General features: G+C 33.4%; 3 protein-coding genes, 1 long non-coding RNA gene and 1 pseudogene across 4 annotated transcripts; 3 read left to right on the forward strand and 2 right to left on the reverse strand.

Annotated features, from left to right (window-relative positions):
* Nucleotides 1-11324: 11324 nt before the first annotated feature.
* On the reverse strand, nt 11325-12198 carry LOC148764978 (uncharacterized; annotated as a pseudogene).
* A 20761-nt stretch (nt 12199-32959) lies between these two features.
* Nucleotides 32960-35172, forward strand: LOC105960011 (transcription factor DIVARICATA). The gene is made up of 2 exons (XM_012984180.2): nt 32960-34292; nt 34409-35172. Exons 1-2 carry the CDS (start codon nt 33796-33798, stop codon nt 34857-34859), a joined length of 948 nt encoding a protein of 315 aa, XP_012839634.2. The 5' UTR covers nt 32960-33795; the 3' UTR covers nt 34860-35172.
* Nucleotides 35173-39225: 4053 nt separating this feature from the next.
* Nucleotides 39226-46960, reverse strand: LOC105960041 (uncharacterized). Its single transcript, XM_088813586.1, has 10 exons — nt 46708-46960; nt 44311-44334; nt 43957-44161; nt 43775-43865; nt 43153-43298; nt 42038-42281; nt 41849-41953; nt 41546-41728; nt 40501-40702; nt 39226-39784 (listed from the first exon to the last, which is right to left on the reverse strand). The coding sequence occupies exons 1-10, from the start codon at nt 46835-46837 to the stop codon at nt 39288-39290; spliced, it is 1827 nt and encodes a 608-aa protein (XP_088669712.1). The 5' UTR covers nt 46838-46960; the 3' UTR covers nt 39226-39287.
* A 2644-nt stretch (nt 46961-49604) lies between these two features.
* Nucleotides 49605-49982, forward strand: LOC148764979 (uncharacterized). Its single transcript, XM_088814635.1, has one exon. It carries the CDS (start codon nt 49605-49607, stop codon nt 49980-49982), a length of 378 nt encoding a protein of 125 aa, XP_088670761.1.
* A 10848-nt stretch (nt 49983-60830) lies between these two features.
* On the forward strand, nt 60831-63580 carry LOC105958043 (uncharacterized). Its single transcript, XR_001172802.2, has 2 exons — nt 60831-61215; nt 62370-63580. It is a non-coding gene; the product is annotated as an uncharacterized LOC105958043 (long non-coding RNA).
* The last annotated feature ends 8509 nt before the right edge of the window (nt 63581-72089 follow it).

Here is a 72089-nt window from a genome sequence, read left to right on the forward strand (position 1 = left end):
GGAATTGACCGTCATCCGTCGACCTCCTCATATAAAGAATCCATTCCTTCACCGTTGTACCTACCCAATTATGCACCTTCATCGGGATATTACTTAACGCCCAAACTTGTCTCGAGAAGGAGCAAAAAGCCAAGCAATGGGATAAATCTTCACCAACTGTAGTACATGTTGCACACAAGTCATCCGACATAATTTTTCGTTTCCTTAAGTTATCTTTTGTAGGAAGCAGGTTATTGCATGCACGCCATGCAAAAATCTTGATTTTAGTAGGGAGCTGCATTTCCCAAAGCCACTTCCAGCTACAACCATCGTTTCCGGAAGAGCTACTAGATGCTGGATTTCGGTTCGTCTCCTCTTCTCGATATGCAATATGGTATGCACTACGAACCGAAAATCGTCCATTTTTGTTATAATGCCAAACTAATACATCTTCATTTTCGTCCCTCCCAAGTGGAATAGACAAAATTTTCTTCCAGTCCTCTTCAACAAAGTGCTCTTTAAGGAGCTGAGTATTCCATTGATTCTCTAAAACCAAATCACAAACCCGCATGTTCAATGGGAGAACACCTCTATGTGTAATTGGTTTGAACGTGAATTCTCTCGGCAACCACTTGTCCCTCCAAACGGAAATAGATTTTCCGTTACCCACTCGCCATCGTAGACCAGAATCAATGATATATTTCGAGGCTAGAATACTTCTCCATGTATAGGACGGATTAGACCCAAGTTTGGCCTCAAGTACATTCGAATTTGGATAATACCGAGCCTTCAATATTCTGCTTATTAGGCTCGATGGTGTCTCTAATAATCTCCACAATTGTTTAGACAAAAGAGCCATGTTAAAAGCTTCGAGGTCTCGAAATCCCAAACCCCCGGACTGCTTGCTTTTACATAATTCTCTCCATTTTACCCAATGAATGCCCCGCCCCTTTGTATCTTTCCACCAAAATTGGGCCATAAGTTGTTCGATCTCCTTATGAAAATACAAGGGGAGTTTAAAACACCCCATTGCATAAGAAGGAATCGTCAGAGCCACAGCTTTAAGCAGAATTTCTTTTCCCCCTTTGGACAACCACTTCTCTTTCCATCCTTTTAATCTTTGGCAAATATTGTCCCGAATATTTAAAAAAACTGACCTTTTGGATTTGCCGATAACTGACGGAAGACCCAAATAACGCTCATGACGATCCACAATAGTCATGGAGAGAACCGATTGAACCGCCTCAATGGATTCACTCTTCGTTTTTTTACTAAAGACGATACTTGATTTTTGATAGTTAATCATTTGGCCCGAAGCACTCTCATAATCAGAAAGAATATTTTTAATGCTCAAGGCAGAATGTGCGTTAGCATTACAAAAAATAATAGTATCATCTGCGAACATAAGATGCGATATTTTTGGTGCTCCATTGCACACCGATAACCCCACAATATTCTCCTTTGATTCCTCTCGATTAAGCAAAGAGCATAGAGCTTCAGCGCAAAAAAGAAATAAATACGGTGATAATGGGTCACCTTGACGAAGCCCTCTCTCCGGATTAACCAGTCCAAACGAGCCCCCATTAAGAATAAATGAATAAGAAACTGTAGTAACGCATCTCATGATCAACTCCACTACTTGATGAGCAAACCCCAGTTTTATCATCACTTTTCGCAAAAAATCCCATTCGACCCTATCATAGGCTTTACTCATATCTAGCTTCACCGCCATATGCTCAGCTGTACTTCGCTTCATATAATGTGTCACTTCATATGCGATAAGTATGTTATCAGATATTAATCGACCGGGAATAAAAGCCGATTGCGCCTCTGATATAATAGAGTTCATCAACGGTTTAAGCCGATTTACAATACATTTTGATACCAACTTGTACACCACATTGCTAAGGCTTATAGGCCGGAATTGAGCCATTCTTTCTGGTTTAGAGCATTTGGGGATTAAGACAATATGGGTGTGATTGCAGTCCGCCGGAGAAGCACCAAGATTAAGAACATTTAGCACCCATCTCGTGACATCAGCCCCCACTATATTCCAATATTTTTGGAAAAAAAAGGCCGGAAAACCATCTGGGCCCGGCGACTTCAATGGTTGCATGGAGTCCAAGGCTGCCTTCACCTCAACCTCTGTATAATCAGCCATTAAGGTTCCATTCATATTAATGTCCACTCTTTGACCAATAACATCAAGCACCTCGTTTAGTTGCTCCTCAGTAGGATGATTCGATTTGAACATTTCACGAAAATAGTTTAGGATGAGTTCTTCCATGTCATAATCCTTATCACGCCATTCCCCAGCCTCATCTCGAAGCCCTAAGATAGTATTCACACGACGTCGAGCGGAAGCTTTGGCATGGAAGAATTTGGTATTTTTATCCCCTTCGCGGATCCAATGAGTTTTAGCTCGCTGACGCCACATCATTTCCTCTTTGTCCAAAATTTTCTCCACTTCTGCAGATAGTTCTTTGATTTCCTTATTATTTTCCTCGGATCGGACTCCTTTCTTAAGCTCAAAAATCTTCTCCTTTAGAAAGGACGTTCTTCTTTTAATTTCTCCAAAAGACTCCGAACTCCATTGTCTCAGTCCTGCTTTGCATGATTGCATATTATCGTAAAATAATGGGCTCGATTTCCAGCTTTCCTCAACTATTTGGTCACACTTCGGATCTTCGATTGTTGAATAATATTACAATAACACATGTTTTAGAATTATATAAATAGTTCTAGCATAAAATAAAAAACCAAACCAGTAGGAGAGCAAATTTAAACTATCTATTTCTCAATTAGCAGGAATTGATCAGGAATTCAAAATGTATTCTATTCTGAGATTAGAGAAAATAAGAAATGAGAAATAATGGGAAAACTTGAAAAGAGAAAAATACTAAACAATTCAAACAAAATTAATTAATAAATAAGTTGATTGACCCGACCAACCAATTATGTAGCATATTACAAAACTAAGAGTCAATCCAGTTGTACGTGGGTTGGTTACACTAATGACCCAACTTTAACGGATCAAATTATCGATGGTTATCGATAAAAAATTACGGGTTGAAAATGAGTTGGTTGTTAGTAAATTAACATTTTTATATATATGGTGAATTACAAACACCCCTGAGGTATGGTTAATTTACGAAAAAAATCATCTTGTTTGGATAATTACATCTCCCTCAATTATGATTTTTTCTTACATCTCCACCCTTATGGTGTCAAATTCAACATAGTCATCTAGATTTCATGGAATATGCTCTAGTTTGTACTCGTTTTGTATAAAAATACAGTTTCTGATGCACCACAATCTAATATATACAAGCCGAAAAACACATATTATGATCATCTTGCTTCAAAATGTAAAGTTCGAATCGGATAAAATGGGTACAAAAGTGAAAATATGCCATATAATCTCGAAGATTCCACTAAATTTGAACCCGCAAGGGTAGACGTGTAAGAAGATTAATAATTGAGGGGGTAGTTGTAATTACCCAAACATGAGCGGGGGGGGGGGGGGGGGGGGGGGGGGGGGGTGTTTCATAATTTGACCGTACGTCAGGGAGGTGGTTGTAATTTAACTTTATATATATATATATATATATATATATATATATATATATATATATATATATATATATATATATATATATATATATATATATATATAATGAAAGAACTCGCAACCAAAATCATATAAGTGCACTTGGTAAATTTGCAATATCTTGTAAACCACACGAGAAATGTAAACCATATTAGGTTAGCCACGTATAACAAGTTCAACTTAATGGCCTCAACAAGGGAATTTGAACTCGAACCAATTGACAGAATTTCTGTTGTTCCAATTGCTAAGTCACCTCGTATGCTCTAAAAACCAACACTTGAACAATCCTACTAAAATTACTTCACATTTATTTACATTTTTAATACATGTGCAAATAAATACTTTGAACATCAATTATATGATAATGGTGAAAGATAAACTACTTATGTGATTTTATTAATTAGTCCATATTCTTTAATTATGTGCAGACATACTTTTGTGTATTTCCATGAAATTACTTTTAAATAAGTTGTTCCCTAAGTACAAAGCTAATTAAATCTCTTATTATTTGAAAAAAGTACTTAGCTTTCCCGAAGAATTGGAGCTCTTAAACCCACATTTATTTCATCTAATTGTGCTTAACATCTTACATGGAAGACAATTGCTGGCTCCTTAATCACTTTTTGTCCCCCTCGAACTTCAACCACACACTTAACTTAATAATAAGCTTATAGTAATTAGTAAATGCATTAACCCATTAAAGATTCTTTGCCATTTATGTTTATTTTTTTCCCCACTAAATATTTCTTATGACACGTGTACATGGATTTTTGGGGGGTAGTAAAACTATGATTTAAGTGTCTTTATGTCTGTTTGACGTGTCTACGTGGAAGTGACTAGGTGGGTGCATTCAACCCAAAGACTCCAAATTTTCTGTTTGAAATAAATAATGTTATATTGCTAGATCTAATATGAGATGAAATAATTTATCAAAAAAAAAAAATATGAGATGAAATAATTAAAAAGTGAAGATTTCAGAGGTATATATACAAACATCTCAATTTTTAGATTAGTTCATTTTACAATAAAATTTGAATCTTATTTTTGTCATTTTAAAGTAACTTTTAGGTTTTTCTTTTTCTTTTCAAAATGCAATCTAAGTTAATGCATCAAAAACTTGTCAGCTCAGGGGATGAGGACCATGAGGTGAGGAGTTTCGCATTTTTTTGTAAAAAAAAAAAGGTAAATAGCATTTAATCTCTCTATGGCTACAAACTTTTGCAGATAATCCTCTTGTGGTTGATGCAGTAATATTTATTAGTTTTTCTGTCAAACTTAATCACACGGTTAAACTTCAAAGAGGGTACCTGCAAAAAAAAACCGGGAAATAAACACAATGCGGTCATCTGCAAGAATGTAGTATTTGCCGTTTGACACAAATAGTTAACTTTGACGTAAAAACTAACAAACTACTCCTATCAACTACAAATGAGTTATCTGCAAAAACTTGCAATTACATTGGATTTACGGTTTACCTCCTATTTACCCAAAAAAAAAAAAAGACATTTAACTCATTGGACTACGTTCACTGGTCAATTTATAGTTGGCATATCAGTAAATGCACAGTGGAAAACGAGTTTTCCCTTTATTTATTGGTCTTATAATCTTCTCCCAAAGGACAAGTTCCATGGAATTCTTTAATGGGACTGGGTGCAGTACACCTGATTCATTCAATATTTTCGATGAAATAAAAACTGGTGGTATTAAAAAATAAAGGGTAAATTACAAACACCCCTGAGGTATGGTCAATTTACCAAAAAACTCATCTTGTTTGGATAATTACATCCACCCCCCTCAACTATGATTTTTTCTTACACCTTCACTCTTATGGTGTTAAATTCAACATAATCATCTAGATTTCGTAGAATGTGCTCTATTTTGAACTCATTTGTTGTAACAATACAGTTTTTGATGCAGCACAATCTGATATATACAAGCCAAAAAACACATATTATGATCATTTTGCTTCAAAATGTAGAGTTCGAATGGGATAAAACGGGTACAAAAGTGATAATATTCTATATAATCTCAAAGATTCCACTAAATTTGAGGAGTTGATGGGGTGGTTGTAATTATCCAAACAATATGGAGATTTTTGTAATTTGACCATACCTTAGGGGTGGTTGTAATTTACCCAAAAATAAAAGATACACTACAAATCTCTACCGTTAAAAATGTCTGACAAAGGGGTATGGCCATATATAAATGCCTATTTTTGCATTCATTTTATTTTTCTACTTTTTGTCTCAAATATATTAATAGACATGAGGTTATTTATTGACACGTTGTCCCATTGATTAGAGGTTTACAAGATCGAGGTAGAAGGTTTACCTAATAAAAAGGGGTAGGGGGGTTCGAATGATCATGGCACGGGGCAATTTTTTTTTTTTTTTTTGTGTTGTTTTAGGAAGTAGTTTGTAAAATGGGGTCGTTTTGGATTGTAACCGAATTGGGGTTGTGCGCCACCCTCAACGGCGGCACCGGCAAAAGACGTCAGCTCCAACGGCGGCACGGTAGGAGACGCCACTACCAGTGGCGTCTTCTCTCTATTTTTTAAATTTTAATATTTTAATATTTTAATATTATAATATTATAATATTTTAAATATTTATATTTTAATATTTTCTGATTTTTAATTTTTTTTTACAAAATAAAACAATTCTAACTAAATTCATTAGTTTGATGTTAGTATTAAATTTATTACATTTTATATATTTTATCCATTAGTGTTAAATTAATCATTGCATGTATTTATCTAATCAACACAATAGAATAGTGTACAATCTTAAAAACATGTAGACAAAAACAAAAGGAGTTCTAGAAAATAAAAGAGTTATATAAAATAATTAGGTCCAATAAAAGAGTTATATAAAATAAATAGGTCCAAAATGAGTACCAGGACAAAATGAGTACAAGAAAATAAAATTGACACTATGAAGTGAGTGCCTATGTGAACCAGTGCCACATGCAGGTGCCCGTCTAGTCCTACGCGGCCTACCATCTCGACGAATGTCAGGATCTGCCGGGTACATCATCAACAAACTGGGTGTCATCCGGTGGATATGGAACAGGGAAACATTATACTATGGTCGGATCCGCTCTTGGGGACTTGAGTATCCCAAATTGAGATCCAAATGTGGACCCTATGAAGAGAACCGAGTATCAATAGCAGGAGGATATGGGGTAGCTAGAGAATCGGACCATGGCATATCTGGAACGTAATCATTCGTAGATGGACCAACTAAATCTATAAATGTGGGTACCTGAGATGTAGACGGACCGAACATATCCATAAATCCCTGTGTAGTAGATAAATCGTCCATACCTCCATGCATAGAAACATCTGCATAAAATGGTGTATGAGAAGCAAATGGACCGGCAACATCTCCGGATGGAGGTACCCGAGATGTAGATGCATAATAGTTCCCCTCTCTCCTCTGTCTCACGTCATGCTCCAATTCAGTAGCTCTTTCGGCAGTGCTGGACCTTCTTCTGGTACGTTTATCTCGATGCGGAGAAGGTATATGAGGTACGGCAGGTATCGGAGGTAAGCTGGACGAAGCACCATCTCTACGTAGAAGTTGAGTCCCAGCTGTATACATTTGTGTAGCGTTGTCCTGATACTGATCATATATCCGATCGTCATCTCGAGAAACTGCCCTAGCAGCAAGACTCATGGATATAAGTTGATTACCCTGAAATAAAAGGCATTACAAGTTTAAGAACTTAAAAAACTGAAAAAACAAATTGAAAAACATCGAAAGTAATGGTTGTTTTGAGAAAAATACTAACCACAAGATCCAGTAAAATCGGGTCTCCGACCTGAAAACCGATATCATCAAGATTGTCAATCGGTGATATCAAATGACGTGTGTGCCTCTCATACCACTCGTAGTATCCTGGATCTGTCTGAGGCCCACTAAACTCAATAAATGGATAGTCAACGGGAGAATCAAGTCGGCCATGCCATCTATCAACATAGATACGGTGAAACGAGCCCAATCTCTACCCCCTGCACCTCGACGATCATAAGAATGCAACTTAGTCTCAATATCGTGATTAGTAGGATGTGGTGGTATATGTTGTACCCTCCCAAACTGACGTAGCACCTTATACGGACGATTCATCTCAACTCTCTCGTAAAATATAAGGGGACAACTCGACAACCAAAGCTGTGGATGCACTATCTCAGGATACTAAAGTAAAGCGCCAAACTCAGGATTTAGTTCACTATAAGGCATCCATGTAAATTAGAAAAAAATATATATTTTTTTTAATATATTGTTAAATAGACCATAAACATTAACGTAATTGCAGTTAACTTATAAATAACCTGATCCTAGAGCATCCGATCGAGCGTCGTACGATAAACACGTATATTGTTTCGCGAGGACCGAGTGTAACTAGTAGGTCTGATCCAACTGTAATATCATATGAAAATTTGCTAAGTCAATATATTAACCTTCATATAAATAAATTATTAGTACTAAGATGTTTACCGTGCACCGTAAAGAGGGTGAGGATATACAAGCCGACGGGGATCATCTTCTACTACTGGTAGTTGATAAGTGTTCGTTTTGCACAACTTTTACTTATCTAATCTTCGTGTTTTGGTCTTCATTCGTCCGAGTTTTCGGCTTTATTTGTATATATTATGTTGTTTTTGTTTTATTTATATTTTTAGGTAAAGATAAGCTATTTTTGCCGATTCGAGACGATTTTGGAAGCGAAGGCGAGAATCAAACCAAACACGTGCAAAAGTGCATTCTCGCGGATTGTGGCAGTGTTTGGTATTTCAAGCATAACTTTTGCATACGACCTCCGATTGGGCTGATTCAAGTGGATTTAGAAAGCTAACTTCAAGGGCTACAACTTTTGTGAAATGCACAATTGTCGAATTCGGGCTGAAAAAGGGTGAAAAAAGTGTTTGAAGTTAATGCAGAGGCCAGATCGCGATCCAGAATCACCGGATCGCGATCTGGTGGCAAATTCCAGTAGCAGAGAAAAATTGGGGCAGATCGCGATCCGGACTTCCTGGATCGCGATCTGGAAGGCGGTGCGCAGTTTTCGAGGTTGCCAGATCGCGATCCAAGAAGCCCAGATCGCGATTTGGGCATAGAAATCGAGACTAGATATTTTTCTTTGATTTTTCACTATAAATAGAAGGTCTCTTTTTTCATTTTTCAATCGCTCGACATATATCTCGACCTATTCTTCAGTTTTTCTTCGGTTCTCGCCAGTTCTTCCCGGGAAGCTTCGACGAGGGTTTCGACTCGGGTTTTTCATAAGCTTTTCTTTACGTTTAGTTTATAACTTCTCGTGTTCTTCATTTTAATGCTATGTTTGTAATGAACTGAGCATTTTCTTCTAGGGAAATGAAACCTTGTATATATTGATTTTGATTTCCAGATCTGTGATCTATTTGTCGTTCTTTGATTCTGTTTATGTTTTCCTGTATTAAATGCTTTCGATTGTTTGGCCAACAGTTGAATTGATTCTAAATGGGAATGAACTCGAGAGAGGATTTCTCGTTTGATTTTAGGAAAGCATAACTCGGGTTGTGGAAACGGAGACGTGATGCACCTCGGGTAGCCCTTAAGGACTTGACCTAAATGCTCTCTTAATATCAGGTTCTGAACGGAGACGTCGGACCTGTGGGTAGACTCTAACTACACTGGAGACGGGGGTTAGGGTACTTTAGTGTCTGGGTTAGCGAACATTGAATTGACAATAGATTTGGATTTGTAAATCTTTATCGATAGTACACTGGTGGATTTTACCCTAGAAGCCATCACACGTCGGAATTCTTCGTTTGTCTTGGCGGACCGGTGTTTTTACTTTGTTTCTTTTTAGTTTTATTTCTCCCATCCATTCTCGTTCGTCTAGATAAAGTTTAGGATAGTATAATTACGGTACTTGGTAGATTTAGGAACTTAATTCCCTGTGGATCGATATCTGGAATTCACTATTCTACAAAACGCGATACTGTACACTTGCGGTTTTTCATACGTAGGTTTTACGCGTATCAGTAGTATTGCTGGAGCGAGTAAAGGTATCCTCGACCATGCCCAACACTAATTATTAAACATAAAAAACATCAAAAACCGCAAGTATAATAAACTATTAATTTAAATTTTAAAAGTATCAAAAATCATATTACCTGTAACAGAGTAAGCGCACCACCTAGATTAGTTTTCCTCTTATCCAACTCAACAGTGCCGCCTTGTTCCACAATTTTCCTAAGTAAAGCCCCAGTGCATAGCTCACGATACAAATATGCAAGAACTGCACTACCCCAACTGAAAGTACGCACTACCTCAAGATCTTCGAAATGACGAAGATACAACAACGAGATTGCACTTGAAGATGTGTCAGGACACATAACCCCCCCAAGTAGCAATAACAGTAAACACCTGGTATGCTGCTGAATACGCTGCTCCGTGTTGTCATCAGTAATCGTGCAATGTCGTAAATATATGGCCAGATCAGTTGCAAAGAGCCGTCTCCCTTTGAAAGCTCGATCTGAAGGAGTATGTCCCAACCACGTCTGACAATAATCCTGCCACTGCTCCATCGACCATGAAATATCCTGTCCAGTAACAGATAGTCCATCAACAGGCAAACCCCATAATAGTGCGACATCCTCAAGTGTCACTGTCGTCTCCCCTGCTCGAAAATGAAATGTGTGTGTCTTCGGGCGCCATCTCTCCACTAAAGCTGCAATAAGATGGAAATCGACTATGAGACGACCACATCGATATACTCCATAGAACCTAGAATCAATTAAGTACTGGATCACTCTAGGGTATGGATCATCATCACCATCATCTCCATATAAACCCCAAATCCAACCATCACAGCGTCTCCCGCGCACAATATCATCCACGTTTGCCGATGTAATCGATTTGGGTACGTGCTCTGACTGGCGGTATAGCAATGAAGTGTCCCGCGAACCATAAACATAACTGACATTCATCCTGTCTAATAATATACATAGAACACTCAGATAATAAGCACAAGTGTAATAATACATACACACAAATAAATAGAACACTCAGATAATAAGCAGAAGTGTAATAACAAATACACAATAATACATAGATAGACTCAGATAATAAGTACAAGTGCAATAACAAATACAAAGTCAAACACGATAATTAGAAAACTACTTAGTCCGACGTGAAAACACGATAATACATAGATAGACTCAGATAATAAGTACAAAGTGCAATAACAAATACAAAGTCAAACACGATAATTAGACACTACTTAGTCCGACGTGAAAACTAGAAAATAACAATATAAATAATACAAAGTGCAATGAACTACATAAATTATACTATCGGAGCCGTCTTGCTTGTTCCTCACTTCTAGATTGTTGTCTTGCCCGTGTTTGTGGCACATCCATCTCATTAGGAATTCGACTGCGTCTTTGATCCCATAGTAGTGTTGGATCATGAATTAGTTCAAAAGCAGCATCCTCCCAATAGTGTTCACTCTACAGGGGTTGGAATATCCCATAATAAGTGTTCACTAATCGATCAACAGTGTAGCAATCGTTCACATATACGGAGGCAGACAACATCCATTCACGGCACACGTGGAGGAAATGACTGCAGGGGATTCCTGTTAGCTTCCATTTTCCACAAGTACAAGTTTTGTCCCTTAAACTCACGGTGTGTTTGTTATTTGCACCTCCACTTGGACGAGCTCTAGTCATCACCTCGGCTGATAGCTATTGTTGATTAAAACGAGTCGTGAAACATCTAACAGAGTTGGCTTCATGTGTCCGGTAAATGCCATAAGCATATGTGGACCACAACTGTCCATTTTGAACCATCACATTGGCCTCGTGGAGACGATTAAAAAATACCTAACAATGCGGTTGAATGTGAGGTCAACAATTGTTGAGATGAGAAGTTTTCGAGTTCCCTTGAGAACACCATTATGAGCTTTTGACATGTTTGTAGTAAGTTGACCACAACGCTTGCTCCCATCATGTGCAAATGCCCATTTTTCTTGGTCAATATCCTTCAAATAGTTGTAAGCTTCAACACTCCGAGTTTTGATCACATTAAGAATGTGGTTAAACTTCCAAATTTGAGACTCCGCTCCCGCCTTGTAGCATAGATCCTTCAAATCAACACTCTTAAAACGTTTGTTGAAATTGGAGCACATGTGTCTCAAGCAAAACCTGTGAAAAATATTAGGGGGAGCAAATTCGGGCAACTCCGCTAAAGCTCATAAAATTCCCGGAGCTCGATCTGAAATTACACAAACGCTTTCTCCATCTGGAATTTGAGAAATTAGATGTCTGTGTAGCATTTGAAAAAACCACCTCCAAGTCGCCGTGGTTTCATTGTCAACAAGAGCAAATGTAGCACTTGGTTATTGGCTTCCAAACAAACGGCAATTAGTAGCTTGTGCTTGTACTTAGTGTAGAGATGAGTTCCATCCACACTAATAACTTTTCGACAGAACTTGAATCCATCCAAGCATGGCTTGAAGGCCCAAAAGAAGCATTTGATCATCTTCCGTGTTGGAATGTCCGTTGGTTTGAAAACCCACTCAATTGCCGTACCCAGGTTCGTTCTATGGAGTCCCTTCATAAACTTGGGCAATTTGTTCACTGAGGACTCCCAACTCCCGAACAAGTTATCTCTGCAACGCTTCAAACCCTACCAAGCTTGCATCTTCGAAAGTTGACTTCTTTTTTTCAAAAACTATTTTTTTTCAAAAACTATTTTTTTCAAAAACTAATCAATTTTGTAAGCCCAAATAATCAATTTTGACTTCTTTTTTTCAAAAACTATTTTTTTATCAAAAAAAAAAGTTTTTGCCACCGGATTCCGGCGTTGAATTTTCGATTTTTTTTTTCCTCGTCTGTTTTTTTTCGCCGCCGGATTCCGGCGTTGACTTTTTTTAGTGTTTATTTATTTTTTTTTATTTTTTATTTTTTTTACGTCCGCCGCTAAATGTTGACCGTAATTGTGCTGTCATTGACAGTAAATTAACGTAATTATACTGTCAATGACAGTACATTAATGTAATTGTACTGCCGCTGACAATACATTTATGTAATTGTTCTGCCGTTGATAGTAAATTGACGTAATATTATTATTATTTTTTTTGTTATTTTTTTTAATTTTGTTTGATTTGTTGACAAGTCAACGTAATTATATTACTGTCGTTGACAGTAACTGTAAACACAATCATATTACTGTCAACCACATCAATATTACTGTCTATTATTGTAATATTACTGTAAACACAATAATATTACTGTGGTTGATGGTAATATTACTGTTGTTATAGTAATATTACTGTCAACCACATGTTGTTTGAGTTTTTTTGTTTGTTTGTGTTATTCAAGGAGTAACGTCATAATATTACTGTCTATTATTGTAATATTACTGTGGTTGACGGTAATATTACTGTTGTTATAGTAATATTACTGTCACTCACAGTAATACTAATTCTTTTGGCTTTTTATTATGTTTACATTTGTTGAACGGTAAACATAGTAATATTACTCTATTACACAATAACAATGAGTTTTGTTGTGTTACTATTACTATGCTAGAGATTAATATAGCAATATTACTGTGTTAAACTGTAGTATAGTTGATTTTTACTGTGTTTAACAGTAATATAGTTAATATTATTGTCAATCACAACAATATTGCTGTTTAAACGAAAAAAGATGTTACAAAAAGAAAGAAAGAAAGAAAGAAAAAAGTCAACGCCGGAGACTGGCGGTTGACTGGCGATCAACGGCGGCGACGAACGAAATTGTCTATAAAAATGTGTTTTGAGTCAAAATTGAATAGTTTGTGAAATTTAGGGCCAAATTGAGGTTAAATTAAATTAAATGATGAAATTTGAGCATATTAAAGTATGAGGGGTTATTTTAGTATTTTATTGTACACATAAATCAGAACTAGTGAAAATCTTGTTTGCACTTACTCGAGAATGTAGGTCACATTTGTGTCCAAAACACATTAAATGGTGTATGTCTTTTATTATGTTTTTTATTAGAATTAATAAATATAAACGAACTACAGTTGCAACATAATAATTGTCGTAAATACTAGTTATGTTTTTTCGATATAATATCACTAAATTTCGACATTAAGGTGTAGAATTTTAATAGTTCTTTTTGCACATTTTTTTATACTTACATGTCATAAAAACAAAAACAAAAAAAAATTTGACATGTATGAGTCGAAAAATGAGGACGGGTTTCAAAAGAAAACTTGAAAATCGACTTCCAAGTAGAATAAAAAAAATGACCAGTCAGATTCAATTTTCCGTAACAATTCATAAAAGCAGAATTATATGATTCATATAAAATTGTACCCTGCATCCTCGAGTACCTACAAAAATGAATATTTACTATTTTACGTTTACAAGCACATGTCTTAAACAATAAACTAAAGACTTTATTTTTATCTTGCTTCGTTTTTTTGTAATACTTAAAACTAGTACTTCGATTATAACAACCTCCTCGACTTTGCACGGTTGAACTTCCTTCAACGTTGAATCCCTTCAGTTGGTGTATCGACCTCCTCTTAATATCTTTTAAACACCTCTGCAGAAGAGCCGATCTTCTTCTTGCGTAGAAGAAGAAAACTTTATTTTTGATTTTCAGGTGAAAACTCACACTGGAGCAATAAAAAGAGAACATAGATTTTCTCTCATAAAGGCACGGTGAAATACTTTGCCTTGTGTTATCCTTATACCAAAAGACGAAATTCCTCACCCCGAAGACCCCATTCCTTGGCCGGAATAAGTATTTTATGGAGAAATGTAAATCAAAGTAACTCAATGGAGCGGATCAGGACCTGGTGCCCATAATGAACCACCCTTCATTGAAGTTGAAATTTTCACACTGTGACTGTCAGAATTCAATCATAGGACCTAGTACCAACTTACCAACCCAAAACCAGTTAAGCTATATCCATGCGGGCACCTTGTTCTATCCTTTATAAGTGTCTTGAGTCCTTCATGTGCAAGAAACATATTAGGTTAGAAAGTCACGACCTGAAAAAAAATATGAATTATATTATATATGATATAAAAGAGTAGAAGACTGGCTCATTCTTCATCAAGTAATAATTTTTATATAAAATAAGTGGACCAATTAATGACAATAAGGAAACCAAATCACATAGGGAACTTTCTTCAATTTTGGTGCCACGCGTCCTCTTGAATATTAAAGAAATGAATACATCTTTTTAACTCAACTAGTAATTGTACCCGTGCGATGCACGGGACAACAAATTGCATTCTTTTGATGTTGTAAGAATATAAACAAACGTTTGATGTATCGTATGATCAAAATTCTATTATACTGGAACATTATTAAGTATACTACACACAAAAAAAAAGGACACAACTTTACTGTTGAATAATTTTCCAAATGAATTGAATCAGCTAATAGCCTAATACCAGTAGATTGAAAATTTGAACCAGGAAAAAAAACATCAATTATGTCTTCCATGTTGAGCTTAAAAGTAATTAGATTTAATAACTAAGTTAACATAATCAAAACTAAACTATCGACAACATACCATCGTAAAAGGTCATCTATACATCTTGCATCGGAACTAAGCCCTTCTCCACTGCCTCATTTTAAGGTTGTTTTGCCACTGGAATTAACAATTGTAAAATTAAGAAACAAAAATAAATATAAACAATAAATTAAATATCGCATACAAACAATAAGTCTTGAAGGTCGACTTCCAATAGCTTGTGGCTCCGCCCATTTTTGGTTAATTTTCTCAAATCATCCCTTCCAATAACATGTCCAATAACATATAAAATGAAATAATTGTTATACATAAAATTTGAAAACTTTGGTATAAATTAATGAAACACATAATTTATCAAAATGAAATTACCTATAAGCCATGATGGAAAAAGATGTAAACTAATTGCCACACATGCAATAGGATGAAGAAGAAGAAAAGAAACAAAATCTAAAGTCGGGTTACCAAAAGAAGAAGCCTTAGGTAGGGAAGAAATAAAATTCAAATGTTGCAGAACTTCTGTAAAACGATGTCACAAAATCCGCTAGGGATGAAAATCAGATTTATTTACCCTTTTCTGTAAAAATCGAAAATCAGATTATTATAAATAATATCTAGGAGAATTTGATGAAAATCGATAATAATATTTAAAATAATATTTCGGAGATAAAAATTTGATAAAAAAATCAAAAAATAATATTTAGAAGATAAAAATCAAAAATAAAATTTAAAATAATAGTTAGGAGATAAAAATTTGATAAAAAATCGAAAATAATATTTCAAATAATGTTAATGAGATAAAAGTTGATAAAATATGAAAATAATAATTGGAATAATATTTAGGAGATAAAATATGATTAAAATCAAAATTATTATTTAAAATAATATTTAGGAGATAAAAATTTGATAAAAATCGAAAAATAATATTTAGGAGACAATAATCTGATAAAAAACGAAAATAATATTTAGGACATAAAAAACTAATATAAAAATGATAAAACTCGAAAAAAATATTTAAAATATTATTTAGGAGATATAAATTTGATAAAATTTGAAAATAATATTTAGGAGACAATAATCTGATAAAAAACGAAAATAATATTTAGGAGATAAAAAACTAATAAAAACATGATAAAACTCGAAAAAAATATTTAAAATATTATTTAGGAGATATAAATTTGATAAAACCCAAAAATAATATTTAGGAGACAATAATCTGATAAAAATGAAAATAATATTTAGGAGATAAAAAACTAATAAAAACATGATAAAACTCGAAAAAAATATTAAAAATATTATTTAGGAGATATAAATTTGATAAAATTCGAAAATAATATTTATGAGATAAAAATCTGCTAAAAGTTGAAAATTATATTTAAAATTATAGTTAGGACTTAGGAGATATAAATTTGATAAAATTAAAAAAATATTATTTATAATAATATTTAAGAGATAAAAATTTGATAAAAATAAAAAATAATATTTAGGAGACAAAAATCTGATAAAAATAATATTTAAAATAATATTTAGGGGATACAAATATGATAAAATTCAAAAATAATATTTAAAATAATATTAAGGAGATAAAAAATTGATAAAAATTGAAAAAAAATTACAAATATGACATTAGGGTTTCTTAGGGTTGCCCTAGCGTTTCTTTCGTTTATATATAAGATATATAGGAGAATTTGATGAAAATCGATAATAATATATAAAATAATATTTAGGAGGAAAAAATTTGATAAAAAAATCCAAAAATAATATTTAGGAGATAAAAATCGAAAATAAAATTTAAAATAATAGTTAGGAGATAAAAATTTGATAAAAAATCGAAAATAATATTTCAAATAATGTTAATGAGATAAAAGTTGATAAAATATGAAAATAATAATTAGAATAATATTTAGGAGATAAAATATGATTAAAATTAAAATTATTATCTAAAATAATATTTAGGAGATAAAAATTTGATAAAAATCGAAAATAATATTTAGGAGACAATAATCTGATAAAAAAAATAATATTTAGGAGATAAAAAACTAATAAAAACATGATAAAACTCGAAAACAATATTTAAAATATTATTTAGGAGATATAAATTTGATAAAATTCGAAAATAATATTTCGGAGATAAAAATCTGCTAAAAGTTGAAAATTATATTTAAAATTATAGTTAGGACTTAGGAGATATAAATTTGATAAAATTAAAAAAATATTATTTATAATAATATTTAGGAGATAAAAATAAAAAATAATATTTAGGAGACAAAAATCAGATAAAAATAAAAAATAATATTTAAAATAATATTTAGGGGATACAAATATGATAAAATTCAAAAATAATATTTAAAATAATATTAAGGAGATAAAAATTTGATAAAAATTGAAAAAAAATTACAAATATGACATTAGGGTTTCTTAGGGTTGCCCTTGTGTTTCTTTCTTTTATATATAAGATATCTAGGAGAATTTGATGAAAATCGATAATAATATATAAAATAATATTTAGGAGGAAAAAATTTGATAAAAAAATCCAAAAATAATATTTAGGAGATAAAAATCGAAAATAAAATTTAAAATAATAGTTAGAAGATAAAAATATGATAAAAAAATCGAAAATAATATTTCAAATAATGTTAATGAGATAAAAGTTGATAAAATATGAAAATAATAATTAGAATGATATTTAGGAGATAAAATATGATTAAAATTAAAATTATTATCTAAAATAATATTTAGGAGATAAAAATTTGATAAAAATCGAAAATAATATTTAGGAGACAATAATCTGATAAAAAACGAAAATAATATTTAGGAGATAAAAAACTAATAAAAACATGATAAAACTCGAAAACAATATTTAAAATATTATTTAGGAGATATAAATTTTATAAAATTTGAAAATAATATTTCGGAGATAAAAATCTGCTAAAAGTTGAAAATTATATTTAAAATTATAGTTAGGACTTAGGAGATATAAATTTGATAAAATTAAAAAAATATTATTTATAATAATATTTAGGAGATAAAAATAAAAAATAATATTTAGGAGACAAAAATCAGATAAAAATAAAAAATAATATTTAAAATAATATTTAGGGGATACAAATATGATAAAATTCAAAAATAATATTTAAAATAATATTAAGGAGATAAAAATTTGATAAAAATTGAAAAAAAATTACAAATATGACATTACGGTTTCTTAGGGTTGCCCTAGCGTTTCTTTCTTTTATATATACGATATCTAGGAGAATTTGATGAAAATCGATAATAATATATAAAATAATATTTAGGAGGAAAAAATTTGATAAAAAAATCCAAAAATAATATTTAGGAGATAAAAATCGAAAATAAAATTTAAAATAATAGTTAGGAGATAAAAATTTGATAAAAAATCGAAAATAATATTTCAAATAATGTTAATGAGATAAAAGTTGATAAAATATGAAAATAATAATTAGAATGATATTTAGGAGATAAAATATGATTAAAATTAAAATTATTATCTAAAATAATATTTAGGAGATAAAAATGTGATAAAAATCGAAAATAATATTTAGGAGACAATAATCTGATAAAAAACGAAAATAATATTTAGGAGATAAAAAACTAATAAAAACATGATAAAACTCGAAAACAATATTTAAAATATTATTTAGGAGATATAAATTTGATAAAAGTCGAAAATAATATTTCGGAGATAAAAATCTGCTAAAAGTTGAAAATTATATTTAAAATTATAGTTAGGACTTAGGAGATATAAATTTGATAAAATTAAAAAAATATTATTTATAATAATATTTAGGAGATAAAAATAAAAAATAATATTTAGGAGACAAAAATCAGATAAAAATAAAAAATAATATTTAAAATAATATTTAGGGGATACAAATATGATAAAATTCAAAAATAATATTTAAAATAATATTAAGGAGATAAAAATTGAAAAAAATTACAAATATGACATTAGGGTTTCTTAGGGTTGCCCTAGCGTTTCTTTCTTTTATATATAAGATATCTAGGAGAATTTGATGAAAATCGATAATAATATATAAAATAATATTTAGGAGGAAAAAATTTGATAAAAAAATCCAAAAATAATATTTAGGAGATAAAAATCGAAAATAAAATTTAAAATAATAGTTAGGAGATAAAAATTTGATAAAAAATCGAAAATAATATTTCAAATAATGTTAATGAGATAAAAGTTGATAAAATATGAAAAATAATAATTAGAATGATATTTAGGAGATAAAATATGATTAAAATTAAAATTATTATCAAAAATAATATTTAGGAGATAAAAATTTGATAAAAATCGAAAATAATATTTAGGAGACAATAATCTGATAAAAAACGAAAATAATATTTAGGAGATAAAAAAACTAATAAAAACATGATAAAACTCGAAAACAATATTTAAAATATTATTTAGGAGATATAAATTGGATAAAATTCGAAAATAATATTTCGGAGATAAAAATCTGCTAAAAGTTGAAAATTATATTTAAAATTATAGTTAGGACTTAGGAGATATAAATTTGATAAAATTAAAAAAAAATTATTTATAATAATATTTAGGAGATAAAAATAAAAAATAATATTTAGGAGACAAAAATCAGATAAAAATAAAAAATAATATTTAGGGGATACAAATATGATAAAATTCAAAAATAATATTTAAAATAATATTAAGGAGATAAAAATTGAAAAAAAATTACAAATATGACATTAGGGTTTCTTAGGGTTGCCCTAGCGTTTCTTTCTTTTATATATAAGATTTACAAGCAGCTGACTGACAAATAAAAGAAGAAATCCTCATTTTGTGAATTTGTTCTAGGAAATAGATAAATACAGGATGGTTTTTAGTAAACGCATGTCATTTTTTTTTTAATTTCAACTTTTAATCTCACATCACATATTTATCATTTTTTTAACTTTCTCTAAATGAAATTCATATATTTCACTTTTATTATATTTAAATTTAATTACAGTTCGTGTTTTTGAATTTCTAATTTTACATTAACTTTTTTAACTTTTAGAATTAAATTGGGGGAATTGTCTAAACTCAAAATTTGTCCATATATGTTTGTCTTGAAATTAAAGAAAATTGAGGTTTCTACTTAGACCAAAGAGTCTTTGGGTGATTTTTATCCATTAAAAACACAAAAATGTTGATAAAATTGAAGCTAGGAAAATTGTACAAATCTAGAAAAACAAGCGTCTGCGGTAGACAGTAGTTTGACTTGTGTTCAAAATTGTCTACAATAGTATAAGTTATGTTCAAAAGTTGAAAAACTCGTGCTTTAATGATTAATAATGCGATATTCTTGCAAAATAAAGATTTAAAAGATAAAGATAGAGTTAGTGCTAGGTTTTACTTTATTAAATAAAATGTCCAACGTTTACTAAAATGATTCTATGTATTTATCAACACCCTTTCCTTTTACAGTGTATGTATGGCAATTAAAACCAAATATAATTCAATTGGTGGACACAATTTGAATCCTAAAAATAGGATTCTAACAATATATGATTTAAACTTTGTTATGTTCCATGGATCATATAACTCTAATCCTGCTAGGTATAATTGATCTAATTTTTTGTTGACATTTCTTTTTATAATATTTTTATGTTTTTTATTTTCTTTGAATTATAATTATGTAACGGAATCAACATTAGAACATAGAGGAATACCGTTAATCTCCAACGGTCCTACCCCATTTCCCAATACCACCAAGGCAATGTAAGGAAAAAGGAAAGGGTAGTACACCATATAATTATGTGAGGTTTATATCAACTTTAAAAGTGTCCTAAATCAAAAGAAAAAAAAAAAAAAAACCTTTAAAAGTGTCCATCTTACGTGTCATTTATTAATTACATTTAAGTTCATAATTGGGTCCACTGTTGTTGGAACAGAACTATCAAGTTTAAGTTTCATTTTCATGTCAAATAGATTTACACATAATAAGACACACACAGACACACTCATGTGCAGTGTGGTTAGTGAGTAGTTTTTGGTATATAGATCTTTGGTTTAAAATCATCTGATGTATTTTAGCAAGTATAACATCTTATTGACCCTCAAATGAAGTGAATTTGTTTTTTTTTTATTTTGTTTTTTTTTTTTTTTATTTCGTATATGTCTGTCTGTCTAACCGTGGAAACTGGAACAAAATTTTCGAATCCTCCACTTTTGAGAATTTAATTTATTTTTCCTTTGGAATGATACTCATACAGGAGCTAACTCAACAACTTTAGAAAAGTAAAAAAAAAAAAACATTTCGATTCTTTTGGATGTGAATCAAATATATAGTTAATATATTATTTTATTTGATTTTAATGTTCGAAAGTTTTTGGGAAATTCTAAATGTTTGAAACAAATATCAGTACTATTATATATATATATATATATATATATATATATATATATATATATATATATATATATGCAGACATATAATTACGGGTATGAAATACTAAAGTAGTATGGTAAAATGTGTTTTTTTTTTCATTTATATGGTTGGAGTAGATAAATGATTAGGGGTGCAAGTTGGAACGGAAATTCCAATTCGCCGGTTCCAATTCGAAAAGTTCCAATTTTGGAACAACTTTTTTCATTCCGATTTCCAATTTTTTTGGATTTTTTTAGATTGGAATTGGAATTATATAAAATAAATTTGGAATTTCCGATCCGATTTAATTTCCGAAATTAATTCCGTTTTTTTCCCGAAAAATACACCCATAAATAATATATATTATATAATATTTATTTTCCAAAAAATAAACCTATAAGTTTTTTTTTTAGGATTTTGAGATAATGAATTGTTGTTAGAAGTTTTATTGGATATTATGTTGTGTTTATTTTTATTTATTTTTTTGAACTGAAATTTCACAATTATTAGTTTTACTTTTATCGACGTGGATGTTCTTATTTTTGGAATTATGCACATTTTTGAAAATTTCGCTAAGTTTTAAAATTTTAAAGCTTGTGTGATTTTTGATTTTTTTTCCGAAATTCCAAAATTCCGGGCCTTTTGGAATTGGAATTGAAATTGTTTATACTTCCGAATTTTTTTGGAAATTTTCCGAAAAGGCTAAAATTCCAATCCGATCCATCCTACTTTCACCCCTATAAATGATATTTAAAAATGTATATATAAGATTTCTAATCTTTTCGAACATTTCCGATAACTTTATGAAATTTCTAAAAATTGTACGAGTAACATGAATTCAAAACACTCTCGAATTTTCAAAACTCCATTAGTTTTGGATAGAAATTGATTTTTAATTTCCAAAAAACAAAACAAAAGAAAAAAATAAATTGAAACTAGGTTTTTGGTCTAATTTTCATATCAAACCATGTCAATTATGTATTTGATTCACAATCATGATTTGGACTAATAAACATGTAAATTTGTAATTGAATAGCACCACTCTAGTGGTTTGAGGTTATGTTCTCCATATTCTTAGCCTTCACGGACTAATTAGATGATACACATAGTTATTATATGATAAAATTTAACCGTAAATTTACATATATTCACATACACCCATATTTATATTTGATCAGATATACTATTGAAATTCGTTCAATGTAACTAAACCGATTTAACATCTAACTTCACGCCGTTAGATGTGTGCGCCGAATTGTAAGGACACGTAGCAATCCTATTTTGCTTTGTTTTATAAATAAATCGAATATAAGTTGTAGAAAATCTGAATTTAGAACTCGAGTTTACTCAAGATAAATACTAACCAAAATCGATTTACTATCACCCCTATTTTTTTATTTTATTTTTCTACCTAAGGGCATCTCCAATGGAGTAAGCAAATTGGGTCTCCAAATTCTGTTTTGGAGACCCATATAGAGACCCGGTAGAATTTTTTGAGTCTCTAAAAAAAAAATTCCACAATGAAGAGCTCTATAATTTTGGGTCTCTAAATTTATCTTACGATTTTTTTATATAGTAATGTGATTAAGGTTTAAATTTTTATTCATCTGTGAAGTTTTAGATAATTAATTTATATTCCATCAATCATAATTACTTTTAATACACATTTTGATCAAAAAATAAAAAAAATCTGAAAAGATATGATATATGTCCAAATATAATGAATATATATATATATATATATATATATATATATATATATATATATATATATATATATATATATATATATATATATATATATATATATATATATATATATATATATATAAATTGATCCCTGTCATTAATTATTTTATTTATCTACATTGCTATAAAAAAATAATTCAAACAAATGAAATGACAAAATATTAACACATATATATGTCTAATATAATGAAAAATAGTAAATACAATTTTTTTGAACTATATTAATATAATACAATTTTAAATATAAATAAGCACCCCTTAAAAACTCAGAAGGAAAAAAGAAAAAGAAATAAAAAGCCAACATTAAAATTGGATTCGAAATTACTGAAGAAAAAGAAATAAAAAGTCTATACAATTTTTTATTCACTATTATACAACATTTGCCGTGGGACCCAGCAGATAGTGAGTCTCCAAATGAAATCACATATTTAGGAAAATATTTAAGAATTTTGTGAAAGTCTCTAAATTTGCATACCCACTAGAACCTTTGTTGGTGTTGCTTTTTTTTGCAGAAGTTCTATAATTTAGAGCCCAATGGAGTATAGAGCATCCATTGGGGATGCCTAAGAGAGAAGGGAATGAAATTGTAAAAAGAAAAAAAAGGCAACCAATGAGAGTTGAGAAGCGTGCTTGGGTAAATGGAGCCTATCTTTAGCCTAGGCTAGGCAATGGTCCCAATATATGCACATTCTGTAAATTGACATTTGATATGCACCCTACTTTGGCGGCTACTTTCCTGGGCCCCATGCCCTAAATTAGAAGACTCAAATTTCTTGTGTTTTTTAAGGCACTATTTGCAATTGTATACGGAGTTATTTTTATTTTATTTTTGGGATTTGAGAATTAAAAGTAACGCCGGATGTTTGGTTATGTTTCTAGTGATATTGTCTAGTTTTAGAATTTCTGATGGAAAAGTAGATATATTGATTTTTGTGTAGAAAATGAGAATATGTTTAGATGAAGTAAAAATTTTAGTTTTATATAAATGTGAAAATGAGAATATATTTGGTTGTGTGTTTTCTATAAGAATATATACGTGCAAAGTAGAATACACTGTTAAATCTCTATAAATTAATACAGTTAAGACCATCAAATTCCCATTAATTTAGCAAAATATTAATTTATCGATAAATTAATAATTATTAATTTATACATTCACTAATAATTTATTAATTTATGAAATTATTTTTATTACTATTTTCAATAAATACATTTTATTTTTTATTTTTTTACGTGTATATTATTCGTTGTACCATTAGTTTAATACACTATAGAGCCCGTTTCACGACTGGAAGCTCTTAAAGCAGCAATTGTATTGAACAATTTCATGTTGAGTTATGTGAAAGCTATACCAGGAGTTCTAACCATGTTAAGAAAAGTGAGGCACGAGATTGATGGTAATGTGACCTTCAATAAGAAACAAACGACAATGAAATTATATTTTATTAAACCTTCATAGGTCTATAAAATATCTATTGTACCATGTAATTTAAGAATGTGTATTATCTTATAGCGAATTATTAATTTAGCACATTGTCCCCGGGATCGGGAAAATTTATTATTTAAGCGAAGTTATTAATGAGGAGAGATAAATGGGAGGAACGAGAGAATGTGAATTTTAATGAGGAGATAGAAATTGGAGTAGAGAGAGTGTGAATATTAATGAGGAGAGAAATTGGATGAGAGAGAGTGTATAATTTAAGGGGCTTTAAGATATAGGTCCCTAGTGGCAAAACTAATTAGAACTAAATGACAAGTCTAATTAAACATTTGCTTCACATCCTTTATATATTTTATTCCAAAAATGCCCCCACATACAAAAAATGAAATATGCACCAAATGATATTTAAACTGCATTTATAATTTTTTTCATTCTGCATTTAACATTTTAATTTTTGCATCTAGCATTTTCGTTATTATTTTTTTTGTAGAACATTTTTTTTTTTTGCATTTTCGTATTTTTCCTTTTTTTTACATAATATTGCAAATTGTGATTTTTTAATTTTTTTTTCAGCTGTAGTCTTCTATATAAACCCGTAGGAAACCATAGTAGTCCGTAGTCATGTATAGACACTCATAGGAAACTATAGTAATCCATAGTCACGTTTTCTCAAAACCCTAATTCCTCTTTTGAACCCTAGCCGTCAAACACCATAGACACCCATAGATACTCATAGAAATCTATAGACATAATGTCGAAAAAACCTAGATCTACCCCACCAAACCGTAGATCTCCTCCACCAAACCCTAGATCTGTGATGCCAACATCACCACGCCGCTAAAAATGCCACAAAACACCACCCACGCTGCCATAACCGCCCACAACGTCGAGCACCACCGACACCATCCCCAGCCCCCGAGCGCCGCCCCCCACCGCCGCCCTCATGACCAATGCCGCCCAGAGCCGCCGCCGCCATCACCATCCATCCCCCATGCCGCCGTCTCTAACATCATAGTCGCACAACGTCGAGCACCACCGACACCATCCCAGCCCCCCGAGCGCCGCCCCCCACCGCTGCCCTCCTGACGAACGCCGCTCACCGCCACCGCCGCCCCAGAGCCGCGGCCCGCCATCACCATCCCTCTCCCCATGCCACCGCCTCCACCATCATAGTCGATTCCATCATCACAACCACTACCCCCTCTCAAATCATGACATGGAGTGTGGCGAGAAAGATGTCTTGAGATTGAGAGAAATAAATTGAGAGAGCGAGACAGAGAAAGCCAGAGAGAGCGAGACAGAAAGCAAGAGAGAAAGAAGAAGAACAAAGAGGCAAAATAGATCTGAGAAGAAACGTGAATATGTTGGTTATAAGATTTAGGGTGTAAGGGCAAGATAGGGATTAAAAAAAAATTAAGGATGTGGGTCATATATATTTTCAATCTAAGGATTTACTTAAAAAATTGGATTTAGACTTGTCATTTAGTTCAAATTAGGTTTCGTACGAGGGAGTACTCCTAGCATATTACCCCATAATTTAATGGTTATAGATGAATAGAAGTAGATAGAGATGAGTTCAATGAATAAACTATATAGGTTATATAGGTTAGTAGGTTTTAGTAGGTTTGAAAGTTGGAAAAGATATGAATAGTGTATTCTCATTGGAAATTTTAATAGGAAAAAATGTGTGTTTTCAAGTAAAATTTCTCAAACAAACATGATCTCAGTTTTATGAATAATATAGAAGATGTAAATGGATTTGGAAACATAAACAAACATGGCCAATGTTTGCTTATAATTTGAGAGGATAAAATAAGGACAAATGACGAATAAGTTCATCACAAGAGCACTTAATTAAAAAAGGGACATTCAACTTTTTTGTCTTCCAATTAAATTCACTGCATTCAAACTTATTTGCAAATAAGAAAAACCCTTTTATACATACTAAAATTATCCACAATTCCTTGAATCACAACTCAACTCCAATTTCATGATTTACAAGCCAATTTAGCCCAAGTTTACCAATTTTGACCGACACGGTCAGAGACCGCCGATCTCCGGCGTTGACTTTTTTTTTTTTTTTTGAGAACTTTTTTTTTTCTTAATTCCGGTAGGTCATCCGTCGTTTACCGTCGGTCTCCGGTATTGACTTTTTTTTTTTGTTTTTTTAAACTTCTTTTTTCTTAAAAAAAAATATTTTAATTTATATTACTGTCTTGGCCTGCGATATTACAGTCTCCGACAGTAATTTAACTGTCTGAGACAGTAATATTATTGTCTGAGAGAATACTTTTACTGTATTAATTAATTTTATCATCTTGGCCTGCAATTTTGCGGTCTTCGACCGTAATATTACTGTCTCATGCAATAATATTACTGTTTGGGACAGTAATATTAGGAATATTGTTGTTCGGGAAAGTAATATTCATAATATTACTGTTTGGGACAACAATATCAGTGTTCGGGACAGTAATATTACTGTTTGAGACAGTAATATTCTGTTTTGGTATTCAATATTACTATCTCAGACAATAATTTAGTTGTTAACACAATAATTTAGAGAGATTTTTTTTTTTTTGAAAATAAAGTGATGCTTTTTTTAGTGAGACAATTTTTACCGTGGTAGTTTGACTTTGATCATATCTAGAAGAGAGAGAAACTTTTGAAATTATTGTGTGAATTATTTTTGAAAAGCTTAACAAACACGAATTTGTTTCGGGGAAAAAATAAAACTAAAATGGAAATGAAACCAAATATTGCCTAAGATTTTGAAATTGCCTTATGGAGGGGAGGGAGCTCATCTTATCTTTGAGTTTAGGCTTCTAATTATAAAACTAAAATCATGCATTATTCATCTAACATAAAATTAATGTGTGGTTAAAAATGATGGATCATTTACTTTACTTTTGATGTGGATTAATGCATCTAAATTCTTGTCTAGACCGATTATTTATTTTTCTTAAGCTTATTAGCCTATCTCTATCTCAAATTTCTATTTTAGACAATGTTTACACCAAAATAGTTTTATTATTATACCACCCTCTAATGCAGCTGTTATACCAATTTTACTTCACTTGCAAAAGTTGTTTTATCTTAGGAAATATCTATATATAAATTTATTTAACATACTAATACGAATACATATATTCATATTTTAAATTTTATTTTATGTTTAGCTAACTAAAGTGATGTGATGGTATTGGTAATTTATGTAAAATCAGTATTAAAGAAGATGGAAACCTTGTAAAAACAATTGTATAGAGTTCCTTGAGGGAGAGTATTGAGTGCATGATTTGAACTCTTATTACTTTTCGACCATGATTTGCTGCTTGTTATGTAGTTATCTTTATTAGTTTTATGTGTTTTTAGTATTTTTGTAGGTAAACATATGTAAATGAATGAATAATGGCGGGACATACAAGTTCGGAAGCAAAACCAACATTTGAAAATAAATTCAAATTACTGTTTTGATAGTGTGTACCATTGTGATCATAAATCTTTCATCCGACTTCCAAATAACATGACTCATGTGCCATCGAAAAGCTTACTAGAAGGATTACAACTTTCCTATTTAGATATTTATAAGATTCAGACAGGAGCGTGTTCAGAATAAGGTTTGAAATCATATATTGTGCGATATTTCGGTCAAATTTAATCTGGTAGCGTAATATTCACTATGCCTATAATATGTCAATTTTGACCTAAAGTGCAATTTTTTTACTTCATGGCCAAGTTTACCTATAATATATTGTCTTCTTCGAACAAAATCACTGTTTTGCCAACGAACCCGAATCATAAGTTTTTCAAGCATCCACATGCCACAAACGGTTGGTTTCCACGAGCACCTGAATCACAAATTCTTCAAGTATCCTCGTCCCCCGAACGATTGTTTATCCATGATCACGACGAGCACTTTGTTCTGATAATGTGTTGTAAAATAAAAAATGGCCTATTTAATCTAGTTATTTGGTTTGGTGATTCTGGAAATACACAATAACGTAAATAACGAGAATAGAAATACAGAGAATGTAACAACACAAGAGAGACAATTCGTAGAGAGATAATTGTGGGATTCTTAAGGGATGAGAGATTCTCATTTATATAGGTGCGAACCACCGGAAGTTACAAGGAGGTTACATAAGAGTTACATAGGCTATGTTTGGTAACATTTTCAAATTCTTTTCACACTTTCCCCAAAATAAAAATTATCTTTCTACACTATTTTCAAAAACTTTCCCCAAAACAAATTCAAATATTTCCCTCTCTAAAAAACATGATTTGACCGCTACAGTGAAAATTTTCTTCACTAAAATACAAAATCAAATCACTTTATCTTTTAAATTCTTCTTACAAAATACCTTTTCCCAACACCTTTCAGATATGATTTGACTTGCTACAGTGAAAATTATCTCCTCTCAAAACACAAACAAACTTTATTTAATATTCAAATTCTTCTCCCAAAACATCTTTCTCCAAAATAAAATGGAAATGGAAGCCCAAAAGCTTACCAAACATAGAAATTATATCCTACATATATCATGAAGGGAGGTATATGATAATGGGTAGGTTGACAATCTTTAGTGGCATAGTGAAGAGTTATAAACTCCAAGTATCTTAAGATATGAATAACCGCATTTTATATTATTTACAACAAAATTGATGAAATTAATAATTACAAACCTAAGAAGATGAATTGTTCTATAACTAATCTTATAAACTAAGGTACAAAGTCTAAAACGTAAGAGCATCTCTTACCCGTCGTCAAATAGGAAAACGGTGAAGGGATTCTCATCTCCCGCCCTTCAACCATTTTCTTATTTTCCCACGGAAACCTATTTTTTCCACGAAATTCTATTTTCTCTATGAAATATAGAGATAAAAATAAGATTTGATATAATTAACATCATTTTATTAATTAGTATTTAATATAATTATGTTAACTAATTGCACGTGATTACCGAATTATTATCTTATATATCTATTGTAATACTTTAGTGTTGATTAATATTGATTTGAAAAGGATAAATACATTTATTATTAATAAAAAAATGATTTTAGTAAATACAAATATGCTTTCTTTGATTAATTTGTATATTTTTGGTATTAATGTTGATTAATACACTAATTGCTAATAACAAAATACAATAAGAAACAATAGACTCGTTAATGAAGCACCGGTAAAATATGTGACGAGACCTCTTAAATTGAAATAAATAATTTGAGTTAACCTTCAGATTGTTTTTTAAAAATTTATAACACACTTTTTCAAATTATATAGTTCAACAACTTATTACTTAAAATCAGATCTATAATTAATATTTTTAAGAAGTAAAATATTCTAAGATTATGCTAAACATTAAACTCATAATTTTGTGACATAGCATAGCGCTGCCCTCAAACCCCAGAAAATGGTCATTAATTTATTTATAGTATTTTTAATGTATGTTTGGTCCCCGAGGGATGAAATCCTGGCTTCGCCAGTGACCATGAGACCAAACCTAATCTCATTTGCTATAAATGATTAAATTGTGAAATAGTATTATTATTATTATGGTGTAAAATTTTGGTGAAATGCATGGAATACCAAAAATACAATTTTCCACCATAAATGATGTGCAACGTGGGAGATGAACTCATTTTCACTATAAAAAAAAATAAAATTTAGTGAAAATTCTCCAACTCTGGACACCTATAAATAAGAACAAATATTCTAGAATGTCAAATCCAAGTTAAAATGAGATTATATTATTCGACAAACACATCAAATGCCACATTAAAGTAAAAGTTTAGTTGGTGTTTTTGTTTAGTTTGACTAAAACATGAAAAGGGTTAACGTAATCATATAATTAGTGTGGTTAAATTAGTGATTAGAATAAAGGGGATGAGTCAATCTTAAACTTAATCACTAGTTTAGCTGACTTGAATTATAACAAAGGAAGGTGATTGGCTGCTCATTCACCTGTTGACAACACAAAAGAATTGAGCATTAAAATCTTGAAGCAAGGGACAACACATGGATTAATAATTAATCAGTGTCTATCTCCAATTAACATCATCTTTCATTTTATTTAAATTGCTTTTATAATCTATATGCTTTGTACGGATACATCAACAGTTAAATTAATTACTTTGTTGTATTTCTTTTATTTATTTGTGGGCGAATTCCATATAATTTCAAAGAGGAGGACTTATTTGCGCTCTTATCCAGGCTAAAATTAGTTTTGCAAAAAAGTCCATCCGCTTGTTCTTGGCCAAAATATCCACTTACAATATAATTTATATCAATTTCATATAATGTCCCAACTTAATAAATATTGGACATTGACCTCATATTTTAACAAATATATCATATCAACATCCCTTTTCAAAATCTTTTGAATTTTTTTTTCTGAACTTTTTTTTTTCCGGCCAATGATCGGGGTTTACCGTCGGTCTCCGACGTTGACCTTTTTTTTTATATAATTATTTTTCTTTAAGAACCAATATAGTAATTTTACTGTCTCATATAGTAAAATTACTGTCTGTGACAGTAGTATTGCAGCCTGAGAATATAATATTAATATTTTAACACTGATACTATTGTCTGAGACAATATTGGTAATATTTACAAAATAATATTACTGAAAAGAGTTTAAAAAAAACAACTATTTTATTAAAAAAATCAACGCTGGGGACTGACGGTAGCATACCGACGGTGGCTGTCAAAATTAGAGTAGGGGTTAAAATTGATTAATTTGTGAAATTGAGTAAATCAAGGTTTAAATCATGAAATTCGAGTTGAACTATGGTTTCAATGAGTTATAATTTTAGTATGGGTAAATTACAACCACCCCCTGAGGTATGGTCAAATTACGAAAATCCCCTCTTGTTTGGGTAATTACAACGACCCCCTCAACTATAAATCTTCTTACACGTCCACCCTTGTGGTTTCAAATTTAGTGAAATTTTCTAGATTATATGTAATATTATCACTTTTGTACCCGCTTTATTCCATTCGAGCTCCACATTTTGAAACAAGATGATCATAAGATGTGTTTTTTGACTTGTATATATCAGATTTTGGTGCATCAGAAACTTTATTTTTACACAAAGCACATTCTACGGAATCTAAATGATTATGTTGAATTTGAACCATAACGGTGGAAGTGTAAGAAGATTCATAGTTGAGGGGTAGATGTAATTATCCAAACAAGATGGGGTTTTTCGTAATTCAACCATACTTTAGTGGGTAGTTGTAATTTACCCTTTTAGTATGTACGAAAGAGTTTTTGTTATTAGCAAATAAGTTTGATTGCAGTGGTGGATATATTAGCGAGATAAAAAAATAAAATATCCCTCTTTTAATTAAATGCAATATCGTGGGCTTTTCTGAAATTCCCCCTTTATTCAATAACATGTCCTGAATTTGTAGTTTTTCATTTGCTACCATTCATCTCATTTTGGTTGTGGTCCACTCATATTTGAGCAAAATTTATCTTATTGCAAACATATGCCCTTTTTTTTTATTTATTAAAATTAGAATCGTAGAAATTAATTTATCTTAGTAGTACATTAAACCTCCAAAAAAGAAGAACAAAAAAAAAAAAAAAAAAAAAAAAGAATGAAGAAATATTTAGAAATTTAAGTTCATTGTACATAAAAGTATTATTAATATTATAGGAAAATAATGGCCGTGAATTCAAAGGAGCACCGTATTTGTCAATTCATTTTCTTAAAATTGCTGATGTGGAATTGCAGTCAATAATTCATTCCAATCTACTTTCAGACACTCATAAGGCCTTGTTTGCCTGAAACATTGACATTATACATGATTGATAAATGTATCCTTGTTTATCAACACAGCAAGAGTTCAAATCACTTGTTTATTTATAGTCCAGAAATCATAATCCATCTGGAATTTTGCATTATAGTCCAGACAATATAATCCATGATAAACTTATGTGTGATTAGTAAGGTTGTTTATGAGGTGAACCAAACAAGCCCTAACGGTGGTTCTAACTCTATACAAATTAAAATTAGTGGTATGCATTTTGTTATTAGTATGTAGTTTTGACCAGTGCCATTGATTCATTTAAGCTTCCCTGAGGTGCCACCCCATACTTCTTTTTATTTTATTTTATTTTTAAATAGAAAAATCATTAAAAAATAAAAAAATAAAACAATTAAAGAAATAGTTCTCCTTTTCTATATTATTTTCTTATTAAAAAATAAATTAAATTATTAAGTTGTAGTATCCACAAAACACCATTCCATCCAATCACAGTTCACCACCTTCCTCCACCCCCACCTCCACATCTCTCTCTCTGTTGCAGATCTCTCTCTCTCTCTCTCTCTCTCTCTCTCTAGACTCTACATTTATATATATATGAATTACATATAGTTGATAAAAAATGAAGATTCATTTCTTGTGAAAATAGATATCTTCAATCTCTTTTACTTTGCTGCTGCTGCTGCTGCTTTTACTGTTGAAAAAGGTAAAAGAAAGAAATAAATCACAACCCTTTTTATTTTTTATTTATAACCACTTATTCAGAGAAATTCAGACTTTGTTTCCACTGTTCTGTTTGTGAGTTTCCAATGAAGCAGCTTTTTCAGTCTGCAACTCTTCTCTCCAGCTTCCTCTCTTCTCTCTCTTTCTCCTTTTAGCCTTCTTTCAGGTTTTTTTTCACATTTCCAATTTGGGAAAATTCATTATTTTATTACAACACTTGTTCAATTTGCCTGCAATTTTTTATTTTTTATTTTGGTGGGTGGGTGGGTTAATCAGATCTCAGTTTGTTTTGATTGTACCTCTTCCCTTTTGATTACCACAAGTTCATACAGATTTTTTGAAAAAAAAAAAGAAAAAATAAGTGGCTTCCTTTTAAGATTCGTCAATTGAGAGGTGGCTCAGGTGGGTGTTCATTTTGAACAAGAAAAAGGTATTCCAAATTCCGATTCTGATTCCGATTCCGATTCCGAATGCTCCTTCATTTAGCACTCATTTTCCCATTCTGAGGCTTCCACCTATCTCTCTGCACTTCTTTCTCTCTCTGTTTTGCGATGTTCGAGAAACCAATTTTTATGTGATTTTAAGCTCTGTAATTGATGAGGTGGGGTATGGAGATTCTATCGCCATCTTCGTATTTCACCAGCTCAAGTTGGCTTCCCGATGAGAGCAGAAGAAGCACCGCAGCAAAGTGGACGCCGGCGGAGAACAAGGCCTTCGAGAATGCACTCGCGGTGTTCGACGAAAGTACACCGGATCGATGGCACAGAGTTGCCGAAATGGTCCCCGGGAAAACCGTCCGTGACGTCATCAGGCAGTACAAGGAGCTCGAGGATGACGTCAGCAGCATCGAAGCAGGGCTGATCCCTGTTCCCGGCTACGCCGCCGCCACATCTCTACCCCCACCACCACCACCGCCGCCGCCATCATCGTCGTCGTCGCCTTTTACGCTTGAATGGGGGAGTGCCCACACAGGCTTCGAGGGTTTCAGGCAATCTTATGTCATCGCCGGCGGCGGCGGAAGGAAGTCTTCTTCCGCCAGACCTTCCGAACAAGAACGGAAAAAGGGTGTCCCCTGGACCGAAGAAGAACACAAGTCAGTTAATTCTATTTTTTTCTAATTTCGCCTTTCGTAATAATCCGTAGATCGATTTTTTCGAATCGTTTCTTATTATATATAAAATCGATCTTTTGTTTTCTTGAAAAAAAAAGGTTGTTTCTCTTGGGGCTGAAGAAGTACGGAAAGGGCGACTGGAGAAATATATCGCGCAATTTCGTGATCAGTCGAACGCCGACGCAGGTCGCCAGCCACGCGCAGAAGTATTTCATAAGGCAACTCTCCGGTGGGAAAGACAAGAGGAGAGCTAGCATTCATGACATAACAACCGTACACCTCATCGATGATCCGGCTTCTTCCCCAGAGAACAAAACGGTTCCCTCGCCGGAGCAGTCGAATTCCGGCCGGAATATTCCGTTTCAGACCAACAACGGAACAATCATGAGCGGGTATAGCTCTCCATGTCTTGAGAATGTATTCTCGTCTCCACCGAATTACGGTATGAACTCTTATGGGCTTAAAATGCACGACGACCATGAATCGTACATGGAATCGCACAACATGTTGTTCCAGATGCAATCAGGGTCACACTATCCTAATTATTAATGCATGGAATGACGGAACGCGATTCGTCACGCATCAATTTGTTCCTCGATCGAAAAAAAGAGCTTGTTTGTGCTTTTTATTTTTATTATTATTATTATTAATCTCAAATTGTCTTTAGTTAATTTGGCTTAATCTTAGTTTTGTTTGTGCTTTTCTTGATTTTTTTTTTTTTTTTTTTTTTGTGAATATGTTGATTGGTATTTGAGGTAGAGGCTATATAATATGATGTTAGCAAGTGAAAATTAGAGATGAGATACTCCTTGTATTTGGAAAAGATAATAAGTAAAACCACACGAGGAATTCTCTTAGTCTATATATATATGGCTACCTTTTTTTCTTTTCGGCAACTCGTTTTTTACGAGCTTCTCCCGAATTCGGTTCTGGCGTGGACGGTCGATTTTGCCCCTGGTTTGTCGACCGAGTTATATGGTTATATTTTGTATTTGCAAAATCAATGTTGAGGAGTTGGTGTAAGAATAATACTAGTTGAAGATTTTGTATCCATTTTGAGTGATGCCTATAGGCTATAGTTTCTAAACTAAACAAAGTGAAGGGAAAATATTTATTTCCACTTTGGGCTATGTGCGTGTAATTAAATATTTATTTTATTATTTAATTAATTAATATGGTGAAAATGATTAATAAAAAAAATATATGCTTGTTTGGTGAAAGTGTGGGTCTATGGACCAATTGTGATGGTATATACTTTGGACCTCATTTTTGGTCATAATTAAAGCAAACTTTATTTGAATTACGAGGGAATAATTCTCCCTCCCTTCCACAATATTTGTTAGTTTTTTTTTTTTTTAATTTATTTCATATTATCTATCAATTAAGAATTCCAACATTACATCAATTATATATTTTTCAATTAAGTCTTCATTAACTCTTCAATTTCTTATGGACTAATGAATAAATAATGGTATTTTGGTCTAATAATATCTATTTTTCTAAAATCAAGACATATTCATTGAATTTATTAAAATAAGTACAAATGTAAAAAATAATTATTATTTAGGAACAGAGAGAGTAATATACATGTGCCTTAACAGCTTAACTGTAATTGTTGAGCTGATGAGATAAAGCTCGTCAGTAGAAGTTGAGTGGCATTCCTATAGTTGATGTGTCCATCGCTTGCACTACAATCTTTTTTTTTTTTTGGTAGAATTTCCACTTTTCAGTTTTCACCCTAACTTTATACTGGCGGGTAAATAGTTTTTGAAGAAAAAATATATAAATTACAATATTGTCCTTTTCGAAATAATTTTAATCTATTTGCGAAAATATGTAATTGAATCTATATATTATAAATATTTACTAATTAGTAATATCTATTTTTGTATTTCTGTTCCATGTGCAACTCCAAATTTGCATTAAAAGTAGCACTTCAAGAATACTTATTAATTCCCTTGCAATTTTTTTTTTCTTTGATCAACTATATCTATTTATGATTATACCATTTACATATTGAATTTGCAATTTTGTATTTGATTAATTAAATATTTAAAACAGTATTGGAATAAGTTTGGAAATTTTAAGAAAAATTTAAACTCATCACTTACACTGGATAAAATACGAGAACAAATTCTATATGCATGTCGAGTAAATATCAGTGTTTTGAAACTCGGACCGGAACAGCCAGTTGAATCGGTTAAACCACAAAACGTTATCTTGTCTGGTCTGTTTTGACCAGTTGAAACGTAATATCGAAACCCGAGCGAAAATTGGATTTTTTTTCTCCCCAAATTGTGTTTTAAAATAAAGGGTAAATTCCACTTTACCCCCTTGTACTCTGCCCAAGAACCACTTCACCCCCTCGTACTCTTAATTTCGTCGATTTACCCCCTTGTACTTGTACAATTTCCCAATACAACCCTCTTCGTCAACTTTTTTCGATTTTGACTCTGACGCCATTTGGTCAAGAGTCAAAATATTGACGTAAATATTGAATTTTTTCGATTTTGACTCTCGAGATTAGAAAAGAGAAAGTTTAACACATTCATATATTTTTTTCTTTGCACTGAGTGGAATCGATCAATTTTTTGGTCTTGATTTTTACTAAGTTGGGTGTTCAATTTGGGGATATCTTGGAAGGGGAAGTGGTGGGAGAAGAAAAAATGACAATATTGACGGAGGAGAAACGACGCGTTATAGGCAGTGGCAATTTTGTAATTTACAGAGTTGACCAAACGGCGTCAGAGTCAAAATTGACAAAAGTTGAAGGAAAGGGCTGTATTGGGAAATTGTACAAGTACAAGGGGGTAAATCGGTGAAATTGAGAGTACGAGGAGGTAAAGTGGTTCTCAAGCAGAGTACGAGGGGGTAAAGTGGAATTTACCCTAAAATAAATAAAACGGTCAAAACAATGTCTTTTTATTGCCCAGTTGAAAAAAAATGTAAATCAAAAATCAAAATATTTATATTGGAATACATGTTATTTTTTTATTATAATTTCTATTATATTTGAAATAATTAGTGTGATATGGTGTGTTGATATGTTGTGTGTAAAAGAAAAATAAGTTTTATTTATATTTTAATTCGAAATAAGTAATGAGTTAATGTGTATGAACAAAATATATTTTTATTTACTATAAGAATTTCTTATATATAAATAATTATAAAATAGAAAACCAAAAAACCGATTAGATCCCAGTTGAACGGGTCCAACCGTGATCCAGTAACTTATTTGGGTCAATGTGCGGTCCGATTTTTAAAACGTTGATAAATATATTAGGGTAGGGAGCAAAAAGAGAGAGAAGGTGGCACATGAACAATGCTTCACCATTTTGGGAGAAGCATACACTGCGCAACGCCCCCACATAGTTTTTATAGGTATATATGTAAAACAGAGAGATGAATTATTTATTAGGTTTATGGAGTGTACGTGTCATTAACTCAAGTATTATTATTATAAAGTGGTGTTTACAAAAACTTTTCAAAATTGATTATCAGCTTTATCCTTTTTTATTTTTGTTCATAATTAGTTCTTCGATGTTTGCAAAATCGACATCTGTTTTTGTTTATTTATAATTAAGTTGTTTTAAGCTGTAATTTCAAAATCTCAAATTAAAGCTAGCATTGGGTAATTTTTCAAATTTATAAGCCCTTTTGAAAATAACTACGGACTACCTATGTCTTTTACATTAATACCCTTATTATTTTTATTTAAATTCTTTATATATAGATATTTTAGATTATTCACTAAAGTAAGTAAACTAAAAAGTAAAAACTAAAGTTGATTTTACAAACACGTATAACTTAAAAAACAAACTAAGGAATCAACTCCGAAATTAATTTAGCATTATACAATAAATTACATATCTTTTGATGCAGTGCTTCTAAATTTTTCGACAAGTAGATTTTTAGCTGAGGTGAAAAAAATTGTTGAATTTTTTTATCGTATGAAAGAAATAAAATTTTCAAGTAATTTGATAGAAAATGGCAATCACAAGAAGAAAATGGTGTTATCGTGTATGTTAAGGGGTTATTAAGATGCTACATCAGATCATTTACATCGGATAATTTTTAACTATTGATGTGATTAAATAACTATCTACTAAGCACACATACACATGAGTGTGTGTAATTATGTGCAGATCAATAGTTATTAATCACCTAATATATTTCACCAGGTGTAGCATCACATAAACCAACTAATTTTCCATAATCTAAGTTTACAGTCCACGATGCAATTTGATAGGTAATTATACAATGGTATATTTAGCTACAGTACGTAATTAAAGAATTCAAGATGAGATGAAAATAACTAATAAGAACATATAATGATTAATAAGTAAGCTTTTTTCTTTTTACCCAACTTTACCTATGAAACGTCTTTCAAGAAAAAGACGCAGCATTTGTGCAAGTTGAAAATTGAAACAAAGAGCACAATTAAACACTTTATTCCCTCTAAACAAAACTTTCGGTTTTGAATTCTTGGCAAATATTCTTATTCCTATTGACATAAATTAGACCAGATTTCAATTCATACCATCACATTTATAATTCTTTATATCACGCATATTATCTTTTGGGCAAATTACGGCCATCCCTCGTGTAAGCTCAAATTGCGAAAAAAATCTCTCATATTTGGATAATTGCAATCACCCCGTCAACTATGTAATGTATTACGCAAAGAACCTCTCGTTCAGTAGGTAAATTTGACACCGTAAGAGTGAACACGTGACGCAATACATAGTTGATGAGTGAATGTACTATCCGAACATAAAAGGTTTTTTCGTAATTTGATGATACTTCATGGGTGGCCGTAATTTGCTCCTTTTTTTTTTTGATCTCTTTTGGTGCTATGCAAATACTTCCATTTTTTCAATGCCAGAATTCAACATCACTTCATTAGATGAGAGAATAAATGAGAAGTAACTTTTATTTATAAGACTAATTATATAACGTTAAAAAAAATGAAAAAGCTTACATGAGAAGTTCGTTTTTACTGGTCAGACCAAAACCGATTGGAAAAAGAGGATCGTAAGAGTCATTGTCTTCAACATGCATTGGGAGTTGTTCGACATTTTTAAACCAGGTCAACGGAAGTCTTCCTTGAAATTCATGATCTCCGAAAATAACATCGACAATTCCTCGACCGCCTTCACTACCGGGTAGCCATGCAGAAACAAGAGCTTCCGTTTTATCCAAAAGTTGTGGCTCTAAAAACAAAGGCCTACCAGATATCAAGATTGCTAATGTGGGGATTTGTTCGGCCACCATACTTATTAGTTCGGCTCCATTGAAATGAATTGTTAGGTCTGTGCTGTCACCGCCAAATTCTACGTACGGACCTTCGCCCACAACTACAATGGCGAAAGAATATTCTTTATCGGTTATGGTTCCTGCAGATGGGTTTTCGTCGTAGATCACTTCTGTTTCGTCCCCAACAACTTCTCTAATAGCATCCAAAATGGTATTGCCTGTCATGAAGTAGTGATTCTAATGTTAAAGCTGCGAATTTGCCATATCATTGAAAAATGAAATATCGAAAACTTCGAGATTTTCTGAATCGAGCATTATGCTACAATGTTGTGGATTGAAGCATGATAAGGCTTTGAATTTTGAATATATATATATATATATATATATATATATATATATATATATATATATATATATATATATAGAGGGCAAATTACGGCGGCCACCCCTGAGGTATGGCCAAATTACGACAAAACCCCTCTTCTTTGGGTAATTACAGCCACCCCTCCTTTTAAATATTTTTACATAAAACTTATGTAATTCGATTATTTACCGAACCAAATCGTATATTTAGTTCGGTAAACGGTATGAAATTTTGGCGTACCGAAATTTCGTTTCGGTTTTACCGTATTGACATCTCTAAAATTACATCTGGAGGGATCTTTTCGTAAGATAATACATAGTTGAGGGCTGGCTGTAATTACCCAAATAGGAGAGGAGTTTTTGTAATTTGACCATAACTCAGGGGGTGGCCGTAATTTGCCCTTTACACACACACACACACACACACACACACACACACACACACACACACATACATATATATATATATATATATATATATATATATATATATATATATATATATATATATATTTCGTTATTTTAAGCTACATGCTGTTATTAAAAGTTGGGTAAATTGGGAGAAGATTACCAGTAGTGATTCTGCCAGATTTGCCTTCCCAAGTCATTGTCCATCCACCACACTGGTAGCCAAGATCATCAGCATGTCGTCCAGCAACAAATATTGTTTTAGCATTTCGATCAAGTGGAAGAAATGGTTTCTTTGGATCATTCCCATTCTTTAAAAGAACTAATGACTTTCGAACTGCTTCACGTGCCAACTCTTTATGTTGCTGCCAACAACAATAATCCAAATATTACGAGTCTTCTTAGGCCTCGTTTGGCTGCCAAGATGGTACTAGCCAAGATAAGATTAAATAATGTAATGAAAAGCCAATTGCTCTATTGGACCCCCGAAGGTCCAACAAAAAAGCTCCTTAAAAGGTATGATAAGACATGATAACATAATATTTCCAAGCCGAACAGGGAAGTTATTGGGTGTACCAAACATTAAACAAAGTCCAATTATTTAGTTAATAATGACTAATCTCCCCAACCAAACGAGGCCTTAAGGGATAAGTAATGCTTTTACTTACTCTGCTAACCACAACTAGTAATCACAATCCAAATATAGACACAACTCTCTTAATCTTTGTCCAAAGATACTTATAGAATTAATACTGTCTTCCCTTGTCATAAAATTATGAAAGAGTAATATTCTATGATACAAATAAGCTTATTCAATATTAACTTTCTTTTCTTCTTTTTTTCTGGTTTAATTGAAAATGTTGTAACATAAGAATTACTTGAACATATTTCTTGTATTCTACTTTGCTATTACCCTGTACTATTTATGTAAAATTAGAGAGCATCGCATTACTTTTATCGCCACTACATTAACAACAAGTCAACTAACATGCGAGCTAGAATGGTCCTGTAGAAAACAAGGACGAATAATGATCCAAATCAAAGTATAAATCCAATCATGGTGTCACAGAGCTGAATTTGGATATATCAAGATTTTTTATCGGATAACCTATAAAAGGTCTAATATTTATGATCATAATATTTTCAAAGAATGTAAACTGTAGGTCAACAAAATTTTCAGACATTGATAAGCAGTTCAAATAGCTAACCTCACATCTAACTGTACCCAACAAAGATCGGTCGCTGAACGGATGTTCAAAGAGGCCAGACGCAAATTTTACTCTCAGAATTCTTTCAACTGCATCATCAATTCTCTTCATTGCGATTTTTCCTGACTCCACCAAATGCATCAAGTCTCCTATAAATAGTTCAAATCGAAAAGGCACCATTACCTGGTGCGACATAGGTAGTACGTATTACTTTCCGGAATATAAAAGCTTGAAAAAATAAAAAAATAAAAAATAAAAAATAAGAAAGAAAAAAGAAAAAAAAGAAAAAAAGATAATCTTTACCATATCAATTCCTGCATTGATTGCTGATAGAACACTCTGCTGGTAATTAGATCCATGAGGGCTAGAAAGCCTATCAAGTCCTTCAGAGTCGGAAATGATAAATCCCTGCACAAGAAATCGAAGGAAATTTATTGAATCCAAGAAATAGCAGATTCTCAGATGTTTATTGCAATTTTATAATTGGTTTACCTTAAATCCAAGTTTATTTTTCAAGATCTCTGTAAGAAGAAAATGAGAATCGTGTAATTTGGTCCCGTTCCAGCTTGAGTAGGATGCCATGATAGTACATACTCCCCGAGAAATGCAGTCGAAGAAAGGAGCCATGTGAAGTTTCTCTAGCTCATCATACGATGACACAGTATCTCCCTCATTTATACCATTCTTCGTGCCACCATCGCCTACAAAATGCTTTGCACATGCAACAACGTTTTCTCTGAATTTAAAAGAATCTAATTAGCCAAGCACGTAGACAAAAGAAACATATATACAAAATGCACGAAAAGAAATTCAGGGAAGAGAAAGAAGACCCTCCAGATAAAGGAACTTTCAAGAACTATCTATGAACTTCGAACATAAGTCATGAAGGACCAACAGCATCCCAAGTTTTTAATATGGCCTCAGAAAGGTATGGAAGGTGCTAAATCTCGTTTCAATTTTATTGGTACGGTTTTGACATCAAATGTGATTTTGACCTTTTTTCAGTCCGAATTTGGCAAAAGCTTACAGCAACAAATTTTAGTCCTTTGAGTTGACTTTCTAATCGAACATAAATGAGCTAGATCGGATGTCGGGTGAGAGAGTTATACATGAATGAATGAATGAAAATTTTCCTACCCCATAAGAAGTCTGCTTCAAACGTGATTTTGATCATCTTACAGTCCGAAACTAGGAAAACTCAATTCATCAAAGTTGTAGCCCTTTGAATTGGCTTTGAACCTCGACTTGGATCGGATCAGCTAATTGGTGGTGGGATGAAAAAGTTATGCATAATCTTGGATTACGACACCGATAAATAAAAAAAAGGTATAAGCATATTTCCTTCACGTTGACCAAAAATGGAATCAAATGATCTTCTTTTCTTTCATAGACCAAAAGTGATGTCCGGTTTCTTGATGTAGTACGAAGTTGCGACGGAAGATGAAGAAATACAAGCTCTAAAACTCTAACATTAATGGTTAAAGATATGTTTAATATCAACCCAACACCATTATTTGATGGAATCAACTGTCTAATACCAGAAAGTAAGTGCAAAAGACGTGTGAAATCAATCGTGCAGAACCTTTTGTTTTTAAAAAAAATTGTACCTTCCAGCAAGAAATGGGTGACCGGCGGGGTGTCCCTCGGCCGGTTGTCCCTGTAAGCCAGTGACCATAGAAGTCATCATCTTAACAATGTTAGGGTCTTCACCAAAACTCTCATAGCATCTTCCCCATCTCGGATCTCTACACACCTGCTCGAATCATTATACTTAACAACGAGGTCCACTACTGAATAATGATTAACGAGATAATACGCACACCAGAACCCAAGAAAACAACGACAACTAAGAAGGCAAATCATTTGTTAACCAGCTAGACAACAAACAAAATCTACAGTATGCTAGAATTTTAATGATGTCTTTGATTTATTCTCAATATTCTGAGTAATCGTATTTTGGGCGGTGGACTTAGGGAAGTGTATTGTGATGACTTATGAGGAAATAATGGTACCATGTACTCCGAAACATACTAAAATTAAATCATGTTTTGTTTTTTGGGAATATTTCAAATTTATACATGTATAGCTTTTCTTTTCTTTTTTTTTTTATTTTTTTATTTTGTAATTCAAATCATGTTACAACTTACAAATCGAGGAAGCTTAGTGAGGACCAAAATGACAACAATAAAATAAAAACGATAAATAATGATAATTGTTTGCAAAACGTACAGCAAGACATGGAGCAAAAGTATAGTGAATCCCGCTTGCTCTAACTTCAAGAGCTGTTGCAGCACCAATCCTCCGAATCAAGTCAGCATCTCTAAAAATCGCATAATTACATTGCTCGTATTAACCAGCAATCAGTATTTAAATTGCACTTAAGCATTTAATTAATTCAATCAAATTAAAACCTGGTGGCTCCAAGGCCTACGTTGTGAGGAAAAATGGTTGCACCATAAACATTGTTATTACCATGAACAGCATCCGTTCCATACAGCACCGGAATTCCGAGCCTCGATTCGAGTGCGGCTTTCTGGAAGCTATCCACCATTGCCGCCCAATCAGCAGACTCTGCATTCTCAAACGGCCCACTCCCACCAACACTCAGTATGCTACCTGCATCATCCAAAATAAAACAATGCAATTAAATTTCGAAAATTTGGGGATGTTCAGAAAAATAATTCAAAATTCACCACTTAAACCCTAGAATTTGAGCAACATGAAAATTGAAAATAGTATTAGCGTTATTAGCATGTGAAACTGACCTACGGAGAGGTTTTTAATGGCGGAAGGGTGATACGATATGTTATTTACTATATTATTTAATTATTAGTTTAGTTAGTAGTTTATTATTAATTAATTAGATTAGTATATTTATAATATATATATGGCCGTGAGTTAGTGGTTAGGTTAGATATTAAGTATTTGGGATTATATTCAAAACGGACGCTCCGAAAATCTCAAGAAAATGGATTCCACTCACCTTACGACACCTGTCTCCTTAACCAATGAAATAATGGTGTTAAGTCTTAGTTTCTCTCTCCTTGCTATTAGATTGGACGGTTATTTATTTCTGTATTGTTTCTTTTCTTTTCTTTTTATGTTTTTCCCTCTTTTCCGATTTGTTCGACCCTACACCCAGTGATAAACACCGGGTAGTCTTCTGCTGCCACGTGTCACTTTTTTGTATTTTATAATACATTCCCCGCTAGGGTTTACCTTGAGGGGTTTTAGAAAAATAAAAAAAGGGACACGTGACAGCAGAAGACCCACCCGGTGTTTTTCACCGGGTGTAGGATCGAGGGAGCCCTCTTTTCCTTTATCTTGAAATAAAAATTTATTTTTTCCTCATAACAAATTATCTTACTTTTAATTTTTTAATTTAATTTCACATACTAGCAAATAATGCTATATTTTAATTATCAATTAATAATATTTTATTTTGTACATGTTAAAGAAGTAATTTCAATAACGCTAAAAATTAAAATAAATACATATAAGTTAATGTTTTAATAAAAAATGAAAATAAAATATATTGATTTATTTATTTCCCTAAGTAATTAAATATTATTTTTAAATAAATTTTAATAAACACTATATCTTTTTATTTTCTTTTTAAGTATGTAATCTATTATAGTATATATTCTAAGTTTTCATATATAATATAATGTTATATGGTACATAAAAAATCATGTAGAACTTATAATTTCTACAGTGGACAAACAAGTTTTTATTCAAAAAGAAAGAAAAAAAAAACAAAAATAGAAATAAAAAATTAATTTTTAAAATCAGTGTCGCACTTGAGCCGTGTAGCAAACATAGTACACCAATTCTCAATGTATTTGTACACGTGTCACTCCCTAAATGGCATCCTATAATCCTCAATAAATGGGGAGTCCGTCCCAAATGCGGACCCTAAGTATTTTATTAGTATAGTTAATTATGTCTCCTAGTTAGATTAGGATTCTAGGGTTTTATTATCTTTAAATAGTCGTCTTGTACTAGGGTTTTATTATGCAGAGAAATAATAAAGAAGAGTTTTCTTACGTTTAGTAAAGAAATCCTATGATACTCAAGAGATCGTATCAATTGGTATCAGAGCGAAGTTGCGATAACACCAACGCTTCGTTAGCAAAGTAGAGATTATATCAAAGCTAAGCTGGAGCAAAGTTGAGATCACATCAAAACTTTGTGAAAATTATGATGTCAGAAACAAGACGGTTGGAGCGATTGGAGAAATCCGTGGAGAAATTACGGATTGATTTTCAAAAATTGCTCGAACAAAGTCAAGGACGATGTCAACGCCATCACAAAAGCCGAAGGGACCGCCGCCCGTCACCGCCACTGCCGATGCCGCTGCCGAGCCTATTCCCGAAGGAAGAGGAAGAGGACGACGATGACTTTTTCGAAGAACTCCAATTTTTTTTGAGTTCGCCGGAAGAAGAAGAATCGGATTCAACTGAGATAAAGTGGGACGAAGAGTCGAAAGAAGAAGAATCGGAGTCAACTGAGGTAAAGTGGGATGAAGACGAGAAATTAACCAGGGAGGAGAACGAAGAGACACAGTGGATATTAGGAGATTTCCATGGTGCTCAAAAGAAAAGAGATGAAGAAGCATCAGTAATTGTGAAGGAAACAAAATTTGAAAAGACAATTGAGACGACGGTTGATTTGTCGGGTAAGAGATTGAGAAATTTCGTTCGGGCAGATGGACTCATATTTGGAAAAGAGCTCAATTTTTCATCATGTTTTTCGGATTCAATCGGAAAGCAATTCGATGGCGTCAAGCATAGATGGAAACACAGAAAAGAGAGACGATTATTGGGCAGAACCTTGAGGACAAGGTTCGTTTCAAGAGGGGTGGATTGATACGATATGTTATTTACTATATTATTTAATTATTAGTTTAGTTAGTAGTTTATTATTAATTAATTAGATTAGTATATTTATAATATATATATGGCCGTGAGTTAGTGGTTAGGTTAGATATTAAGTATTTTATTAGTATAGTTAATTATGTCTCCTAGTTAGATTAGGATTCTAGGGTTTTATTATCTTTAAATAGTCGTCTTGTACTAGGGTTTTATTATGCAGAGAAATAATAAAGAAGAGTTTTCTTACGTTTAGTAAAGAAATCCTATGATACTCAAGAGATCGTATCAAAGGGGTGGCGACGCTGCGCTCGATCTGTGTCATTTGGCCGATTTTCTCTGCAAGGCTCATCTGAGAGATGAGATCTTTGAGCCTGGCATCAATGGCGGCATTCGGATCTTTGTAGATGCATTTCATCATGGGTTTAGATTTTGTATTATTGCATAAATTGAAGTTTGCAACTGAATCAAAATGGGTAGCAAACAAGATGAAGAATTTGAAGATGAAAGGCGATAGACGATCAAATGGGGCTCCTATTTTAAAAAATAATTTATTTATATAGGTGTTCGAAATTGAATATACTAAAAGATTATAAGTAACATTTCATAAAAGTGATGGTATGAAGGTTCACAAGCAGCGACGTCGATTTTTTTTTGAAATTTATGAATATAAAATAACTAAATATATGGAAAAAGTTTTAACATTAATCGAATGATTTGTTGGTTCACTTTCTACCATGACAATCTGATCTTTATAGCATATAGACTTCATAAATATTTTATGAAATGAAACTTGAATACGGTAATGCATATTGATTCAAATGTTAGGAATAAAAAATAGGGGTAATTTTTATAAACCCTTCACTCTAAGATTATATAGGTCCTAGTCTAAGTCACAAGTCCTGTTTTTCTAACCCCCCTACTAACTTTTTTGGCTGATTTACTCTTTGCAACAAAATAGAAAAATTTCCTTTTAAATATAATTATTCACCAAATCAGTTTTTTAGCTAAAAAAATAGGCCAAAAAATCTCGTGGGATTGAAACTGCAAAACTTACCTCTCGTTTCTTTCAATTTACCCAATATCCCTAATTCTCAAATCGACAGAAAGTATATCTTCTCACACCGCCATCGAAGGGAGAAACTGCAAAAAACTCATCTCTCGTTCTCTTTCAATTTACCCAATACCCCTAATTCACAGATCGACGAAGAACCTGTAATTCTGCAAACCGCCACCAAAGGGAAAGATCTGCAAATCTCGTCAAATTGAAACACGCAAAACTCTCCCCCCCTTTCGTTCAACTCAAACTCTGTAATCATAGCACCTTATTGTTGAGATCGATGGAGAGTCTGTAGGTTTGGAAACCGAGAAGATGTACAGGTCATTTGCTATATATATATATATATATATATATATATATATATATATATATATATATATATATATATATATATATATATATATATATATATATATATATATTTTTTTTTAAATCGCGATTCATTGACGAAATACAATGGGTGTTTTTATGAATGAAGTGAAAGACACAGATTTGGAGCCTACGACCCCAGGTAATAACTTCGATTTCTGCAAATAATATTTTTTTGTGTGTTTTTTATTTTGCTGTTTTTATGTGTATTTTGCACTTTGATATTTATTATGTATTTTGCACTTGCTTTTTTATTTTGCTGTTTTTATTTGTATTTAGCACTTTGATATTTATTATGTATTTTGCATTTGCTGTTGTATTGTATATTGCATTTTGTATATTTCATTAAACTTTGGTGGTATGTCAATTTTTGCAAACCTTCTATTGTATTGTTGTTAGTTATGTTGTGATTTTGAAACTGTGTATTGTTGTTTGAAATTACAATTGGCACTTGGCACTTGCTATTACTATTGGCACTTGGCAATTGTTGTTTCAGGATACGCATTTCATGTTATATTGTGCAATTGATGTACATGGTTTTTATTGGTTGACTTGTTGTGCAATTTTTTGTATTATTTCAACAGTTGATTCGAAAAGAGGAAGAGAAAAGTAAATGAATCAGCGGAGTCTTCAAAGGGGGGAAAACAACAATTGAATCAAGTTGAATATGTTCGCACGGTAGAACAAAGCAATGCGGAAGAGTGTGTAATTAAAAGTGATAATGGTGGATATTAAGGTCATTCATTCCCTAGTAACTACCTTTTGAATGGTCTTCTTGAACTATAAAAGGGACACTATTTTATGGAGTTGAGACACACTTGAATAATAATACAATACATATACATACTTGCTCTTTTCTTGTCTTTCCATTGTTTTGTAATACGTTATCAGCACAAAGACTCTAATCGTTTCACAAAGGTAAATTCACGGAATCTCCATGGATTTACGTAATCTATACTTTTATTCCATAGAGAATTTCGAAATTTCTTATGAGTTGTCACACGATTTCATTATCAATTTGTTATGCATGAATCATTTCAATTTCGCAAGTATTTTACAAACTGTGACATTTGCAAAAGTATCATTTTCTTTCTTGTTTGCACAAATACTCTCACATATCCAGTAACACTTTATTTTCCATACATATATTTATCAATTATTAGAGTATATGCACTATACATATATAAAATATATTATTAGTATGATAGGTATGATAATTACCACATTAGCTCATGATTCACTGTGAGAATTTATGCATATCTACAATTATATGCACATTTCTATCTGTTTTTTTAATCCACGAAAAAAAAAATCACATAAAACAATTTTACTACAATTTCTATGTGTATTAAACCTGTGATCATGTTTAATCTTTAAAGAAAAAAAACATATATCTGTTGTTTTTCAAAATCCCCATCAAATTTTTTATATATATTTTTTGCTAAATAAAATATTTGCATTATCTGAGGTATTGAAAATTGTTAAAAAAAATTTTTTTCATCATAACATATGTAGATATAAACTTACGAACATCAATTTAAATATGGTTTAGTGCAAATTAATTTTTTTATGTTCTATATAAGCTTCAATTGAAAATACCATACTCAATTTTCAAGATATGGGTACATGTATTCTAAATCACTCTTCTTTTATGATTCAGCATCATGGCAAACTCACCAACCTTGAATTCACTGACTTAGACATTTCGGAAAACAATTATCTTACATGAGTTCTACCTGCATAAATTCACTTAAATGCAATGAACCTTGGCAAAACCATCAATGCTGCTAACGAGACAAGTGAACAAAATAAGGTGAGATCAATGATTTTCATTCGCCATCACATCCATGAGGGGTTGAAATCTGAATATCTTGGGGTTAAAGACCCAACTGTTCTTTGGAACGATTTGAAAGAAATATATGATCACAAAAAAAGTGTGATCCTCCCACAGGCTCGATATGAGTGGATGCACTTGCGATTGCAAGATTTTAAAACGGTGAACGAGCACAATTCTGCTATGTTCAAAATTGTCTCCCAATTAAGATTATGTGGAGACAACGTCACCGAAGCCGATATGCTAGAAAAAACATTCACTACTTTTCATGACCAATATGCTCCTGCAACAACAATATCGTGAAAGGGGTTTTAATGAGTTATTTATGAAAAATCACAACTCCCATCCAACTGGTTCACGGGCACTGCCAGAAGCAAATGCAAATGCTTCATCCTATCATGTGCGTGCTAACAATGTTACTAGTGGCCGTGGTCGTGGCCGTGGTTTTGGTCGTGGATATGGACGTAGTCCTAATCGAAACCATGTTGGCACTAGAATTGCACCATATCAACCAAAATGGAGCAAGAATTGTGAAAAGCAACACAAGGGAAATACAACGAAATTTGGCCCTCCTAAAAAAATAAAATGACTCTTGCTACAAATGTGGAGCAAATGGGCATTGGATAAATGTTTGTCGTACACCAAGAGACCTTGTTGACTTATATCAAGCATCCATCAAGGGTAAAGGAAAGGCAAAAGAAATCAATTTTATCGATTTCAACAATGATATTTTTTATAATAGTGATCTAATGAATTTCACTCATTTGGATGTTGGTGATTTCCTTAATGAGCCAAGTGGAAAGATTGGCGAAGCACAATACTATGGTGATGCCAATGATGGAAATGCAAAAGTAAAAAATAACTGATTTTGTTCTGAGTTTATGTTATGTTTGAGTGTGTTTTTCTTTTAATCTAGTTTGTCGAATTTTTCAATTTCATGTCTTGTTCCTTGGCGAGTCTTAGTTTTAATGTGCTTCGTCTTAAATACATTTTCTTATTTAAGTTTATGTTATGTTTGATGTGTTTATTTTATGGAAATTTAAGTGTTTTTTTTCTTCGTATCTTCTTATTTTACTTATTTTCTTTCATAGAACCATGGACGATAATGATAAGCCTCATGTGAGCAACTTGGATGGTGGAGATATTTGCTTGGTTGACAGTGAAATAACACACACTATTCTTCCAGATCAAAAATAGTTGATGGCTTTGGAAGAGCCAATATAATATTGTTCGGTGGCACAAATATCTTTATAAAAGAGGCTTTGTACGGTTACCAATCAAACAAAAACTTATTGAGTTTCAAAGATATACGTCTCAATGGATTTCATATCAAGACTATGGATGAGGAGAATATGGAATATCTTTGTATTACATCCAAGGTTTCATGCGAAAAGCATGTGAAAAAAAAACTCCCAGTTTTAATTCTCACCGGGATTATATTATGCGACCATAAGCGCAGTAGAATCATACCGTGTGATGAACAATGATCCCAAGCTTTTTATTCTTTGGCATGATCGACTAGGCCACCCATGGTTAATTATGATGCGTCGAATAATAAAAAATTCATATGTGCATCCTCTAAAGAATCCGAAGATTCTGTTACCTCAAGAATGTGTGTGTGATGCTTGCTTACTGTAACGCCCCACAACCTAACAGCTGAATCCAATCGGATCACCACCATTAAGTTAGGGATGCTAACCTTTTATATATATACTTAATCATTATGGTTTTAATACAAAAATACGTTATATGCTTTGAAAAGAAATCAAACTTTGTACTTTCTCAAAATCTGTGCGTATATACATATATTGTTTACAAAATTACATTGTACAAAAACCATAATAGAGCGGCTAACAAAATGAAATCAGAGTTTCTAGCTCGGCTACAAAAATGGCGCGAAGCATGGCATATGAACAAATCTCTGACTGGCCGCTCTTGGCTAGGTCAACTTCTAATCATGTACATCATAACCTGCATCATAAGTACCTAATGAGCCAATGGCTCAGCAAGTTGAAACTGATATAATAGAAATATATCACATAACACATTATTCATTCAATATGTACAATATCACATATAACTTCATTCATGATCCTTTCTTTTGAAATCCTTCTCTTTTTCGGGTACCCTTGAAGTGTGGTACTTGACTGATAGCAATAGACTTTGATTTTCGGAACCTGTTCATCATATTTGGCCAATAGATAATACGGGGGTTTCCATACCGGCCTTTCGACCTCAGGTATTAGCCGTATTTCATTTCTTTAATTGTGGGTTTTCCATACTGGTCTTTCGACCTCAAGTATTTGCCACCATGTGTTGGGTCCGCCGGTTCCTCCCGCGTCCCTTGCCTACTCGACCATCAATCAAGTACCATACTCCCATTTTCAAAACATATTCTTTCATATCACTATGACTCATCAATCATTCAAACATCATAGAGAACACATAGCAAAAGTCACATTAAAACACACATAATTAGGTTCTTATGATGAGCAAATGAAAGCTTCAACTTACCTCAAGATCAATATGATGTATGAAGTGAAAGGATCAGTCTTAGATAGGGTGTGCTAGAAGCCTTGATTAGAGATGAATTCAAACTTCAAAACATAGGATTTTCAGCTAGAAAAGGTGAAGAACTTGTTCTAGCTATACTTCTATGAGTTCTTAGGGTTTGATATTCTCTTATGTGAACATGAAAGTGAAGAAATAAGAAGAAAAGCTTAAGTGAATAGGTCTGGTCGTTTTTGGAAGAAGACAAGTGAAAATGAAGACCAAAACACAAAGTCTTCACTTATCTACCCATTCCCAACAAGGCCAAATGGAGGATGCTGATTGGAGGGCTTATATTTGCTGGATTCTTGTGGTTCCTCCACGTTTTTCTAGCTTGAGATAAGATATGGGCTGATGCTTACTCATTATAATCAAGTGTAAACACTTTGAAAATGGTCTTGTGCAACCTAGTCAACCAACCAATCAAATTGCACCCTTTTGCATACTTTTGGTTTTATTCTAATATGAGTTACTTCAAGTAGTTACATGTGTAATTAATCATATTAAAATGTAATTAAAATGCAGAAATGCAATTAAGACAAATATATCACTATTCAGCACATTGATCCTTTCTTAACCGAGAAACTGAGCTTCTCACTACAATAAATCACTTAAGTTCATGTTAAATCATAAAGTAGAAGTTCAATAACATGTATCATGTATTAGCACATTTTAAGAAAAGTATTCGATCACGTATTAAAACACAATTAAGGCACATGTGTAGCAAGTAGTCGTGATCATGCATCATGAATAATGAATTATAACTATATGCATTGATGCAATATGCTTATTATTGGCCATGTAAGGATGATTGGGCATTACAATCCTTCCCTCCTTATAAAATTTCGCCCTCGAAATTTGACGTACCGAACAATTCTGGATATTTGCTATGCATTTCTTCCTCTCTTTCCCACGTGGCTTCTTCAATAGATTGATTTCTCCACAATACCTTAACTAATGGAATCTTTTTATTTCTCAGCTCCTTGACTTTTTGATCAATAATTTGAACTGGTTTCTCCTCATAAGACAAATCTTGAGAAAACTCCAACGGTTCATAACTCAACACATGAGAGGGATTTGAAATGTACTTCTTCAACATAGACACATGGAAAACATTATGAACACCAGATAATGAAGGAGGTAAGGCTACTCTAGATGCTCTATCACCAACTCTTTCAAGGATTTCAAACGGACCAACATATCTCGGACTAAGTTTTCCTTTCTTTCCAAATCTCATGATGCCTTTCAATGGAGCCACTTTCAAGAATACATGGTCGCCAACCGTAAACTCTAGATCTCTTCTTCGTTTATCTGCATAACTTTTCTGTCTACTTTGTGCCGTCTTCATTCTTTCCCTTATCTTCCGTACCGTATCGGCAGTATGTTGTACCATCTCTGGCCCAAGTAGACTTCTTTCGCCAACTTCATCCCAATGAACTGGAGATCTACATTTTCTTCCATATAGTGCTTCATAAGGTGCCATTCCAATTGTAGATTGATAACTGTTATTGTAAGTGAACTCTACCAATGGAAGCTTTTCATCCCAGCTCCCTTTCAAATCTAGAACACAAGCTCTTAACATATCCTCAAGTATTTGAATAACTCTCTCGGATTGTCCATCACTCTGTGGATGAAATGCTGTACTAAATGCAAGCTTCGTCACCATGGCATTGTGCAAACTCTTCCAAAATGCAGAAGTAAACTTCGGATCTCTATCAGATACTATTGACACTGGCACTCCATGCAATCTAACAATCTCTTTAATATATTGTTGTGCATATTGCTCCATGTTGAATGTGGACTTCACTGGAAGAAAATGGGCTGATTTAGTTAGTCTATCAACAATCACCCATATTGAATTGTATCCCCTTTGTGTTCTAGGCATTCCAAGCACAAAATCCATTGTAATATGCTCCCATTTCCACTCTGGAATCAGTAAGGGTTTCAATAGTCCTGCTGGTCTTTGATGTTCCATTTTAACTTGTTGGCAAGTGAGGCATTCAGCCACAAACTTTGCTATATCTTTCTTGATGTTAGGCCACCAGTAGTGTAGTTGTAAGTCTTTGTACATTTTTGTGCTGCCCGGGTGCACTGAGTAAGGACTTCTGTGAGCTTCTTCCAAAATGTCGCCCTTTATGTTAGCATCAAAAGGAACACACAATCTGCCTTTATATCTAATTATTTCATCATTACCAATAGAGAAGTTCGGCCTCTTCTTAGCATCAATCATACTTCGCAACCTGGACAAATACTTATCCACTTTCTGAGCCTCTTTGATTCGGTCATGAAGTATGGGTTTTAATACTAAAGATGATAAAGAACTAACCGTCCCTTTAGGCACAATTTCAAGTTCTAATCTTTGTAAATCCAGTAGTATTGATTTCTGTATAACAAGGAAGGAAGACATAGCTTTTCTACTCAATGCATCTGCAACCACATTAGCTTTACCAGGATGATAGTTAATCACACAGTCATAATCCTTCACAAGTTCTAACCATCTCCGTTGTCTCATATTCAATTCTTTCTGAGTGAAGAAGTACTTCAAGCTCTTGTTAACCGTGTAAATCTCACATTTCTCACCATATAGGTAATGCCTCCAAATTTTCAAGGCAAACACCATGGCAGCAAGCTCTAAATCATGAGTTGGGTAATTCTTCTCATACTCCTTCAATTGTCTTGAAGCATAGGCGATAACATTCCCATGTTGCATCAATACAGCACCCAACCCATTTTTTGAAGCATCACTATACACTACGAATCCACCAGTTCCAGAAGGAATGACGAGAACAGGAGCTGTAGTCAATCTCCGTTTCAACTCTTGAAAGCTACTTTCACATGCATCAGTCCATACATACTTCACGTTCTTTCGTGTAAGCATTGTTAATGGAGTTGCTATCTTGGAAAACCCCTGAACAAATCTTCGATAATATCCTGCTAATCCTAAGAAACTTCTAACCTCTGATACAGTTGTTGGTGTTGGCCAATTTTTGACAGCTTCTATCTTACTCGGGTCGACCGAAATACCATTCTTGGACACGACATGCCCTAGGAATACAACTTGATCAAGCCAAAACTCGCACTTCTTAAATTTAGCATATAGTTGCCTTTCTTTCAATATTTGCAACACCACTCTCAAATGTTCTCTATGTTCGTCTCTATCATGGGAATAGATCAAGATATCATCAATGAACACAATCACAAATTTGTCGAGGAACTCCTTGAACACCCTATTCATCAAATCCATAAAAGCTGCGGGGGCATTTGTTAAGCCAAAGGGCATGACTAGAAATTCATAATGTCCGTACCTTGTTCTAAATGCAGTCTTTTGTATGTCAGCCTCCTTTATTTTCAATTGATGATACCCGGAGCGTAAATCGATCTTCGAAAATATAGATGCTCCTTGCAATTGATCAAACAAATCATCTATTCTCGGTAGTGGATACTTGTTCTTGATTGTAAGTTTGTTCAGTTCTCTATAATCGATGCATAAACGTAATGTACCATGTTTCTTTTTCACAAACAAAACCGGTGCTCCCCAAGGAGAATAACTCGGCCGAATAAGACCTTTATGCAACAAGTCTTGTAGTTGAATCTTCAACTCTTTTAGTTCTGTTGGTGCCATTCTATATGGAGCTTTAGAAATAGGAGTACTTCCGGGCAATGTATCAATAACAAATTCAATTTCTCGATCCGGTGGCAGTCCTGGTAAGTCATCTGGAAATACCTCAAGAAATTGATCAACCACATGCACATCTTGGGGTTTCAATTGTGTTCCTACTGAAGTGTCCATAACATTAGCCAAGTATCCAACACAACCCTTACTCATCATCTTTTGAGCCTTCAATGCAGCTATAAATGGTATTGAAGATGAAAGTGAATGACCGCCGAACTCGAAATATTCTTCACCAGGTGGCTGGAAGATGACAACCTTCCGATTACAATTAATGGTTGCGTAATATTTTGTAAGCCAATCCATGCCCAAAATGGTCTCAAAATTTGCGACAGGTAAAACAACAAGATCCGCACAAAGTGTTCTACCACTTATCTGAATAGAACAATGTTTCAACATTTGGTTGGAATTCATCTCTTCCCCTGATGGAGTCGTCACACTGTACATCACATCCAACGTATCTGGTATAATGCCCAATCTCCTCACCAATGAATGTGATGCAAATGAATGAGTAGATCCTGAGTCTATTAATGCAAGTGCTGGAGTTCCTAAAATCAAAATAGTACCTGAGACAACGGATGCATCAGCATCAGCTTGTTCTTTAGTCATTGCATATACTCTCGCTTGAACTTTGACTGGTGGGGTGCGACAATTCCTTGCAATATACCCTGGCTTCTTACACTTGAAGCAACGATTTAAACCGCTATAGCATTCACCAAAATGATTCTTCCCACATGTGGCACACTTGGGCTTTTCAACTGTAGTAGAGCTTTGTACAACTCTAGGGCGCTTCTCATTTACTTGGCCGGATTTTTGCTCTAGTTTCTTCCATTGAGATTGAGTTCTTTGAATAAAAGTTTGCCTCTTCTGTTGATGAAATTTCTGAATTTCCTTCTCATCGAAGTCAGCCATCAATGCGTTGTCCACCACTTGTCGAAACTCGTTTGGAGAAGAGATCCTTACATCTTTTCTAATAACTGGGTTGAGGCCTCTCATGAAGTGATCCATCTTTTCTTTGTTATCTTTAGCTATGTAAGGTACATACTTGCAACCCTCCTCGAATTTTCGCACGTAGTCACATACGGACATTTCATTCTGCTTCAATTCTAAGAACTCTTTAACTTTGAGTGACCGGACATCCCTCGTGAAATACTTATCATAAAAGATTGTTTTGAATGCCTCCCATGTCAACTTCTCCATATCCACTGCAAGTTTTGTACCCTCCCACCAAGTTCTAGCTACTTTCTTCAATAGGAAAATGGCATAAAGTACTTTCTCGGAATCTTCGATACGCATGTAGTCAAAGATGACATCTAGAGATTTAACCCATTCTTCCGCAACCATAGGATCAGACCCACCATAGAAATCAACCGGTTCCATTTTACGAAACTTCTCATACACGGTAAGCGAGTTATCGTGTCTTGCTTGTGGAGGAGGTTGTTGGTTTTGTTCGTGGGTTCGCTGTTGCATATCGAACAATTTTTGTATCTGTTCGCCATGCATTCTAGTCTGTTGCTGAATCAAACCAGCTAAATTATCAACTAAGTTGTAGTCACCCTCGTGGTCAACATTCGCTGTCTTCCTTTTTGGTGCCATTACTTCCTATAAATTGCCGAATCTCATCCCATTCATTAGCCAATACTAATGCACAATCATGACAATGGCATACATATGTTAATATAATCAAACACATAGATAAATACGAAGATAGTTAACCAAGCTTCCCAGCCAAAGTATGTTCATATGCCTTCTTCTGTCTTCAGAAAAGATTTTAAACCTCCGCTCTGATACCACAAAATGTAACGCCCCACAACCTAACAGCTGAATCCAATCGGATCACAACCATTAAGTTAGGGATGCTAACCTTTTATATATATACTTAATCATTATGGTTTTAATACAAAAATACGTTATATGCTTTGAAAAGAAATCAAACTTTGTACTTTCTCAAAATCTGTGCGTATATACATATATTGTTTACAAAATTACATTGTACAAAAACCATAATAGAGCGGCTAACAAAATGAAATCAGAGTTTCTAGCTCGGCTACAAAAATGGCGCGAAGCATGGCATATGAACAAATCTCTGACTGGCCGCTCTTGGCTAGGTCAACTTCTAATCATGTACATCATTACCTGCATCATAAGTACCTAATGAGCCAATGGCTCAGCAAGTTGAAACTGATATAATAGAAATATATCACATAACACATTATTCATTCAATATGTACAATATCACATATAACTTCATTCATGATCCTTTCTTTTGAAATCCTTCTCTTTTTCGGGTACCCTTGAAGTGTGGTACTTGACTGATAGCAATAGACTTTGATTTTCGGAACCTGTTCATCATATTTGGCCAATAGATAATACGGGGGTTTCCATACCGGCCTTTCGACCTCAGGTATTAGCCGTATTTCATTTCTTTAATTGTGGGTTTTCCATACTGGTCTTTCGACCTCAAGTATTTGCCATCATGTGTTGGGTCCGCCGGTTCCTCCCGCGTCCCTTGCCTACTCGACCATCAATCAAGTACCATACTCCCATTTTCAAAACATATTCTTTCATATCACTATGACTCATCAATCATTCAAACATCATAGAGAACACATAGCAAAAGTCACATTAAAACACACATAATTAGGTTCTTATGATGAGCAAATGAAAGCTTCAACTTACCTCAAGATCAATATGATGTATGAAGTGAAAGGATCAGTCTTAGATAGGGTGTGCTAGAAGCCTTGATTAGAGATGAATTCAAACTTCAAAACATAGGATTTTCAGCTAGAAAAGGTGAAGAACTTGTTCTAGCTATACTTCTATGAGTTCTTAGGGTTTGATATTCTCTTATGTGAACATGGAAGTGAAGAAATAAGAAGAAAAGCTTAAGTGAATAGGTCTGGTCGTTTTTGGAAGAAGACAAGTGAAAATGAAGACCAAAACACAAAGTCTTCACTTATCTACCCATTCCCAACAAGGCCAAATGGAGGATGCTGATTGGAGGGCTTATATTTGCTGGATTCTTGTGGTTCCTCCACGTTTTTCTAGCTTGAGATAAGATATGGGCTGATGCTTACTCATTATAATCAAGTGTAAACACTTTGAAAATGGTCTTGTGCAACCTAGTCAACCAACCAATCAAATTGCACCCTTTTGCATACTTTTGGTTTTATTCTAATATGAGTTACTTCAAGTATTTACATGTGTAATTAATCATATTAAAATGTAATTAAAATGCAGAAATGCAATTAAGACAAATATATCACTATTCAGCACATTGATCCTTTCTTAACCGAGAAACTGAGCTTCTCACTACAATAAATCACTTAAGTTCATGTTAAATCATAAAGTAGAAGTTCAATAACATGTATCATGTATTAGCACATTTTAAGAAAAGTATTCGATCACGTATTAAAACACAATTAAGGCACATGTGTAGCAAGTAGTCGTGATCATGCATCATGAATAATGAATTATAACTATATGCATTGATGCAATATGCTTATTATTGGCCATGTAAGGATGATTGGGCATTACACTTACAGCGAAAATTGATAATAAGACCATCTCCAATGAAAATTGGTAATAAATCCCCATCATTCTTACAAAGAATTCAAGGTGATATTTGTGGACCTATTGATCCACCATGTGGACCGTTTCGTTATTTCATGGTCCTAATAGACGCATCATCTAGATGGTCACATGTAAGTCTACTGTCAACACGTACTATTGCTTTTGCTAAACTTCTTGCTCATATTATAAGATTGAGAGCTCAATTTCACGAGTATCATATTAAGACTACTCTTCTTGATAATGCCAGTGAACTTACATCCCAAGCATTTAATGACTACTGCATGTCAATTGGTATAGATGTTGAACATTCAGTTGCACATGTGCACACTCAAAATGGACTTGTTGAGTCATTTATTAAAAGGTTGCAACTAATCGCTAGACCATTACTTCTAGGGTCTAATTACCAACTTCAGATTGGGGACATGCAATATTACATGCAATTTTATTGATCCAAATTCGACCAAGTTCATTTGAACAATATTCACCGTTGCAACTTGTTTCTGGACATCAACCAGACATCTCTCATTTAAAAATATTTGGTTGTGCGGTTTATGTTTCTATTTCTCCACCTCAAATAACAAAAATGGGTCCACAAAGACGTTTGGAAATTTGTATTGGTTTTGATTCCCCGTCTATAATTCGATATATTGAGCCCATGACGGGCGATTTGTTTAAGGCAAGATTTGCTGATTGCCATTTCAATGAGATAGTTTTTCCGCCGTTAGGGGGAGATAAATCACCGATTCATATTGAACGGCGTGAAATTTCATGGGATGTGCCATTTGTATCTCATTTTGACCCACACACAAATCAATGTGAGCAAGAAGTGAACAAGATAATACATTTGCAAAATATTGCAAATTAATTGCCGGATGCTTTCACTGAAACAAGACAAAATATTGATAAAATAAAATCGCGCATGACACGTGGACGTTCTATTGGCGCTAAAGATAAAATCCCTCGAAGGAAAAGGGTGCATGAAATAAATTTTTCTAAAGAGAATATAATTGAAAAGGAAAGCGCTATGAAAAAAGTGACTGATCAGTCTAAAGATGATGAAATCATCATGCAAGAGGCTAACGAAAAAGACCTCATCTGTGAAGAGATCTTGTAGCAACCCTTAATTTTTATAATGTGGTATAATAATAGTTTATACATGTATATTATTGAAGTTTATTCATTAATAAGAGTAATATAGTAATATAGTGAGATTTAGGTGGCTGAAGTGTTATTAATAGATAAATTTGGGGTACAAGTACAAATATAAATAATAAAATTAGAAACTTACCAACCAAGAAAATGACGTGGGTTCATTTATCAGATAATTGAGAAGGGAGATTTTGTTTATTTCGAAAATTGAGAGAGAGTCGCGTGTCTCGAGGTGTAGAGTCATCAGCGTCTTCTTTCTCCGATAAATACCTCGTCATCTCGTCTCAAATTCATTCATCACTCCCATTCTTACTCAGCATATAAACGACACACCACCCAGAAATTCAAGAGATTGAATATCAAAAACCATAGAAAGATATCAAGAAGTAAGAAGAAGCTAAGGTTCAATCAACGGAGATAAGATGGTGACTTGACGATCCTTTCGGTGGAGTTCAAGCGAGCGGGGTATAGCGTTAGAAAGCCCGCTGTAGAAGCTATAATTCGGTGGAAATTTCTACCCATTTGATTTGGTGACGATTGCTCGATTTTGTCAAAGATATTCAGCCTACTGTTAATCTCATAATCCGATTTGAGGTATTTTGACTTCGAATTTCAATTTTGTTTCTTCATAAAAATCGTAGAATAGGATGAATACTGTTATAATAATTAATTTTCCTCAATTTTAGAACCCTTGTTGAAACTGATTTTTAACTCTACAATAGCTTCAAAAGGAATTTTCGAAAATAAAACTTGTTGTTGCTCTGATTTTCGGAACACAATTTGGGAGTTTTGGAATTCAAATTTTAAAGTCTTTTCTTCTCAAAAATCATAGATTTTCTGGAGCAAATTAATTATATGTTGAAGCTCGTTCCATATGATTGAGTCATATAGGCTTTTTGAACGGAGGAATATGGGAGTTGAAGCTGTCAATTCTGGCAGCTCATATAATTAATTTTTTGGGGTTGTTTCTTATGTATCCGAGTCATAATTTGAGGTTAATGTCCCTGTTCATTTGAAGATGAAGTCATTATGTTTGATTTGATATATTATTTGTTACATTTGGATAACATTTCGAATTATTAGGATTTTTCAAAACATACTACCAGAAAATGATTTTTGTAAAATCCTCGCAGTTTTTGTTACCCTTCTCGGGGGCTGTTTTAGCTATGTTGTGCTCATAATTTGAAAATGGTGTCTTCATTGAACTCGCAGATATTGTTCTTGGCTTTAATGTGGTGTATCATTTGTTCTGTCTCGAGATATGTACAACATGTTATTATTTTTCAAATAAGTTGTACCAGAAATGATATTTCAATGTTTTGGCAGTTCTGCTACATGCTAGTTTTGGGTAATTCTGCTACTTTTGGTTCAAAATTTGGGATCGAAGTCTTCTGTGAACTCGTAGGATTATTAGTTAGATTTTATTCGACATATTATGTGATCAATTTGGAAAAACGTGGAATTTGTTATGAATTTTTGAGTAAACTGTGGCAGCATATAAGTTTTATTTTTATGTTGAGAAAGTCGTCATATATGAACAAATTATGTGGGTCTTCGTCCTGGTTCATTAATCTGGTAACATAAATGCAATGTTTATGTCTTAAGTTTTGATGTTGGTTACGGGGTTCGATTAAATTAGAATTGGTACGTGGATTATTTGGCCTTTATAAGGGCATAGAAAGCTAGTACAATGTATATTAAATTATTTTAATAGATATTTGGTGTCTTATAGTTTAAATATTGCATAGGTGTTGAGATTGAGGAACCGTAACAGACGAGTGATATTGATTGGACGAAGGTGAGGGTTCACTTGCTTGACCTTTTTCTGGGAATATGGTAGGCTCGGGTAATTCTATCACTCGAGTGCCTGACTTTTGCTCTTCTTTGTAATATTGATTTATTCGTCATTGTTGTTTGAATATCGTTATTTAAAATTAATTCGATTATGCCGAGCTTCAGATTATTTGAGAAATGCTATCTTATCGAGAGTTCAACTCTTCGATTTCCATTTTTCTTTCGAATAAGAATTATTGAATGATCGGTATGAAATCTTTGAAGCCGATCGTCTTCCTTCAATTTCTATTCATGATCTAAAGCTGAGATCTTGAAAGATCAAGTCGTTCTTTGAACCTTTCACTTGATCCCATTTCTTTGGAATTCTATTGTCTTTGAAATTCTGAAATAATCAGAATAATATGGTCTTCTTATATGATCGATAAAGTCATTTTGGGACGCCTAAGGACAATGGATATTGATGGGCGACCCGAGGCTGTTTGGAGGTGACCGTTGGGCGGTATCGGGCCGGCGATGGGTAGTCTCTCCAACAGTACCCACATAGGTTTAGACCCGTACACAACTGAAGGTTAGTTGGGTTTCGGGCTAAACCGGCATGCGCCTGGGCATGCCACGTTGCATTACATGGTCATTCCCTGCTCGGTGAATAAGGTAGTAAACGGCTACGGGAGTCACAAGGTAGGTGTATTCTTATTTCTATTGATTGGAAAATCGATTAATCATTCTTATTGTTATTCTTGAATTTCCAATTGAAATATAATCTTTAAAAACGCTTCTATTTTCCTATATCACCTAATGGTCTGATCATCGAACTTTCTCTCAGATAATGTTATAACTCATCATTCTTATATTTCACCTCACTAAGTCTTCTATGAATTATGCTCTACTTTATTCTGTCATATTCTCATACACATGTGCAAGCTTGAATGAATCAGAGGATTTTCCGTCCGAGTAGCTACCTTTTTTTATATTTGTAAAATAGTGGTTCGATTAAGTTAAGAATAATCGCTGTCTTGTATTATAAATATCAGTGTTTGAACTTACTTATGTTATAGTATTGTAATCAAATAAGTTAGAAGTTGTTATAACAGTTCGGAACCCTTGTACTTTACCTTGCTAGACGTAAGGTTTTTAATAAATAAATCGTACGTAATTTTGTGAGCTATAGATTGAATTAGTATTATAAAAAAATTAGACTGGTTCTTTTAATAGACAAATTTGACAAACGCTTCATAGAAGGCGGGGGTCGCAAATCTCTATGAATTATTTGAATACAAGAGAAAGTTGGGATAGACAGAAAGCCATTATTGATAATATTTTTGCTTATGGGGTCGCATTAAATATTGCGAATGAGGATCCTAAACCGAAATCGGTTGAACAATGTCGACATAGAAATGATTGGCCAAAATGGAAAGATGCTATGCAAGCTGAATTGCTATCTTTAGAAAATCATAAAGTATTTGGACCAATAGTCCAAACTCCTAAAGAAGTTATACACGTTGGGTACAAATGGGTGTTTGTGCGAAAACACAATGAAAAAATGAAATTTTGATATACTACAAGGCAAGACTTGTAGAACAAGGTTTTTCGCAGAGACCTGGGATTGATGATGATGAAACATATTCTCCCGTGATCGACGCAATCACGTTACGATATTTAATAAGTTTTGCAGTCACAGAAGGGCTTGATATGCGCCTTATGGATGTTGTGACTGCATACTTATACGGGTCATTAGATAATGACATCTATATGAAAATCCCAGAAGGATTTAAAATGCCCGAGACATATAACAACAAGTCTTGTGAATTATACTAAATTAAATTACAACGATCTTTGTACGATTTAAAACAATCTGGAAGGATGTGGTATAACCGTCTTAGTGATTATCTTGTTCATGAAGGATATATAAATAATCCTATTTGTCCATGTGTTTTCATCAAAAAATCCGAGAATGGATTTGCCATTATTGTGGTATATGTAGATGATTTAAATCTTGTCGGGACTCTTGAAGAGCTTACAAAAACCGCAAATTATTTGATGAAAGAATTTGAAATGAAAAACCTTGGACAAACAAAATTTTGTCTCGGCCTACAGATCGAGCATTTGTCGAATGAAATCTTATACATCAATCAACGTATACGGAAAAGATTCTCAAACGATTTTATATGGATAAATCTCATCCATTAAGTAGCCCTATGGTTGTCCAGTCATTAGATGTAAAGAAAGATCCATTCATCCTCGAGAAGAAAATGAGGAATTATTAGGACCGGAAATACCTTATCTAAGTGTTATCGGTGCATTAATGTGTCTTGTTAATTGCACGAGGCCCGATATAGCTTTTTCTGTTAACTTATTGGCAAGGTACATCTCTTCACCAATGTTAAGTGTATATTTATACACTTAATTGTACCTTTTAATTGGAGCTTTTGGTGTGTTTTAATGATAATTGGTGCTTAAAATGGCTATTATTTGTATTTTAGGTGCAAATTGGAGAATTGACAACTTTTGGGGTGAAAACTGCAATTTCGGAGAAAAAGTGGGCCAAAAGTGAAAAAAGCAGAATTCTGGAGAATTAAAAGACTGCACGGCCGTGCGGATTTTAGTTCTCAATCTCACACGGCCGTCCGGGTGGACGTGAAGGCGCAGTGAAGGAATTTTAATTACACAAGGAAACCCGCCCTATTATATTTTTGCACCCTATTTAAAGGCCAAGAGCACACAATTAGATCTATCTTGGAATCTTTTACCTTTTATTTTTATTTTGGAGTTTTTATCGTTTCTACAAGCAATCGAGGAGCAAGAGAACGAAGACGAAGACCTGACGAATCTTCATCCTAGTTTCCTTTTTCCTTTTCTTTTCTGATTTTATGAATCTTCGAATTTTTATTATGTTTTTCGTTACGAACATGAGTAGCTAAGTTTTTATTCTAGGATTTTATTGGAACCCTATGTGGTGATTCGAACCTCTTTTTCGACTTTTATGCAAGTTTAATTCTTCGATTATTTCTTCTATCTTGATCTTATTTAGTGCATGAGCGTAGCTAACTTATGTTGCTATTTGTTATTGTTAGAATTGATTGACAGATCGTTTTAATAATTAGAACAGGGATAGAAGAGCCTTCGAGTAGTTTTTCACCGAATGCGTGTGTTAATTGCATGTATTATCGTAGACATACAGATAATACCTTAGGTAGCCGTTTGCGAGACTTGTTATTTAATGCTTTATTTATATTAGGTTTGCATAGACATATAGTGAATCTTTTATGAATAATAGGTTTATAGCGCAGCGACAGCTGGTTATGAATAATTCCGTGTCTTGGGTTAATAATCGGGAATCGTAACTTGCATGATAGAAGATTAATTGGGTGAAGAATTATCGCATAGGGGGAAGATAAAATCCTAGATCCGTTTATTATTGATTTTTCTCGTGATTACTTGTTTTCTTAATTATTTTAATTTTATTAGTTAATTAATTTGACAACCTTGCGTAGGCTGGATAAAAATCACAATTGTTAGGATTTGGTACTTAGGATTAAATAATTTACGTATTCCCTGTGGGATCGACATCCGACTCTCACGAGTCTACTTTACTACTTGTTTGCGATACGTACACTTGCGTGTTGGTATTTAGCACCCAACAAGTTTTTGGCGCCGTTGCCGGGGAATACGGCTAAATTATTTATTTATCCTAATATTAAATTTGAGCAATTTTTCTTACTTCAGCCATTTTTTTTAATTTATTTAATTTTTTATTTTTTATTTTTTTTTTTAGGTACTTTTTATGCGAAGAGGACACGATACGAGCTTGTTACCTCTCGATCCCGAAATTGAGCGAACGTTTAGGCAAGCCAGGAGAAATCAAAGGTTAGCTCAAAACGCTCCCGCAACAATGGAAGAAGAGATTAACCGTGGGGGAGGTGTCCAAGGGCGCCCACCGAATGCGGCAGGAGAAATCGTCAACGAGCAAAACCAACGCCAGCTAATTAATCCACCACCTCGTCAACGAGCACTACATGAGTACACCGTCCCGACACTCAATGGGTTCCAATCAAGCATCCAGCAGCCCCCCATTGAAGCCAACAATTTCGAAATTCGAGCTGGACTCCTTACTATGCTCCAAAACAATGGGTTATTCAGCGGACTAGCTTATGAAGATCCACATCTCCACTTGGTCAACTTCCTCGAAACATGTGATTCGCACAAGATGAACGGAGTAACACCCGAAGCACTGCAACTCCGCCTGTTCAAGCACTCCCTACAAGGAGAAGCCCGAGAATGGTTGCAAACTCGCGCACCGCACTCCATCTCGTCTTGGGCCCAGCTAGCCCAACAAAAACTGAGAGAATCCGGCGAGAAATTCAAAACTTCATACAAGAAGCCGGTGAAGCATTATTCGAGACGTGGGAGCGGTTCAAACAGCTAGTAAGGAGGTGCCCGAATCACGGACTTCAAGAGTGGCGCCAACTGCAAATATTTTACGATGGGCTACAAGACAACTCGAGAACCGTGCTCGACTCTGCAGCTGGAGGAATGTTCATGAGTTTGACTTACGATGAAGCATACGAGCTTTTGGAACGAATCGCCAGAAATAAATACATGCGGGCATCGGACCGGTCGAACAGCGGAGCAGTCAAGACGGGAGGAATTTTGGAGTTAGACGGAGTCACTGCAATCACGGCCCAATTGGAGAAGCTATCGAAGCAATTAGCGGCTTTGCAAACTCAGCAAGTCCACGCAGTCCAAGTGCCCGACCAGCGCGTAGAAGAAACGGAGTCTCTAAATTATGTGCACGACACCAACCGACAACAGAGGAACCCGTACTCCAACACGTACAATCCGGGATGGAAGGATCACCCTAACTTTGGGTGGGGAGGAAATCAACAAGGACAAAGGCAAGCACCAACTCAAGATCAGCCGCCTAATCATTCACGACCAGCTCCCGGATTCCAAAATCCGCCTCAAGCTCAACCTCAAGGTGGAGATCTCGCAAATATATTGGCGCAATTTATGACAACCACCCAAGCCTCCATCCGCAATTTAGAAACACAGATGGGTCAACTTGCAACCCAGCTAACCGCGAGGCCATCGGGAGCACTGCCGTCGAATACGGAAGATCCTCGGAAGAACAACGTCGAGCAGTGCAACGCTGTGAGCTTAAGGAATGGGCGACAATTGGAGGAAGCCCCACGAAAAGAGAAGCTAGACACGGTGATCGAGAAGCCGAGCGTGATTGGGGAAAAAGAAGCAACTCACGAAGAACCACTATCATCCCCAGTGAAATCACGAGCCCCTCCAATTCCATATCCTCAGAAGCTTATAAAGAAAAAGCTCGATGCCGATTATCAAAGGTTTTTGGACAAGCTGAAGGAAATCCAAGTAAATATTCCGTTTATTGAAGCCCTTCAAAAGATGCCAAAGTGGGTGAAGTTCCTCAAGGATCTCGTGACAAAAAGGAAGAAATTGCAAGGGAACGAGATGATCCAACTCACGGAACAATGTAGTGCAATTCTTACACGGCCACTTCCACAAAAACTCGGCGATCCAGGTAAGTTCACTATCCCTTGTACTATTGGAGGTAAAAATTTTAGATCGCTTATTGATTTAGGTGCTAGCATTAATCTCATGCCTTATTCTACTTATCAAAATCTTGGGTTAGGTGAGATTGAACCTACGGCTATAACTCTTCAATTAGCCGATAGGTCTTTAGTTTACCCAAAAGGTATTTTAGAGAATGTGCTAGTAAAGGTGAACAAATTTATCTTCCCGGTTGATTTTGTTGTACTCGATATAGATGAAGATAGGGAGATACCTCTTATTTTAGGGAGACCGTTTTTAGCCACTTCGAAAACTCTAATTGATTGTGCTAGTGGTGATCTTACAATGACGGTGCATGATGAAACGATCAAATTTAATATTTTTTATGCTAATAAAAATCCATGTGAGAATAATGAGTGTTTTACTATTGATCTTATGGATTTTACAAATCATGAAAAATTTGATGTTTCAATTTTGGACAATGGGAAAGCATCGTTGAGTGCAGGAGAAGACGACGGAAAAGGGAATCGGAAGGAACATATTTATTGTGCGGACTCACGTTCAACTCCTCCGAGAGATAGTCAAAGGAGTTGGGGTGCTAACGGTGACGAACGTGCAAGGAGGATGTGGCCACCTAAAAAATCAAACGAGTGTCATCGGGGAGAGGAATTCAATTGCCAAGTGACTTCTGTCACGTTAGCTTGAACAAAGAAGCAGACAAAGTCCGGCTGAAGACTGTAAACTTAGCGCTTCTCGGGAGGCAACCCGAGCTTTCGTTTTTCGTTCTTTTATTTTATTTTCTTTTAATTTTTGTTTTTATTTATTTATCTTGTTAGTGTTAGTTTTTTTTTTTTTTTTTTTTTTTTTTTTTTTTTAAAAAAAAAAAAAAAAAAAAAAAAAAAAGAAAAAAGTTTCAGGGGCACTAATAAGAAGTTTTTATTTTGCAGGGACCGAAATGCAATTATTGACACGGCCGTGCAAGAAAGAGGGCGAAATCTCACACGGCCGTGTGAAACTTCGGGGAGGCTACTGCCCAAAACCAGCTTTTGGCACGGCCGTGCGGATTTTAGGCCAAAATCTCGCACGGCCGTCTGAAATTCGAAGGGGCTACTGCCCAAATCCGGCTTTTGGCACGGCCGTGCGGATTGCAGGCCTAAATTCCGCACGGCCGTCCAACAAAAAAAAAAAAAAATTAAAATAAAATAAAATAAAATAAAATAAAAAAAAAAAAAAAAAAAGGAAAAAAAAAGAAAAAAAAAAAAAAAAAAAAAGAAAAAAAAAAAAAAAAACGGGCCGATTAACAAGGTTTTCCAACCCACAATTCTCACAATTCTAATGCTCATGCGCAAGGCGGAGTTGACGAGCAGCCCGACGATGGTCCCGACGCGTAAACAGGTGTTTTCTATCCTTAAACTCCGGGCAAATCACATTGAGGGCAATGTGAATTTTAAGTTTGGGGGTGGTTAACTACTTGTTTTCGTTTATGTGCGCTTTATGTGTGTTTTATTTTTTTTATTTTATTTTGCATGCTTTAGTTTTTGTTTTAATTGCCGTTTTATTATTTTCGTTTTTCGAAAAAAAAAAAAAAAAAGAAAAAAAAAAAAAAAAAAAGAAAAAATTTGTGTCCGATGCATCGATGAATTATGATGATGATAGATGGTCAATGTTTGATGATGAGACTACTTGTTTTATGTTGATAAGGAGTATGTATTTGTTTAGCTTTCGATTCAACGGAACGTAGAAGTGAATTATTACTAGGAATCACATCTTGTGCATTGCTTTGGTTGAAGGTTTTGCATTTTAAATTTGGAATTTATTTGTGCTCAATCATGCTTTGTTCGGTTTTAAATCTCACCTTAGGACATTTATGATACGAAGTGTTGGGTAGTAAGTGATTTGGGAGATGATTTGGGCCTTCTTTGAACCGTTTGAGCCTTTCAAGCTACCTTTAAATTTTTATCCTTAGAACCTTGATTTGAGCCTCGGAGAAAAAAGGTGTTCTTTCTTTTAGCCAATATGTAGAAGGTAGAAAAGTGGAGATTTTTGAATAATTATCCCTTGGATTTCGGTCGAAATGTTTTATAAGATCGTTCTTCTTCTTCGAAAAAGATTAAAAAAAAAAAAAAAATAGATAAAAAGAGAAATAGATATATATGTGCATCTTTATATATATATCTAAATTCTTCGATTAAAAAAAAAAAAAAAAAAAAAAAAAAAAAAAAAAAAAGAAAAAGAAGAAGAAGAATAGATTAGAAGGGAGAAATAAGGACTAGTGGATGAATTGTGTTGAAAACTCGAGTCATTGCCTCAAGGCAAAAGTGTTGACGTGTGAATTTTGGAGAATCGAGCTTATTAAAGTCCCTAGAGGTGAATTCATTGTTTCAAACGCCTATCTTTCAATTTTGGCGTAATCACCTCAATTCAAGAAAATTAGCCACACATTCCCATATTACCTACCTCGGACCAAAGAGCCTAACAATTGAAAGCCACAAAGTCCCAATGATCCCAAGAGCTTATTGTTCAATATTAGTTGAGTAGAATAATTTGGTGAGTATTTGGAGTCAAATATATGCATGTAAGTATAAATTCTTTCTTTCTTTAACTTGCAAATATTGGATACTTGAAGCAATTGTATGATTTGTGGTTTTTGGTAATAATGAGTGACTAAGTGCCGTTGAATGTTAAGCTTGCGAATACCTATGAATTGTCATCATAATTGCAAGTTCTGAAAACGCGAAGTTGACCCATCGATCTATGTAATGAGATGTATGGTTTTGTTTTGTGCTATTTTATTTGATTTTACTTGAGGACAAGCAAAAGTTCAAGTTTGGGGGTGTGTTAAGTGTATATTTATACACTTAATTGTACCTTTTAATTGGAGCTTTTGGTGTGTTTTAATGATAATTGGTGCTTAAAATGGCTATTATTTGTATTTTAGGTGCAAATTGGAGAATTGACAACTTTTGGGGTGAAAACTGCAATTTCGGAGAAAAAGTGGGCCAAAAGTGAAAAAAGCAGAATTCTGGAGAATTAAAAGACTGCACGGCCGTGCGGATTTTAGTTCTCAATCTCACACGGCCGTCCGGGTGGACGTGAAGGCGCAGTGAAGGAATTTTAATTACACAAGGAAACCCGCCCTATTATATTTTTGCACCCTATTTAAAGGCCAAGAGCACACAATTAGATCTATCTTGGAATCTTTTACCTTTTATTTTTATTTTGGAGTTTTTATCGTTTCTACAAGCAATCGAGGAGCAAGAGAACGAAGACGAAGACCTGACGAATCTTCATCCTAGTTTCCTTTTTCCTTTTCTTTTCTGATTTTATGAATCTTCGAATTTTTATTATGTTTTTCGTTACGAACATGAGTAGCTAAGTTTTTATTCTAGGATTTTATTGGAACCCTATGTGGTGATTCGAACCTCTTTTTCGACTTTTATGCAAGTTTAATTCTTCGATTATTTCTTCTATCTTGATCTTATTTAGTGCATGAGCGTAGCTAACTTATGTTGCTATTTGTTATTGTTAGAATTGATTGACAGATCGTTTTAATAATTAGAACAGGGATAGAAGAGCCTTCGAGTAGTTTTTCACCGAATGCGTGTGTTAATTGCATGTATTATCGTAGACATACAGATAATACCTTAGGTAGCCGTTTGCGAGACTTGTTATTTAATGCTTTATTTATATTAGGTTTGCATAGACATATAGTGAATCTTTTATGAATAATAGGTTTATAGCGCAGCGACAGCTGGTTATGAATAATTCCGTGTCTTGGGTTAATAATCGGGAATCGTAACTTGCATGATAGAAGATTAATTGGGTGAAGAATTATCGCATAGGGGGAAGATAAAATCCTAGATCCGTTTATTATTGATTTTTCTCGTGATTACTTGTTTTCTTAATTATTTTAATTTTATTAGTTAATTAATTTGACAACCTTGCGTAGGCTGGATAAAAATCACAATTGTTAGGATTTGGTACTTAGGATTAAATAATTTACGTATTCCCTGTGGGATCGACATCCGACTCTCACGAGTCTACTTTACTACTTGTTTGCGATACGTACACTTGCGTGTTGGTATTTAGCACCCAACAACCAACACGAAGACATTGGAATGGTGTAAAGTATATTTTTC

This window comes from Erythranthe guttata, chromosome 14, assembly GCF_056151865.1.
Source record: "Erythranthe guttata isolate IM_541 chromosome 14, IM_541, whole genome shotgun sequence".
Classification (NCBI taxonomy): domain Eukaryota; kingdom Viridiplantae; phylum Streptophyta; class Magnoliopsida; order Lamiales; family Phrymaceae; genus Erythranthe; species Erythranthe guttata.

Coding starts and splice junctions, on each gene's coding strand:
- LOC105960011 (XM_012984180.2), top strand. CDS start 33,796: ATGAGGTGGGGTATGGAGATTCTATCGCCATCTTCGTATTTCACCAGC. Junction 34,293..34,408: donor TGGACCGAAGAAGAACACAA/GTCAGTTAATTC, acceptor TGAAAAAAAAAG/GTTGTTTCTCTTGGGGCTGA.
- LOC105960041 (XM_088813586.1), bottom strand. CDS start 46,837: ATGATGAAATGCATCTACAAAGATCCGAATGCCGCCATTGATGCCAGG. Junction 44,335..46,707: donor GCGCAGCGTCGCCACCCCTT/TGATACGATCTC, acceptor CGTATCACCCTT/CCGCCATTAAAAACCTCTCC. Junction 44,162..44,310: donor CATTAAAAACCTCTCCGTAG/GTCAGTTTCACA, acceptor TGGATGATGCAG/GTAGCATACTGAGTGTTGGT.
- LOC148764979 (XM_088814635.1), top strand. CDS start 49,605: ATGAACCTTGGCAAAACCATCAATGCTGCTAACGAGACAAGTGAACAA.